At 38.0% G+C, this 72089-nt stretch overlaps 1 protein-coding gene across 1 annotated transcript; it reads left to right on the top strand.

The window, feature by feature from the left end:
* Positions 1 to 50356: 50356 nt before the first annotated feature.
* On the top strand, positions 50357 to 54157 carry nkx2.2a (NK2 homeobox 2a). Its single transcript, XM_039748019.1, has 2 exons — positions 50357 to 51201; positions 53039 to 54157. Exons 1-2 carry the CDS (start codon positions 50943 to 50945, stop codon positions 53596 to 53598), a joined length of 819 nt encoding a protein of 272 aa, XP_039603953.1. The 5' UTR covers positions 50357 to 50942; the 3' UTR covers positions 53599 to 54157.
* The last annotated feature ends 17932 nt before the right edge of the window (positions 54158 to 72089 follow it).

The raw sequence follows: 72089 nt of genomic DNA on the forward strand, positions 1-72089 counted from the left end.
AAACCAATCTTTTTTTCCTGAACGGCCCCTCATAGTGTATATATGTAGATATTTATATATATGTAGATATGTATATATATATATATATATGTATGTGTGTATATGTATGTATGTATGTGTATGCGTGTATATATATGTATATTTATCTGTATGTATGTATGTATGTATGTATGTATATGTGTGTGTGTATGTATGCATATGTATGTGTGTATATATGTTGATATGTGTATATACTGTATGTATATATATGTAGATGTGTATATGTATTGTGTCCGGGGACCAGAGGAGGGCTTGTGCCTCCTCCAGACCGCGAGGGGGCGTCCGTCCTGGTTATGTTGGGGGCCTCGGGTACAGGGCTTGGAAGTCCAGCCCTGTAGGGACCCGTGGCCACCGCCAGGCGGCGCCCCGGTGCCTGTAGAAGTCTGGAGCCCAGCATTTCCGCCACACCAGGAAGTGCTGGGGGGAAGAAGACAGGGGACACCCGAAGGGCTTACGAGTGCGCAGCCGGCACTTCCGCCACACGGGGGTGTGTCTGCAGGAGATTGCCGGGAAGCAGCTGGAGCCCATCCGGGTTCCCATATAAGGGGCCGCCTCCCTCCAGTCATGAGTGGATGTCAAGTGGAAGAGGACAGAGCTGGAGAGACGACGGGAGGTGGCCAAGAGAGAGGCATTAGACTTGTGTGGCCTGGACAGTTGGGGGAACGGTGCGAGAGGCACTGGGGGTGCACGTGAGCACAGTTTTGTAAATATTATTGTAAAATAAATGTGTGTTGGGTGAACTATGTTGTCCGTCTGCCTGAGTCCGGGTTCAAGTTCACAATGGTGCCCAACGTGGGCCATTAATAAATATTTTGTGAATGAACCGGCGCAGCAGCGGACTCCACACACTTGCCGCAGGAGCGGCCCGTGCACAACCCCACGGGAGCGGTTTACCCCGGAGACCGCCGCCGGACTGCAGAAAGGCCATTCCCGGGTGCGGAGGAAGAAGAACAAGCGTCGCCAGAGCGCAGCGGGCTCCGAGGGTCGCGCTATCGGGAAGGACGGCCAGGCCGGCGTTGCGACGCGGAAGGCCACACCGAGGCAGGGGCCTCGGAGTGACGGGATCCGGGAGGTGAGTGCCCTACCCTGCAGTAATCGGCCCTTCGGGGTCGCACATACCTTGTTTTCTACAGGGAGGGATGAACCGGATCCGCGTCCGTGGCAGGAGCACGCCGCAGCACGCCGGGCCACAGGCTGTCGGCAACGCAACGGTGGCAGCAGCTGCAAAGTTGCGAGGAGGCACGTCACCGCACCCAGAGCAGGGGAGACAAGATGGCCGCGGGCCGGATGTCCCGCCCGCTGACAGGCACGGGATTGGCCGGTGTGTCTTGTGTTCCCGCCAATGATTGGATGGAGGCGGGACCAAGGAATTCCAGTCTCGTGCCTAGGAGAGACCCGATTGGGCCAGAGGGAGTGGCCCACAGGAGGCAGACGACGAGTGGGGCTGATCGACAGGTAAGCCCACTGCCGTCTGCCTCTCAGTTTCCACCAGCGCTCGGAGCGAGCCGGAGGAATCCCTTCGGTCCGCCAAGTCGCCTTTATTACAGGTGCTGGGTGATTTTGTGATCCGCTTGGAGCAGCTGAGGGGGAAGGCAGTCGCGTCGGGAGAGACGCGTCAGACGGAGGATCGGCGCGACGCTGGAGCCTTCGGCAAACAAGACACCACGGGGAAGGTAGGTTGTACCGTCCCCGTAAAGCATAAAGGGGGATCTGCCGAACACGGCCACGACTTTATTAAGGAGGATCGGCTTCAAGTAAGCGATCCCCCCACAGCGGACGCAGCGGTGCAGACGACCGGCGGGGCGAGGAGAGCGAGTACGCAGGCGCTGGCAGGACAGGGGCTGATGAGTGCCCTGGGTCCTAGCACCCTGCGCTCCAAGCCCACAGCAGTCTCCCCGTCGCTCTGCAGGGGACGCAGACGGGCTGGATTTGAGCTGTTGCCATGCTCAGACCCAGACCGTCAAGGCGTCCAAGAGAAGAAGGAGGAACTGAGGGGTGAATGCCGGGTCCTCCGATAGGAAGGGGCATCTCGCTGGGAGCGAACGTCTGGAGGAAGGCCGTCCTCTGCAGAGGCAGAGGGAATCCCCTGGGCGGCTGGGCGAGCCACCTGCGAGAGCGGTCCCGCTGACAGCAAGAGGACGGGCATGGGACCTGCGGCGGAGGACTCAAGCAGGCAAGGCGGAGGCTGTCGGAGGGGGGCGAGAGCACTGCCGGTACAGAGACTGACAGGATGCTCGGGGTGAGTGTCCTGGCAGTGCTTCTGGCCCTCCCTTTTCTCTTTTTACAGGTCCGAAGCCCCAACGAGCGCTGGAGCCAACGTTGTTTGGAACCTGCCCTCCTGGAACGGCCCGCTCCACGGGAGGGTTCCCCACCGGGAGGCCGATGGTGACCCAGCTGGTGGGGACGGCGGGGGCAAGAGCGGCGCAGACCAGAGGGGCACGTTTGTGTCAGAGGGGGTGCCGAAACGAGATGTCTCAGGGTGCCGTGTTGGGCCCTGGGGACATAGTAGGACCCTCTCTGGGGACGTGCTGCCCTTTCGGGGAGTGTCGCTCAGACCCACGTGTCTTCACTAGCGGTGGGGCACTGTGGTCCAGCCCCGGCCAGGGCGCCCAGGAGGACCGGAGGAGAGCTTGTGCCTCCTCCTGACCGCAAGGGGGCGTCCGTCCTGGTTATGTTGGGGGCCTCGGGTACAGGGCTTGGAAGCCCAGGCCTGTTGGGACCTTTGGCCACCGCCAGGAGGCGCCCCGTTGCCTGTAGAAGTCTGGAGCCCAGCACTTCCACCAAACCAGGAAGTGCAGGGGGGAAGATGACAGGGGACACCCGAAGGGCTTTCGAGTGCGCAGCCGGCACTTCCGCCACACGGGGGTGTGTCCGCAGGAGATTGCCGGGAAGCAGCTGGAGCCCATCCAGGTTCCCATATAAGGGGCCGCCTCCCTCCAGTCATGAGTGGATGTCGGGTGGAAGAGGACAGAGCTGGAGAGAGAACGGGAGGCGGCCAAGAGAGAGGCATTAGATTTGTGTGGCCTGGACAGATGGTGGAACGGTGCGAGAGGCACTGGGGGTGCACGTGAGCACAGTTTTGTAAATATTATTGTAAAATAAACGTGTGTTGGGTGAACTTTGTTGTCCATCTGCCTGTGTCCGGGTCCAAGTTTACAGTATATATATATATATATATATAGATATGTGTATGTGTAGATATGTGTATATGTAGATATGTTTATATGTATATGTATATGTATATATGTTTATATGTGTGTGTGTGTGTGTGTATATATATATATATATATATATATGACAGCAACACTCATAACAGTGACAAAACAATTACATTGACAATCATGTTACGTTATTTTTAAAATGTTTCCTTTTCTTTTTCATAACTTCTTTAACACACTACTTCTCCACTGCGAAGCATGGGTATTTTGCTAGTAACTGAATATTCCCAAAAAAAGAAAATCAAACAAAAGGTACTTAATGCTATTTCTTCAAATCTTTTGAGAGTTATCATTCATTATTTTATTTTTTTAATTGTGATTTGCCTTGTCATTCATTTCCCGGGCTACTCTTTACTAACTCTAAATCATCTTCTGGAAATGTGAAATAAAATTTGTATTTTTTAACATTTAATTGAATTTACTAAAAACAAGTAACATTCCATACAATCAAGTCAAACTTGCCAAAGCTAAGTTCAACTCAACCCCCATTCATAAGAAAGAGAGTTAGGCCAGGTTTTAAAAAAGTTTTGCACGGATCCCCTAAGTGAGAAAATGATTTTTTCAAATTTCAAATACAGTAGTATATAACATCAGCTACCTACTGACTTAAAAGAGGTGGGTCAGGATTCTTCCAATTGAGCAAGTTAAGTCTACATGCCAATAGTGAAGTAAAGGCAAATATAGTTTGTTTGTCTTTCTCCACTTTAAGCTCATCTGGGAGTACATCAAACACAGCTGTTAATGGATTAGTAGAGATTTAAAGATTTTGGTCCAGAATGGTGTTAATTTGGTGCATGCCTAAAACATGTGGCCTAGTGAAGCAGGAGCTAGATTGCAATGTTCGCAAGTTGGATCTTGTCCTGGAAACATTTTGGAAATATTTTAGCGATACAGATGTGCTCAATAAAAGATTTCAAGTTGAATAATTGTATGCTTTGTGCATATGGAGCGCGAGTGAATTCTATGCATGGCTGTTGAGTGAGAGATACTTTTCCAACTGTACTCTGGGATTATTGAAAGGGAGGGACTTAAATGTTTTTATATATTACAGAAATGTTGTATGAATCCTCAAGAGTAATCAATATTTCTTCTGGAATAGAAGTAGGTTGAAGGTGAATAAAATTGGATAGATTTTTTTTAGCAAAGTTTCTAATTTTGAGGTAGTGAAAGAATTATGTTGATGGAAAGTAAAATTTGGAGGATGCAAAGACGTTATCTATGTACAAAACTCTAAATGATTTAATTCCGTATGTTTTCCAAACATTAAAAACTGTGTACGTTTGAGAGGGTGGAAAAAGGTGGTTAATGTGCAGAAGTGCCACAGATAAAAGCTTTTCTGTCTTGAAGTACTTCCTATTTTGGTTCCATATTATGGGTGAATGAAGCACATTTGGGTTTTTAATATATTGGCGTTAACTCTTATTTCCTAGGGTACAAAGCAAGGAAAATAAAGAAGTATTACCGGGATTTTATTTCTGTTGCAGACCAAGCCTATGTGTGTTCATCTATTTATGTCAATGTCCAGGTTTTACAGCTGGTATATTTGCCGCCTAGTAATAAAATTGAAAGTTAGTTAGAGCCATGCCACCTTCTGCCTTAGGTCTTTGTAGGGTTGCCCTTTGGATATGTGGATATTTTGAATTCCAAATAAATGAGGTTATGATTGAATCTAACTTCTTAAAAAAATTATTTATTTATGTATATTGGAATGCTTTGACTGCGGTGGGCTGGCACCCTGCCCGGGGTTTGTTTCCTGCCTTGCACCCTGTGTTGGCTGGGATTGGCTCCAGCAGACCCGACCCTGTGTTAGGATATAGCGGGTTGGATAATGGATGGATGGATGAATGGAATGCTTTGAAATAGAAAAAGTAGATTAGGAAGGATATTCATTTTGACAGTGTTAAATCTTCCAGCTAAAGTGAGATGTAGGGTAGACCATCTATGCAAATCTTGCTTAAGTTTTTCCATGCAGTCAGCAAAATTTTGTTGAAATATAATTTTAATAGAATATCAAACCATACCGAAAATCTTTCAGTGCACTGGAAATGCCATTTTATCATTTATTTATTACTGGTCTCGTGTACCTACTTATTTATACATAAGGCAAATTTGTTTATGTCATAGATTATTTTTTTAATTTTGTTTTGTTAGCTGCTTTATGTGAACATCCTTTTTTATGGGGTTAATTAATTATTGTTTTACTTAACAGTTATTAATTGTTCAAGTGCATTTATAAAAAAAGAAACCAGAAGAAATGAAAAAATAGTTATAAAGCAAGGAAGGAGGCACACACTAAGAGATAATTTATTGTGATTAAACAAATATTGTGATATCCTTACACAACAAAGGAAATGATAAAAACAGCATTTTTAGCAATTTTATTTTAAAAGTGTTACTTTGTTTTTGTAGTTTTTTTTTTTTTACTTTTATTGATTGTCCAGACTTTTGCTTTAGTTTAAACATTTTTTGTGTATTTTATAAACTTTTTTCTTTAAAGCCTTTGTGACAGATAGGGGGCGCTATCGCTCCCTTGAACCCTTGGCCAAGATGTTAGACACCAGGTAAAAGTCCAATAATCGACTTTATTCTCACAGTACAGTGCACAAAGCACCCTCTCCTCCACAATACTCATTCAATACAATAATACTAATCACAATAAATCAATCCACCACTCCCAGACGCATTGCCACCCTTCCACCCAGCTCAGCTCGCCATCTGGGAGCTCCCACCATCCTTTTATAGTCCCTGACCCGGAAGTGTTCCAATCTCCAGTCCATGAGATCTTCTATCACTTCCGGGTCAGATCAAAAGTCCTTTTTTTCACCCCGGAAGCACGTCATTCCCCTTGTCTATGTGACTCTGATGTACTTCTGGGGCGTAGAGTAAATAAACACTGTTCCTCCCTGCAGCGTCTCCTAGAGGCCCTCATGGTATCCAGCAGTATAAGAACTCCAATGTCCATGATGCCCTGCTGGTCTTCAGGGAACCTCCATACTGCAGGGAGGGCTCCACCTGGCGGCTTGGGGGCATTGGCCAGGATGAACAGCTGGCCATACACCATACCTTTGGAGTAACATCTGTATATGCAAGAGGAATACACTGACCTCATGAGAACTGCAGTCATTGAGACTACTGTTGAAACTTAGTATACTCTATTTGACAAAGGCTAATGTATGAAGTGCTAATGGATAACAATTAAATAACAATTATCCAATGGGCATTACTATTTACTTCTGAATGGAAGATACATGCAGAGAGTTTCAAAGGAATTTTATCTTTTTTGGTAGACTTCAAAGGGAGAGTATTCTTCAGCATTGCTGCCAAAATGTTTGACTTTGCATTTCCTGAAGAGTCCATACTTTAATCCCTTAGTCTAGAAGGGTGCAATATCGACGGTTAAATAAGGAAGACACAGCCATGCTCAGTTTGCATCTCACCAAGGCCTATTGTTTCATATCTCTTAAAGTAACTGAAGAGAGTGCTAGACTAGAATCATGACTCAGAAAAAACCAAGGACCTCATTCTGGATTACTCTGACAATTTTAGCCTTGGAGTCACCCCTGTAACAGCAATGTAAAATTAGTGGTAGATTTGGTGTTGTCTGTTTTGGGAGATGGACATTTGAGGTGGAACTCTGTTAGCACTGGTGTAATTTTACCTTTTTTTAACTATCATCCTGAGGTATCCTGTATTTACACAACCCAAGAGAATTTAATTACAGCATTTGCAAGTCTATAGAAGCTTGAGTAGCAGAAAAAAGGCTCAGATTGAAATGGAAAAGGTAAAGAGGCCTCAAGTTCAAGTTCAACATACGGCCTGCCAGAGACTGACCTGGAACAGATAGGTGAAAGAACAGATCACCCGGGACCTAATATTGCAGCATCACCTCCAGCCGAGTATGAAAATGGGAGCAAAACTGTAAATAAGTCAGGACAGGAGAACTTCTCGATTCCAGGAGGTTCATTGGAACTGACCTTACTATATGCGCAGTCAACTACTCCCCATTTGTCAACGGCACCGTCTCCAACTGCGCTTGCTATTCCACCCCCAGTGTGTGGAGAAGACTAAAACTAACAGTTCTGAGCTGAAGGTACTTTTATGTTTTAATTACAATTATAACACTGAATACAGTAATCCCTATTCGATCGCGGGGGTTGCGTTCCAGAACCCCCCGCGATAGATAAAAATCCGCGAAGTAGAAACCATATGTTTGCCTCCCACACTGTTAACATTATTAGAGCCCTCTAGACATGAAATAACACCCTTTAGTCAAACGTTTAAACTGTGCTCCATGACAAGACAGAGATGATAGTTCTTTCTCACAAAAGGGGACTGTTCAACATCATACACTTGGTTTATTGTATTAGCATTATACAGTGGAACCTCAGTTTACGAGTAACTTGGTTTACGAGTGTTTTGCAAGACGAGCAACAATTTTTAATAAATCTATCTAAATAATCTATCCTGTTTACCCTCACAATTTTAGGCGCCAACACAACAATAGGTTTCATAGCAATAACTCCTGTCAAAATTAGAAATTAAGGTTGAAGCTATTTTATGTTATAATGTACTACCTTAATTTAACAGTATAAAATGTCAGCAAAAGTTCCGAAGCAATGTCTCTATAAACAGAAAGTAAATTTGTGATCTGAATTGTGAAAGGTCTCAATCACAAATTAAAGAGAAAGAAACTATTTTTCCAACAGGTCTAAATGCCAAGATGGTATTTTTACAGGGGACTTACTTAATAAGCAAGTATCAGTTTTGGTTTCAAAAAGATTGGACTGGTTAAATATTCCACTCTAGCTATACAAAGAAAAGTAGAGGTGTGGGAATCTTAATACACAGAACAATTTCATTTGTAGTGTCAGATGTAGTATTTGTTCCTGAAGGACGATTTGTGATGGATAATTTATTTAATTGTAAAGTGATTTTGATAAATATCAACGCACCCAATGTAGATGATAAAGACTTCCTTCAAAACATAATTGCATCCATTCCTAATGTGAACACTCATAAAATTATAATGGCCGGAGGCTTTAATTGTGTTTTAAATCCAGACCTGGGGCCTCATGTATAAACGATGCGTATGCGTACTACCATTTCCACACTCAAATCGCAATGTATAAAATCTAAACTTGGCGTAAAGCCACGCACATTTCCATTTTTGCAAACTGGCGGCACCCAGTAATCAAAGCAGTATTTTTGTTCCAGTGTGGTTTCCCTTTCTTTTTTAGATCCACATCCCTGACACGGCTTTATAAATACACTGAAATTAACCGCATATGGTTAATTGGAAGGCTAATAAGATCTTAGCCCAACAAATCCAGAAGCCGGGAAGTTCACAATGCAATATCAGTAATTACCAACAACAGAGATCAAATCATTGACCATAAAAAGAGTCATTATATTCTACTCAAGACAAGATACAATCTAATGTATTTTTGAAATATTACAGATACCACAGGTAGATACTCTCAGTGCAGAGGAACTGGGTAAGCCTCTGGCACTCTCAGAATTGCTAGACTCTATAAACTTGCTTCAAAATGAGAAAACAGCAGGCCCTGATGGCTACTCTGCTGAATTGAAAAAAATTAAATTAAGTTAGTTCCCCTCTTATTAGCAACATTTACAGACGTCAGAGACAGTAAAATTCTACCTCAAACTTTTTACCAAGCATTAATTACTGTATTTTCTAAGAAAAACAAGAACTTATACAATGTGCATCATTCAGACTAATCTCACTTATGAATAATGATGTTAAGCTATTCTCCAAAGTGCTTGCTAGAAGGACTGAGAAAGTGCTTCCTTTGGTAATGTCACAAGACCAAACTGGATTTATTAAAGTCAGACACTTAGTTTCTAATCTTCAATACCTCTTTTAATGTAATCTTATTATCTTTAGATGCAGAAAAACTTTTGATATGGTTGAATGAGAATATCTATGCACATTTCACATATTTATGGGATTATCATAGAAGGATTTGAACAGAAACTATCACTATATGCAGATAATATGGTACTGTATATATCAGACCCACAACATTCCATGCCAGCAGTCCTAACAGCACTAGCAGAACTTCAAAAGATATCTGGACTCATAATGAATTTGAAGAAGTGTGATTTTTCCAGGGAATTCTCTAGCACACAATATTAGATTGACACTTTCCCATTTATCATTGCAGATCAGTTCAAAAACATAGGGGTAAACATCACAAGCAAAGTCTATCTTCCATCTCATTTTAGCAAGGTGAATCAACATTGTCAAGATGAATATCCTTCCCAAGCTTTTTTTCCAGAAGCATCTCCATATAATAATAATAATAATAATAAGAATAATAAATAATACATTTTATTTATATAGTGCCTTTCCCATGCTCAAGGCACTTACAAAATATAAGAAAGAACGGCAGGGTATACAGTATATAGCATAGTACAAAGCAAATAAATAAATAAAGAAGATTAAGACAGTAAATTCAGAGAAAGCCTAACAGACAACAGAATTGATGGTCTAGCACACACACACAGGTTACATGACCATCTTGACATAGAGGTAAACTGAGAAAAGGGGAATGAAGTCAAGCCTTCCTGAACAGATGAGTTTTAAGTTGTTTTTTAAAAGAATTCAACTGACCTGATTAATTTCGGAATGTCATTCCAGAGTCTGGGTGCTATACAGCTGAAGGCCCTGTCACCCATGGAGTGTAGATTAGTGTGGGGCACAACAAGATTGTCAGAATCAGAGGACCTTAGTGAGCGGGCAGGCACATAGTGATGGAGAAGGTCACTGATGTACAGGGTGGGCCATTTATATGGATACACCTTAATAAAATGGGAATGGTTGGTGATATTAACTTCCTGTTTGTGGCACATTAGTATATGTGAGGGGGGAAACTTTTCAAGATGGGTGGTGACCATGGTGGCCATTTTGAAGTCGGCCATTTTGGATCCCACTTTTGTTTTTTCAATAGGTAGAGGGTCATGTGACTCATCAAACTTATTGGGAATTTCACAAGAAAAACAATGGTGTGTTTGGTTTTAACGTAACTTTATTCTTTCATGAGTTATTTACAAGTTTCTGACCACTTATAAAATGTGTAAAATGTGCTGCCCATTGTGTTGGATTGTCAATGCAACCCTCTTCTCCCACTCTTCACACACTGATAGCAACACCGCAGGAGAAATGCTAGCACAGGCTTCCAGTATCCGTAGTTTCAGGTGCTGCACATTTCGTATCTTCACAGCATAGACAATTGCCTTCAGATGACCCCAAAGATAAAAGTCTAAGGGGGTCAGATCGGGAGACCTTGGGGGCCATTCAACTGGCCCAAGACGACCAATCCACTTTCTGGGAAACTGTTCATCTAGGAATGCTCGGACCTGACACCCATAATGTGGTGGTGCACCATCTTGCTGGAAAAACTCAGGGAACGTGCCAGCTTCAATGCATAAAGAGGGAAACACGTCATCATGTAGCAATTTAGCATATCCAGTGGCCTTGAGGTTTCCATTGATGAAGAATGGCCCCACTATCTTTGTACCCCATATACCACACCATACCATCAATTTTTTTGTTCCAACAGTCTTGGAGGGATCTATCCAATGTGGGTTAGTGTTAGACTAATAGCGGTGGTTTTGTTTGTTAACTTCACAATTCACATAAAAGTTTGCCTCATCACTGAACAAAATCTTCTGCGTAAAATGAGGGTCCTGTTCCAACTTTTGTTTTGCCCATTCTGCAAATTCTGTGCGCCGATCTGGGTCATCCCCGTTGAGATTCTGCAGTAGCTGGAGTTTGTAAGGGTGCCATTTGTGAGTAGCTAATATCTGCCGAAGGGATGTTCAACTAATGCCACTCTCCAGTGACATGCGACGAGTGCTACGCTGTGGGCTCTTGCTGAATGAAGCTAGGACAGCCACTGATGTTTCTTCATTAGTGACAGTTTTTATGCGTCCACATTTTGGCAAATCCAACACTGAACCAGTTTCACGAAACTTAGCAAGCAGTTTGCTAACTGTAGCATGGGAGATGGGTGGTCTCGTAGGGTGTCTTTCATTGAAATCTGCTGCAATGACCCGGTTACTGCGTTCACCAGACATCAACACAATTTCTATCCGCTCCTCACGTGTTAACCTCTGCGACATGTCAATGGCTGTAAACAAAGAGAAACTTGTAAATAACTCATGAAAGAATAAAGTTACGTTAAAACCAAGTACACCATTGTTTTTCTTGTGAAATTCCCAATAAGTTTGATGTGTCACATGACTCTCTTCCTATTGAAAAAACAATAGTTGGATCCAAAATGGCCGAATTCAAAATGGCCACCATGGTCACCACCCATCTTGAAAAGTTTCCCCCCTCACATATACTAATGTGCCACAAACAGGAAGTTAATATCACCAACCATTCCCATTGTAGTTATGCGCGAGGTTATTTAAGGCTTTGTAGGTTATTAGTAGGATTTTATATTCGATTCTGTAAGACACAGGGAGCCTGTGAAGACGGAGCAGGATGGGTGTGATGTGCTCGCTGCTGCTGGTTCAAGTAAGGACTCCTGCAGCTGAGTTTTGAATAAACTGGAGATGTGATATAAGATTAGAAGGGGCACCTGCCAACAGTGAGTTACAATAATCTATGCGGGATGTAATAAAAGCATGGACAATTTTCTCAGCATTAGAAAAGGAGAGGAAGGAGCGAACATGGGATATGTTACGGAGGTGAAAGTAAGAAAGTTTCTTAATGTGATTTATGTGGGCGGAATAAGAGAGGGAGGAATCAAAATGACACCGATTCTTTGCAGTAGAGGCAGGTCTGATGAGATCACCACCAAGATGGACTGGGAAGGAGCTCATTTTATTAAGTTGCATTTTAGTCCCAATTTGCAGGAGTTCAGTTTTGTTGCAGTTTAATTTTAAAGAGTTCTGCTCCATCCAGGTTTTAATTTCACTAAGGCAGGTTGTGAGCTGAGAAAGCTCTAAAGAAGTTCCACTTTTAACATTGAAGTAGAGTTAAGTATCATCTGCATAAAGATGATAACCCAGTCTATAGCTACGAATAATATGGCCAAGGGGAAGCATATAAATACAGAACAGAAGAGGGCAGAGAACAGAGCCCTGAGGACCTCCTTGTGTGACTGGCAATGAGCTGGATCTGCTGTTGCCAAGACTAACAAACTCTTGCCTATCAGTTAGATAGGACTTGAACCACTGGAGGGCAGTGCCAGAGATACCCAGCATGTTCTCCATTCTAGACAGTAGAATGTCATGTCTGACAGTGTCAAATGCTGCACTGAGGTCTAATAGAATTAATATGCTGTTTTGTCCAGAGTCCATAAGCTGATCATTGGTTACCCATAGCAGAGCAGTTTCACAGCTGTGCTGCACCCTGAAACCAGACTGAAAGGGTTCCATCAAATTATTAGACGTTAAGTAATTGGTGAGCTGGGAAGCTACAACACGCTCAAGAGCTTTTGACAGGAAAGGTAAGTGGGAAATAGGCCGGAAATTGTTAAGATTGTCAGCATCAAGACCAGACTTTTTTAACATTGGGGTTACAGAAGCGATTTTAAAAGTGAGCGCACAGAGCCAGTGTCAAGGGATGGTTTATTATTGTTGTAGTAGTCGAGATTATGGCATGAAGGCAGGATTTAAGTAGTGTGCTGGGGATGGGGTCCAGCACACAAGTAGTCAGTCTTACAAAGCAGGTTATTAACAAATACAGATGTGACTGATGAGAATTTAGAGAAGGAGCTTAATGGAGTGGGAAAACAGGGAGAGATATAAACAGATGATATATTTATGTTAGTTGAATTATTTAGATCTTTAATTTTCTTACGGAAAAAGTGGAGGAAATCCTCACAGACTTCAGTAGAAGAGGTAGTTGGGCCAGATGCAGGTTCGAGTAGTTTATTAACTACAGAAAACAAAACCCTTGGGTTATGTGGCCACTTTCTATTATTCTGCCATAGTGGGTGTTCTTAGCAGCAGTTAGTGCTTCTCTGTAAGCTCTTTGGTGGTCAGAGAAAGCCTGGATGTGCACGGTGAGGCCAGTCTTACGTGACATTCTCTCAAGGCATCGGCCAGCTGCTTTCATAGATCGCAATTCTGAATTATACCAAGGAGCTGAACGTTTAAAGGAAACCTCCTTATGTTTTAAAGGAGCTGTTTTATCTAATGCTGAATGAAGGGCTGAGTTATAGTGGTCAACAAGACTATCTAGTGTTGACGGAATAGGTGCAGACAGTAAAAGATCAGAAATGGATCCACAAAGGATAGAGGGACAGATATTTTTAAGGTTTCTGTAAGAAATTTGTCGTTTACAGGTAAAAGGAGGTACAGGCAGTGAGACAGTGAAAAATACTGCTCTATGGTCAGAGAGTCCCAAATCAGTGCTCTAAATATTGGCAACAGATAGTCCAGAAGTGCAGATCAGATCCAATATATGACCACCAGAGTCAAAACAGTCCAGTAAGGATAGGAATTCATTTCTCAGTTTAGATGTAGCAATGTCAATATGGATGTTGAAATCACCAAGAAGGATAATTCTCTGAGAGTAAGAGCTTAGGTGGGTTAAAAGTTCAATCAGATCAGATAAGAAGGATGCATTGTATTTTGGGGGACGATAAAGAACAATGAGTGAGACAGGACCTGTTTCCGTTATTAGTTTAAGAGCCAGGCACTCAAAAGACAGTGGACAGTCAATTGGGATTCGTTTGATATTTAAATCTGCTCTGATAATTATTGCTAGCCCACCTCCTTGTCTAGAGCTGCGAGGTTCTGTATGGAAAGTGAAACCCGGTGGAGTTGCCTCCGTGAGAGACGTTAATTCGTTTGGTTTTTGCCAGGTCTCCGTTAAACACAGTATAACAAGTTTGGTGTCAGTGATGAGTTCTGACAGCACCAATGCTTTGCCATTAAGAGATCTCGAGTTAAACAGAGCAATATTAGTTAATGAGGCATCTTCTTGCACAGAGCTGTGATCAGGGTTTATTTCCACACAATGTAAATTTGGCACACTGACATTTGTATTTCCAGGGCCATGAGAACGAAGGCTTATTCCAGAGCAAATGCTGTCGGTTGTCTTTTAATTCACAGCCCGGCGGTGGCGGCGACCTGACCCTCAATGTATATATTTCGGGTGCTGCAAAATACCGCCGTCTTTTAGGATGTTCCAATCAGACCATTTGCTCTGGACAAACTGTTTAATAAGAAGGAGTTTGTCATGAGAGTATTTTAGCATGATACTTGGCAATACTTATCTGAAAAGCAGTGGAGAAGCAGCACAGCATAGCGGAACCATTTGGACAGGCAGGTGTGGTAGCATAGATGAGATTAATGGATATCTCAAAGCAGCAGAAAGCATAGCAGGAGGAGGTAGCAGGAATTGGAGGTTCCAATACACAGTCACAAACAGTAACGCTGGGTAATTTCATGCGTGATCGCCCCGGAGTCATAAGCCAGGTTAGTATGAGCATCAGATCAGATCCCAGTTGTATAGTACTGTAAAATGAATCAGGAGCAGATCAGCATAGCGAATATAGTCATGGAGACAGATCATCCCGAGGTCATAGATAACCAGGAACAAAGAAATGTTCGTAGGTCTCGTCCCGCGATCCACAGACTCAGCTGTTCCCAGTCAAAGTAGAGTCCATAAAATCTGTAAATATTAAGCTAAATCCAAGCAATTCAAGTCGGCTGTATCCATGAACTATACCTACAATAAAAGAAAATAAAAGAAGCGTGAGAAAGTGTAGAATTAAGGCGAATTTTGCGAGAAGTGTTGTTAACAGGGAGGAGTGGCAGCAACTTGCGTGCGCCAGCGTTCCCTCACCTGTAGGACAGTATATATGCAGTACACTAACAAATATTTTTTAAGATATTAGATTCAATCATAACCTCATTTATTTGGAATTCAAAAAATCAACGCTTACAACGGGTGACCTTACATCGACCTAAAGCAAAAGGTGGCATGGCACTACCTAGCTTTCAATTTTATTACTAAGCAGCAAATATACAAACTATAAAAAGCTGGAAGCTGACACAAATTGATGAACACACACAAGTTCGGTCTGCAATAGAAATGAAATCCTGCAATGCCTCTTTATATTCCTTGCTGTTTATCCTAGTAAATACTGTACATGTTATCATCAATATACTAACAACCCAATTGTCCTTCATTCAGTCAGAATAAGAAACCAATGTAGGAAGAACTTCAAGATAGAGAAGCTTTTATCTGTTGCACCTTTACATGATAACCACCTTTTTCTACCCTCTCAAACTCTCTGGGAGGAAACTGGAGCACCCGGAGGAAACCCACGCAGACACGGGGACAACATGCAAACTCCACACAGGGAGGACCCAGGAAGTGAACCTGGGTCTCCAAATTGCGAGGCAACAGCACTACCCACCGCTCCAGCCCCAGGATTAAATCATTTAGAGAATTGTATATAGATAATGTCTTTGCATCCTACAAACAATTACACTTCAAATTTCATTTCCGTCAACACAATTTTATCACCAGTTTCAAATTAGAAACTTTACTAAATGGAATCTGCCCAGTTTTTCTCACCTCCCACCTTTTTCTATTCCAGAAGAAATACTGATCAGTCTTGAATACTCAGACAGCATTTCTATAATATATAAAAAATTTTAAAGTTCCTTCATTTCAAACGTCCTAGAGAACAGTGGGAAAAGAATCTTTTACTCAACATTTCAGAAAAGGAGTGGAAGGCAGCCATGCACAGAATTAACTCTAGCTCCATATGTACAAAGCATACAATTATCCATCCATTTTCCAACCTGCTGAATCCGAACACAGGGTCACGGGGGTCTGCTGGAACCAATCCCAGCCAACACAGGGCACAAGGCAGGAACCAGTCCTGGGCAGGGTGCCAACCCACCGCAGGACACACACAAACACACCCACACACCAAGCACACACTAGGGCCTTAAATCTTTTATTGAGCTCATCTATCTCGTTTGAAAATTTTCAGAATGTTTCCAGGGCATGACCGAACCTGCAAACATTGCAATCGAGTTCCAACCACATTGAGGCACATATTTTGGGTGTGCCTATCAGACAGCCTTTGTGCCACAATCCCTCCTAATCAATTAACAGCTGTGTTGGGTTTACTCCCAGATGGGCTTAAGGTGGAGGACAAACTAGCTGTAATTGTCTTTGCTTCACTACTAGTATGTGTGCTTATCTTGCTTAGCTGGAAGAATCCTAGCCCACCTCTTTTAAGTTAGTGGATAACTGATGTTATATGCAGTTTAAAATTGGATAAAATCTAATTCTGACTTAGTGGATCTGTTCAAAACTTTTTTTAAAACCTGACAGGATATAATCAATAGCATTTTACAATAAGTATTTATATTGGGGAAAAGGATTCTCTTCCCTCTTTTCTACTTTTAAAGTTTTACTTTGGCTGTTGGCCTTCCTCTCTTTCTCTTCAGTAGTGGTTGAATTTACAGTAGTTTTGTTAAGTTTTAATTGATTGTATGGAATGTTACTTGCTTTTAATAAAATCAATAAAAGTAAACAAGTAAATAAAAGTAGTATTGCTTTAAGAAAGGAACAATGACATGAAGTATTGTTTCAGTGATTCTTTTTGCATTCACTGTAAAACCAAATTAGTTAAGTCAACTTCATTTTTTTAAGGAATCACATTCCTTAAAATGCTCAAGTTAATAAGTCCCAGTGAGTTGTATAAATTGTCATTAAATGTTTTAATCTCACTAATAAAACATTTTGAATTGAGTTCACTGTTTGTACTTTGGTAGATATTTTTAATTTTTAATTATACATTGATGAAATTATATTCATGGGGATCATTAAAAAACTTTCTACATTGTGATATTTTGAGTTCTTTCCATTCAATTTTAATATCAAGTTTTGCATTATATTTACATTAAATAATAATATGAAAATTTTAAAAAATAACCTCAATTTCTTATGACAGATCCACATTTAATTAACCAAACAAAAATTTGTAAGGGTAAAAAGTCTTATTACTCAAGATACATTGTATCAAGTGGAATATAAAAAATAAAATAATTTTAGACTGAACTGCTGATTATGCCTCTCTTTGGCTGCAAGGATTCATTTGGGGTTTAACCAAGGAGACTTTCATTTTATGGAGATGTACCAGGGAATGAGTTTTAAGGACAGCTTACTACTTTGTGTTTTAACCTCGTTTTAATGGATTATTTATTCATTTGTTTCTATCCTCCACTAGCACTCTGTTTTAAAGGATTATTTATTTATTGAACTTTTTGTACTGCACTAATTATTTGGACACTGTTTTGTTGGATTTTAATTAAAGCACTTTGGTGCCTTTATGTACCTTTATGTAGCTACCCCTTGCTTTGTGTAGTTGTCCTCATTCGCTGCCCTACCCTTGTTAATGTTACAGATAGAGGCTCCCCGGAAGGACCTGGTAGCATGGAACCAACCTGCATCATCACAGTGAGTCCTGAGCTGACTTCACAGTGGTAATACCTCACCTTCAGTACAGTTTTACCTAGTCAATAGCTAGTGTGGCCCTTGTTCAAGATAAAAAGAAATACTTAAATCACTATCAATCTTTTCAGTTAAGGGGGGCTAATGAGTTATTGTACTATTGGTATACTGTAAGTACTCTCTGTGAAGGAACAAAAAAATACAGAAATTAAGTTCACTTGTACATGGTTACATATGGTTTATGTCTGAACAAAAAACCTTTAAAGGACCAGTAAGCACTTCCTGTAGTTCCATTCTTGAGCAATCTATGAATTCATTATCAGTTATAAACAAAGTCTGAATGTGTTCCCATACCTATACATATGGAACCTGCAGGCTACTGTCATACAGTGGTCATGATACTGGAGTATGTGTACCCTGAGTAAGTAACTTAACACAGCTGTACTCAAAGTATTAAATTATGTCTATAAAAATTCATTATGTATACTGAACTTGTAGTTAATCCCGGATAATAGTATTAGTTGAATGTAAAAAATAAATTAAGCAAATGTTATATATTCTATAGCTTTTTGCTTCTCTTACCACACTTCTAATTATTTACTACTTTGGCTATTTTATTTGCATCTTAGTGGCCCCAAGGAGTGCTATGAATGCACTCTTTTACCATATTTTGTTATATTACTTTGGAAAGTATATTACCATTGGTACTCACTGCACTAAAGCCTAAACTGTTGTTCAGTAATATCTAATTTTCCATTTTATTTACAAATTATTTTAGTGCTAGCAATTTTAATGGAGAAGAGACATACTTTTCATTTATTTTAGCTTAGTGAAAACATCATAAGCAACATCTCATTGGTAATGATCATTTATTTGCTGGAAAATGACATTGGGCTCTCAGACACTATCCTTGCGTTGTTTAGTTCCTATTTATTAAATCAATTTCATTATTTATAGAAATGTGCCAACAATACTCTGTTATTATACTGAAATTGTAAGTCTAGTTTCCCTCAGCCCTCAATACTGGACCTTTGCTATTTTCTCCTTACATGCTTCCATTGGGAACTATAATTAGAAATCATAATGTTATTTTCACTTGTATGCGGATGATGAGATGCAAACAGCTCTACCTTTTTTCAGACCAAATGACATTTCTCTGATAGTGTCCCTAATTAAATATTCCAGTAAATTAAAGGAGTGGGTGGGTGAGAACTACTTGTCTATGAATACAGAAGAGTCTGGAAATACTGGGAGCCTTGGAGTCAACAGATTGAAATATTCTAACTTCAGATTGGATGGCCCAGCACAGACATTATTGTAGAATGCCAAGGAGGGGGTGGTTGGCAAATGGTCTAGGTCTCGAGGGCTGTAACTGTGTCTGACTTTCATCATTATAATTGACAGTGGACCCTTCAGAGGTTTATTTTCTCCAGGGACGCTGAAATGGCTGACCCCTTACCTGGCCGGCAACCACACTACCAGGACCCATTGCCTGGATAAATTACTGAGGAAAACTTCAATCTACCAAGCCGTACCTCTGACAAATAATATTTTTCCACGATCGACGGTTAAACACAAGCAAAACAATATCCAAATGTAAATCAGGTGCAGTAATATATTGGATGCAGCAAAATGACAAATACAGTATTACAAATCCCTGACGCAATAGATATATTGTATATATCCCTCTACCACACCAGCAATGTGAAAAGCAATGTATATACAATAATACATCCTCCCTTATCCCTGCGCATGAATAACAAACACGCAACACAAATAATAACAATGAATAATAACTGAGATGATAATGAATGTGAAATGAGTCCGGGTAATAACTGTCCAAATTACTGATAACTGTCCCAAAATGTTTGTGTTTGATTCTCCCGCATGAAATACCAGAACAAGCTCACCGTGATTCCTCGGCAATGGTGGAAGACAATGTCCAACCCCGGGGATTTTGGAGATGAATCCTTTCCCATAATCCAGCAGAGTGAGAAACAAACTGAAAAACTGACGCGATGTGGATGAAAGCAGAAATTGATGATTAGTAGCGGTTAGTAGAATCTCTTTCTCTCTCCTTCTTCTTTCCCCGCTTTTCTGTTTAAATGATAATGAGCCAGATGTAATGGAAAACTCCAGCTGTGACATTTCCAGGGGTCACTGCCTCCCCGCATCAACCTTCACTGTATCTTATTACAGGGATGACATTTAAACAAACACATACAGTACTAGTTTAAATGGGGTGATGTGACAAGATGCGACAGGATGCAAACACAATAAATAACAACACTTATGTGGCCCTGCTACAACACTGCTGACTGCAATTTTTGTATTCCTCTTGTCAACTGGCGATAGTTCCACAATTAATTAATGGACAGATATTAGTGGGCCCCATTTGTGCTAATCAGTTTCAAACTACTTTGTTTTCCTGTCTAAGCAAAAATGTGTCTTTAAGTGTACTGCTTACATATTTGATAATTTGTAAAATTGGTATTTGCATTTTACCTGAAGACTTGTTACAACGCTCTGTGCCTGAGCTGACTGAAAAATGCTGTACAACAATAAACTGATTAGAATTTGGTCATGCCAGTATAACTGGGCTGTCACTAGCTGAGGACACTATGACAATTAGTACATATGCTGTGCCAAAAGAGTTAAGAGTATGATGATCTATAAAGATAACGTAGGATTGCTTCCTACATGGAAATTATAAGCTTTTCCCCAGGATGCTTCCAGGTGGTCAACCCAATTTTTTTAAAAGGGTTGGCTGACTCTCTGTCAATAAAGACTGTTCCCCCATTGTTGCAGAGGAAGTTCTCTAAAGGAAAGGAAATATTAAGGAATATGGGGGACAATGAAATGTACTAGAAGTTCACCAGTCCTATAGGAGACAGCAAGAAGGACTGCTACACTATATGTGTTATCCCTGTTGCCCATATCTTGGCGTTGCCGGACCCTGTAATTGAGTGCTGGGGAAGAGGAACTCCTCTGACCGCCAGAGGAAGTTCTAGAAAGATAGCCCCAGGTGATCCAGAATTCATTGGACAATTCCATAGAGAGTGTAAAATTGGGATGATAATTTATACAAGTACTTGATGGCATGAGGAAGAGTGGCAAGAGAAGGGAAAGAAAGAAATAAAACGTGGAAGGATCAGCAGGACCAGACCTTTTGTTTTGGCATCTTTGTAGTTTTTAAACTAAAAAACAACTTGTTCTACACTCTTAACACTTTTAGCTTTTTTTGGGTGCTGCATCACCTTGACAACCAACCTGATGGTTACTTTCTTAAACAGACAAAATTTTACAGCAAATGGCTCCACAATTGTAGAAACTGATGACACAAATACAATATTTAGGTAGGAGTAAAAATACAGCAAATTTGATTATTATTTATTTGTTACTTTTTACTATATTAATTTCTTGTGTTACAAAATAAACTTTTTGTTGTTACTATTTTGTGGCCTAATTTTCTAACAGTAATTACCATTTTATTTGTTTTGCTTATAGGCATCATGTTGTTCTTGATGATAGCATCCTTTGTCAATTGTGTGAGGTGATGGCATCACAAACATGTAATGTTCTTACACTGATGTCATTAAAGATGGGGGCACACTACAATATGATTCCTTTTTTTGGGATTAAAACAATAAAAAGTTCATCTTTGTTGTATTTGGGAATTTTGTTTTGGCTCAGACTCCTTTGTTGCTTTGAAGTTCTTTGACTTTTCTGCAATGACGTATCCTATTTACTGCCTGTTCCTTTGCCTGCTCCTTATCAAAGGCTCATCATCTTTCACTTCTTGAAAATTTCTATTTTTATTTTTTAATCTTTTTTTTGACTTACCAGTTTATTTCCTGTCTAGCCATAGAACATGTAAGGAGACAACCACTGAAGAATGTTTTCATGCCTTTTTAAGTAGTTTTGTTTTTTATTTCTTTGTTTTACATTGTTTTATGATTTACAATGTCCTTGCTGTTTTCTAAGTTTTAATAAGTACTTGCTAGCATTGTTCTTGTTCTTACTGAAGGGCATAACCATGCATGCACACAATATTTTTGTAAAGCGCATGCACTGGCATGATGATGACACTTTTTCCTACAAAAGAGATTTAGAAACACAGATTGTCATTTTTTGTCTATTTAGATTACCATCACCTCAACGTCTGTACATTTAACTATTTTAAGCATGTTTTCCTTTGATTATGCATTATTCATACTGTATATATACATTCACTCTCCACTTTATTAGGTACACCTTGCTAGTTAGTCCTTTTGCCTTCAGAACTACCTGATTCTTCATGGCATTTATTCAATAAGGTGCTGGAAACATTCCTCGGGGATTTTGCTCCATATTGACGTGATAGCTTCATACATTTGCTGCATATTTGATGGTTGCACATCCATGATGTGAATCTCCCATTCCACCACAACCCAAAGGTGCTCTATTGGATTGAGATCTGGGGACTATGGAGGTCATTTGAGTACGGTGAACACAACTCATTGTAATGTTCAAGAAACCATTTTAAGAAGTTTTGAGCTTTGTAACATGTCGTTTTATCCTGCTGGAAGTAGCCATCAGGAGATGGGTACACTACTATCATAAAGGAATGGATATGGTCAGCAACAATACTCAAGTAGGCTATGGCATTTAAATATGCTCAATTGGCACTATGTTGGCCAAGAAAATCCCTCACACCATTATACCACCACCAGCCTGAACTGTTGATACAAGGCAAGATGGATCCATGTTTTCATGATGTTGACACCAAAGTCTGACCCTATGATCAGAATGTCACAGCAGAAGTCAAGATTCTTTAGACCAGGCAACATTCTTCCAATGTTCTGTTGTCCCGTTTTGGTAAGCCTGTGCGAAATGTAGCCTTAGTTGCCTGTTCTTAGCTGACAGGAGTGGAACCCAGTGTGGTCTCCTGCTGCTGTAGCCCATCTGCTTTAAGGTTTGACATGTTGTGTATTCAGAGATGCTCTTCTGCATACCTTGTTTGAGTTACTGTTGCCTTTCTGTCAGCTCAAACCAGTCTAGTCATTCTCCTCTGACCTCTAGGATCAACAAGGCATTTTCGCCCAGAAAACTGACACTCACTGGATATTTTCCCTTTTTTGGACCATTCTCTGTAAATCCTAGAGATGGTTGGGCGTGAAAATCCCAGTAGATCAGCATTTTCTGAAATACTCAGAAGAGCCCGTCTGGCACCAACAGCAATGTCATGTTCAAAGTCACTTAAATCACCTTTATTCCCCATTCTGATACTCAGTTTGAACTTTAGCAGGCTTTCTTTTCAATGTCAACATGCCTAAATTCATGGAGTTGTTGCCATGTGACTGGATGATTTGATATTTGTGTTAAGAAGCAGTTGAGGTGTATGTATGTATGTTATATATATATATAGAGTATATATATATATATATATATATATATATATATATATATATATATATTATATATGCCCCTTACAGTGGTGTGAAAACTATTTGCCCCTTCCTGATTTCTTATTCTTTTGCATGTTTGTCACACAAAATGTTTCTGATCATCAAACACATTTAACCATTAGTCAAATATAACACAAGTAAACACAAAATGCAGTTTTTAAATGATGGGTATTTGGGGAGAAAAAAAATCCAAACCTACATGGCCCTGTGTAAAAAAGTAATTGCCCCCTTGTTAAAAATAACCTAACTGTGGTGTATCACACCTGAGTTCAATTTCCGTAGCCACCCCAGGCCTGATTACTGCCACACCTGTTTCAATCAAGAAATCACTTAAATAGGAGCTGCCTGACACAGAGAAGTAGACCAAAAGCACCTCAAAAGCTAGACATCATGCCAAGATCCAAAGAAATTCAGGAACAAATGAGAACAGAAGTAATTGAGATCTATCAGTCTGGTAAAGGTTATAAAGCCATTTCTAAAGCTTTGGGACTCCAGCGAACCACAGTGAGAGCCATTATCCACAAATGGCAAAAACATGGAACAGTGGTGAACCTTCCCAGGAGTGGCCGGCCGACCAAAATTACCCCAAGAGCGCAGAGACGACTCATTTGAGAGGTCACAAAAGACCCCAGGACAACGTCTAAAAAACTGCAGACCTCACTTGCCTCAATTAAGGTCAGTGTTCACAACTCCACCATAAGAAAGAGACTGGGCAAAAATGGCCTGCATGGCAGATTTCCAAGGCGCAAACCACTGTTAAGCAAAAGAACATTAGGGCTCGTCTCAATTTTGCTAAGAAACATCTCAATGATTGCCAAGACTTTTGGGAAAATACCTTGTGGACTGATGATACAAAAGTTGAACTTTTTGGAAGGCAAATGTCCCGTTACATCTGGCGTAAAAGGAACACAGCATTTCAGAAAAAGAACATCATACCAACAGTAAAATATGGTGGTGGTAGTGTGATGGTCTGGGGTTGTTTTGTTGCTTCAGGACCTGGAAGGCTTACTGTGATAGATGGAACCATGAATTCTACTGTCTACCAAAAAATCCTGAAGGAGGATGTCCGGCCATCTGTTCGTCAACTCAAGCTGAAGCGATCTTGGGTGCTGCAACAGGACAATGACCCAAAACACACCAGCAAATCCACCTCTGAATGGCTGAAGAAAAACAAAATGAAGACTTTGGAGTGGCCTAGTCAAAGTCCTGACTTGAATCCAATTGAGATGCTATGGCATGACCTTAAAAAGGCGGTTCAGGCTAGAAAACCCTCAAATAAAGCTGAGTTACAACAATTCTGCAAAGATGAGTTGGCCAAAATTCCTCCAGAGCGCTGTAAAAGACTCATTTCAAGTTATCGCAAACGCTTGATTGCAGTTATTGCTGCTAAGGGTGGCCTAACCAGTTATTAGGTTCAGGGGGCAATTACTTTTTCACACAGGGCCATGTAGGTTTGGATTTTTTCTCCCTAAATAATAAAAACCATCATTTAAAAACTGCATTTTGTGTTTACTTGTGTTATATTTGACTAATGGTTAAATGTGTTTGATGATCAGAAACATTTTGTGTGACAAACATGCAAAAAAATAAGAAATCAGGAAGGGGGCAAATAGTTTTTCACACCACTGTATATATGTATATATTTATTTTGAGAGGATGGATTTTTTATTTTTTTTTTTTCAACACTCTGGCATTCCCTTGTTATCTATAGTAACTAGTTTGTGTAAGTAAGTTGTGATTGAAGCAAACTGTTGTGGAAACCATAATAAAGCATCCATATTTTGTGTTCCTTTTTTCAGTCCAGTATTAAGAAAAGCTGGGAAATTACTAATTACTTCATTTTTTCAGTCTCACTGCTTAAAACCTAGTCAAATTAGTACATTTCTTTATGCATCCTATTTTTTATTGTGCCTGATGAAAAAGAAAAAAATATCTTTAATACAGCTGTATAATGTTACAATTACCCAATCCTAGTTCCAATCATTCAAAATACTTTACATAATCTAAATTGAGTTGTAAATACTATAATCACCTATTTACCTTAACACTATATTATTAGCAATGAAATTATCTTTGGGCAGCACGGTGGTGCAGTGGTAGCGCTGCTGCCTCGCAGTTAGGAGTTTGTATGTTCTCCCCGTGTCTGTGTGGGTTTCCTCCGGGTACTCCCACAGTCCACAGACATACAGGTTAGGTGCTTTGGCAATTCTAATTGTCCCTAGTGTGTGCTTGGTGTGTGGGTGTGGCTGTGCACGCCCTGCGGTGGGCTGGCGCCCTGCCCGGGGTTTTTTTCCTACCTTGTGCCCTGCGTTGGCTGGGATTGGCTCCAGCAGACCCCCGTGACCCTGTATTTAAGATATAGCGGGTTGGATAATAGATGGATGGATGAATAAATTATCTGTTAAACTGGGACTCCTGTCAGCAGATAGCCAGGGAGTCCCATCTTGATGCCACTTGTGGACCATCAGCAGGCATACAGCTCCCGAACCCCAAACCAGACAGACACAGAACCCAGTCTTATCACACAGAATGCCTTTTTTAAGTGGGGAAGCGCTTTTCTTTCTTTCCCCACAGTAGCACAGTACAAAGCACCAAAATATACCACAAGGCATCCCCTGTCTATCTCTCTCTTTGCCTCCACTCCTCCACACAAGCTTTGTCCTCCGCCTCCCAACTCTGGCTTCTCGACTGGAGTGAGACAGCTCCTTTTATAGTGCACTTGGAAGTGCTCCAGGTGTTCCTTGACCTTCTTCCAGCGCACTTCAGGGGTGGGCAGAAGTGGTGTCCCAAAGGGCTGAGCCGTACCTGCATCACTCCCTGGGGGCGCCCATGGAACCCAACAAGGTTTCTCTAAACTACAACTCCCGGTGTGCCCTGCGAGGATCCACTGTGCTGTAGCAACCCAGGGAGGCTGCCGTCTCGAATCTAGGGGTGTGTAATTTCCCAACTTTGCTCTATCCCTCAGTCGTTCCACCCAGTTGGCTTCCTAGCCAAGTAATGGTCCTGGCCATCCGTCACAACACAAAATCTAGAGACCCATTTGCTAGAACCACCTAAAGAATAGTACCTTCCTTAGTTAACCTCTGTACATATATACATGCAGTAGGATTAGTCAGAATCATTTGCAAATTTCAAAAGTTACCACAAGGTTATTATTCATATCATGCCTTCTAGTATCTTTTTAATGTTTTGTGTGTGGATCCCAATGCCTCAGTGCAGTGACAGGGGCACAGAGTTTTAAAAATGGCCCTGTCCTTCGAATGAGACATAAAGCTACGGTCTTGACTGTCTGTGGTCATTAAAGAACCCTAACCATCTTTCGAAAAGTGTAGGGTTTATTCTGATGTCCTGGCTAAATTACCCACCATGGCTTAGTTAATCTGGCCTCATTATCATTCTGTGCCTCTATTTCGCTATCCTTCTCACCACTTATTTGTCTAATATCTAAAGTAATATCTGAAGTGTGCATACTGGTGCAACAATGGCTGCCATCACAACCAGGTGGGTGTAAGGGCCAATTACACATTGATAGTAGTTCAAGAGGGTCCCATCTGTCTGTGTAAAGTACTTTGAGTAGTGAGAATAGTACAATATAAAATGTAATTAATTATTATTAAAATGGGTATTGTCAGTTTATAAGATATCAAACTGTCCTTGTCACTTATAAGTCATTGCTTCACTTACATCTATATTACACCTACGGTTTACATTTTCAAAACCTCTGGCTGAGTCATTTTAATCTGCATATCAATAGCTCCCTTAATGTACAAGTCATCAATTAGGAAAGCTTCTGTCATCATTTTCTGTCAAATAAATTGAATATCTCAAATGGTTCTTTACCAATCACAACCCTCTTCACAACCCAGACTACTGCTCTGATTGATAATCTTGAGATAAACCATAATTTTACTCCATGTCAAAATCTTCACTATATGGTGAATTGCTAATTTCATTATTTCATACCCATAATACTGACACATCTTCTTTCCCTTTCATGCCTGGACATACATTTAATTAATTAGTTCAAGTTGAAATAAATCTCAGTAACACTGTTGTAGGACAAAGTTGGCAGTGCCCATTCTGCTAGGCTTTTGTGGCACACTAGGCCTGTTAAGAAAGCAGATTTAACAGACATGCAGGCATCCAGCTGCACAAAACCCCCACTTGCATTGGAAACTAAGTAACTGAATTCTAGCTTGTACCAGGATCTGCCTGGACTTCAACTGATAACAAAGGTGTAAATCAGAGGTGACCTCACATCTCTCCAGAGGCTCCCCTAAAGACCTCTTCAGCCAGAAGGTGAAAAATGGACTCAAGCTAGGACAAATACCTATAATTCAAGGAATGACAGCCAAGATGGACAGAACTTGCCTCTTAAAAGACACTAGTTTAATAACTGAAAGTGACTTTAACCGTTCTTTAAAACCACATGCACCCCATCTTATAAAATAAATGAAAAAGAAGTGGGGAAAAAGCAAAGAGGGGGGAGAAATTCAGAGATTCTCTGGGAGGGGGGAACTCTCAAAATGACTTGCTGAAACCTAAAAAGTACCTTGAGGAGCCGAAAAAGTGAAATACTCTTATCTTTGTGGACAAAAAACTGAAACCCAGTCTGTCAAGCCAAAGTTGTGTGCCAGTAGTCTTACAAGGCTGAGAAGCCATGATGTCAAGAAGGGAGCTTCAGCATATAAACTCTTGATGCTGAATGATTAAAACTTTTTCCCTATGAAATGGCAAAAGACAAACTGACAAACCTACAGCACAGCACTAATAAAGATCATGCCATGAAGAGAAGATTGCACTCCAATGCATGAAGAAGCATCCACCTGAACCCAGAGCAACAACAAATCAACAACTCCACAGAATATCGGACATCATCCATAAAGACTTGGTATCGTAAAACTATTTGTCTGTGCCAAGATAAAGCAGAATACCAGTGAACAGCCAGCCTATATGTTATGTGTTTGTCTGTTTAGAGTGACTATATACATACTTAATGCATTTATCATACTCATATAATCTTTATGTTTATTAATAAATTGCAATATTCTGTTTCTTAAAATGAGTGTGCTTCAGTTACCTTGACATAGGTGTAAAGGCCAGATACCCACCTCCTACAACAGAGAAAGGTAAGGTAAATAAAACCAGGAGCCTTGTGAATTATTGGATTAATTACCTGTATTGCCAAAGACAAACCTGATAATTAACCAAATTAAAATGTTCTTTTTCAAATCCCACATTATTATTGCGTCCTACTGGGTGGCCATCTTATTGATTATTAATCAGTCAAAAATCCTACAACTGCATCATTTTTATTCCCTTTAATAATTGTTTTCAATTCATATTCATTTGTAAACCAGTAATGGCACACTGCACGCTTGACTTGAGCATTCATAGTTTTCATCCTCTTTCTCTGTACATTTAGCATTAGTTTGCTCACAGGTTGATGCGCTTGCTCCTTCCAAAGCAGCTCTTGTTTTCTCCTCCCTAGCAGCCCACTTCTTCTCTTCTTTCGTCAGCATCTTTTCACGTTAAAACTGAAAGTGTTTGTGTTGCAATTACTTAGTACGTTTTCCATAATTTTTCACTTAAGCTGGCACTTAAGTCTTCAATCTTCCTCAAGAATGATTTAAGATATGAAGAGGTAGGGGAAGTGACGACGAAGATGGTAGAGAACGAGAATGGTGCCTGTACGCATGCGCCACACAGCTACCCCACTGCCCGCTGCCGAGAATTGATTCTACAATAAAATAAAATAAAAATAAAAAAAGGAATAACCTTGGAGGTCAATCATCACCCCGAAAGTGGATAGTAGACGTCACGTAGTATATGTGTACCAAATGTCAGATCAATAGGTCAAACAGTTTGCAAGCTACAGGTGATTTAAAATCCTGGACAGACAAACGAACAGCCACGGTAGTGTATTATATATAAAGATAACCCAAATGACATATGGTTTAGTGTCATTATAAGCAGAGGACCTGTTTAAATAGGTTGTACCTTATAAAATCTGTTAAGGTTTCTGTAGTTACTTGCCAAAAACTAGTATGATCTTTTAAGTTAATTTTGAAAAATCTTGTCTATTGAGGCAGCATCTTACAATAACTCTATTTCACATATAATAATAGTAATAAGTTGATCTTGTGACATGACACTGAAACACAGTTATTCCAATAATGACTCAAATCACTTCTAAAATTTCTGACTTCTACTGACAGCTTATGTGAGTCTAGTAAAAAGCTAATATGAATTCTCTCTCTACCACCTGGTTCAAATGTTTAATCTGCTCCCACATGACACCCAGCAATTGCTGTTTCTATCTCGTCTTGCTTTATTCCATTTCAGTATTCATACTACTTGCCATTCTACCTTCTGTTGCAATATAATAATCATTTATTTTGTCCCTGCTCGAAACTGGACAAATTTTGTCCACACTCAATGGGCAAAAATGCTTAAAGTTGTTTTCTTATGTGTTTACTCTTTCAGCACGACTACATTTACTCTACAAAATTTAAACAGCAGTACCTTTCACAATTTGCTGAAGGCCATCTGGATCTTTTTAGCATTGTTGATGAAGTAATTCCCAGAAATGAAGTGTAAAATTGTCCCTTTGGTATTTTTACAGTTAAGAATGTGACCACAAAACTGCAAATAATGTTTGATTGCTGTAACTTTCATAAAATCCAATTTTCTTTTGGAAATTGTGTAATTTTTTTTTATTGTTTATTAGGCATCTATGATTTTCAATTAAAAACTTTTCCTCCTGGGCTTTCAATTCTCTAAAGTTATTACTGCTACATTTTCTAACTTTCTTCAGACTGGTGGCTGTCAGAAATAACAATGGATTGGAAAAACTTTCTTGAGATATGTATGAATTTTTGTCATATGTTCTTTTTTAAGTTTTGTTGTTTTCTGACTGGTGAGCTCCCACTTTCTTCCAGATTATAGAATGGCCACCGACTTCTGATGGCAATATTATGATGCATATTCGGTGTGCACACATTGCTTGTTATGTATGTGCATGCCAGAGCACCTGATATAAAATAAGACATATGGTAGGAAGATCTTTCTGATCATATTAGAGGGCTAAACCTCATTTGTCTGAAATTTCTTAATTGTCTATTGCAGAAATTTGGAACCTTTTTTTTCTTTTGTGTTTTGGCATTGTCTGTTATTGTTATGTTTCATTTCTGGATTTTTTTAAATCATTTTCCTTTTTACTTATTTATTTTTTTTATTTTGACAGTGATGTCACTTCAAAGCCATCTTTGGCTAATGTTTATCTTTAGTTTCATCTTTTTGTGGTTATTTTTCAGTAATGGCATCCACTATCAGGTGCTGTCCAACCCGCTATCCTAGCACAGGGTTATGGGGGTCTGCTGGAGCCAATCCCAGCCAACACACACACACTATGGACAATGCATGTCTTTGGACTGTGGGAGGAAACCGGAGCTCTCGGAGGAAACCCATGTAGACACGGGGAGAACATGCAAACTCCAAGCAGGGAGGACCCGGGAAGCGAACCCGAGTCTCCTAACTGCGAGGTAGCAGCGCTACCCACTGCGCCACCATGCCGCCCCTGTTCATAACATAGTCATTGTTTTTTAACCTTTTAAACAAACTTACTTGTGTTATATTTCTTTATTCCTGGTGTATTTGGTTCAATTTTGCTCACTCAAAGATGAATCATTTAGGAAGTTACATCTGACTTGAGTACTTTTTTTTTATTTTCATTTGTGTATTACATTTTTTATTAAATAATTCTCCATAAAACAAAAAAGCTGTATGTCACCAAAGCAACAGAGAAATTTCTATCTCACCTGCACTTTGCAATGCCTAAATTCATTTTTTTATTATTCACTGTATTTATTGTCCTCCATTTTATCCATACATACCTAAAGGACTTTATATAATATTCTCATCAAATTTCCCCTCTAAACTAACACTACAAATTAGAAATTTGTGTCTTGTTTGTTTTTTTTTTTTTTTTTTTTTTTGTCAAATAAGCCACACACCGCAGGGCACCACTTCACCACTTGTTCTAATTGTTATACAGCAGTGAAAACACAACTAACAAGTTGGTGAAAGACTCTCAGTGTTCACTTAAAGTTTTTAAGTGTCTCGCTAATTGTGCTTTTCACATTAAGGCAATCAGAACTTTTAACACATGGCTCTACTTGTATGTTTTTTTCAACTGTAGTAGTTTAATTGAAACTTTCAATATCACCAGGATAGGCTTTTGTTGTAGCCGGAAATCAGCATCCTCTGTTATCTACTTTACAGAACAAAAAAGAAGAAGTGGGAACCATTCTTATTTGTTATATTTTCAATTCTTTCTCATTGTAGCAAAGGAGGACTGTATTTCTATGAGGAGATAAGGGCATATAGTGTTCACTCAGGAATGTCAGTAAGAACACTGGTAAAAGATTCAGAGTATTCCACACAGCAGCCCAAAAGGGAATTATGGGTAATTTATTGGATGATACTGTATATAAAAATGTATACATGCATTTGAGTATGTGTATAGTTTCTATTTATTAATTACACACTTTTGTATTGATTAGGTATAATACGGACACTTAGTTATTACTATTTCTCTATACAGAAATGATTAGTACACATGCATTTCTTTCTCTCAGCTAAAAATCCCATAATACTACATGCTCACATGCCTGCTGGGACATGCACTCTGAAATGTAAGATGTACATCCTGATTGGTGCAGCCTTTCTAACAATCATGTTTTTTTTTTATAAAAGGAAATGCTTAAAATCACAAGTTTTAGAACTTGAATGGTCACAAGAAAGATGTCACCTATTTCCAAGTAAGATGACATTAGGGAACATCCATTTCATAACATACTGATAGCTAAAATACTGCCTTGGCTGGAGTGTTAAATGGTGTCAATTGCTTATTTCACAAATTAGTATAGTTGACTGTGTAGATGATGGCTTAAAATTGCCGTCTAAAGTACAAATATTATTGTTTTTATTGATATTGAACATTTAATTGCATTTGTCTAAAAGAAGCATGGTGTTGTCCAAGTAGGGCGTTTAGAAATATCACCTCTTCCTTAATATAAACTTGTCAAATTATCAGTGAAATCTTGAGTGTGATATTAAGGGTCTTATAATGAGAAATTGAAAGCAAGTTTTACAGAGCACAAATGCTTGGGTGATACCCTCACAGCTACAGATTCCTCCCAAGCTCAAAGCCCAACTGTAGAACTGTTTATGTGAAATTTTCTTCTATTCATGTTGGCTTTACCTTTGTACTCTGGATTCTTCCCACATTCCAGGTTGATGGGCAACATTAAATAATAATCAGTGTTGTTTGTGTCAGAGTTTGTACTGTAATTGACTGGTGTTGAGTTCAGGGTTAGTTCTCATTTTCTGCCCATTTCTGCAAGAATTCATTCTGGTGACCTGACATTGGAGTACGCATGTTCAGAAAATAAATCAGTCAATTAATTAGCTTTCAAGCTATGAGATCTTACTGTGTAAATTCATATACTGGTTAGTTCAAACAGATAAGGCATTATGTTCATAAATATACAGTCTGCCAAAGAAATCTTTAAAGGTCAGTTTTTGTTTAGCCAGAAATGTGACTTAAGTCAGGTGCAGAGGTTAAGAATAATAATATTGAATCTAACAAAACAGTAACTTTACTGCTATAATTAAATGTATCAATATTGTTAAATTCAATTTACTAAATAAAAATACTGATATTTTCCAGATGTGGTTGTTTCCAATTGTGATTAATACCAAACATGTTTGGCCTTACCTTAAACAGACAAGTTAACTTTATTTAAGTAGCATTGCCTCTAGAGCTACACTGATCCTCACCACAACACTAAAGCTGTGCAAATTAAATATAAATAAATAGGTAATACCTACGTGTTTATTAGGCTAATGAATTGCCAAGACTAGTAAAGCCATAGAACACTTTGTTTTTAGTGGCTGAAAATACAGTTAAAATAACACCATAATGCAAATAACATAGGGTTCAGAGTTAGGACTCAGACAAACCTACAAGGACTCCTTGAGTGAAGATAAATCTCTCATTTGTACTTGGTAAACAATGTAGCTTTTCAAGCCTTAAACAGGTGTCAATTGTTTGAGTTTAGATAGGCTTTAGTGGGGGGTTAGGATTTATTCAATAATAGTATTTACTTGCATTTGCTTGCATTGCACCCCCTATTTGTGAGTTGCTTGTTCATGCCATATGTCTCCTAATAATGAAAAGATAGGCAAGTTTGACAAAACGAAGGTGCATCAATAGGCCACCCTGTCTCGGTTTACCTAAAAGCACTAGCAGTAATTGTGTAAGCATCTACTGATACAGCAGTAAGCAAAGAAAGTGTGATTTTCTTTACTTGTCAAGATTTAAATAACATTTCTATCAAGGGATTCTAAAATGCCAGTACAGTCATATTTTTATTAAATTTCATGTGTTTATTATATCAAAATGGTTAGTTTTATGAACTATGTATCCCTATGCTTTTAGCTGACTTCAGAATTACAGGTCTTATCACAGCAGCAACAGGTTGTAACTAGGGATCTTCCCTGGGTGGGATATGAATTGATTTCAGGGCCCACACTAACATCATCACAGTGGTTTTATGAGACTGTTTCTTTTAGGTAAATTGCATAATTTGTGGTTACCTGTTCCTTTTAAATGGTTATATTTCAAGATTTGTCATTCAACATATGAACCTTGAGCTGAACAATTAGTCTTTGTTATAAATTGCAGGCATTTATTTAAATTGTACGCCTCTCACAATTACTTAAATAATCCTGTATTTAAAAGGGCTCTCACTGCATATGGTAATGCAGGCTAATTTCAGATCTTTGTGATATGTCAGTATCCTTCTAAGTAGTCTCTTGTACATTTTAAATGTATGTTTTGTCCACATATTAAAATTCTTTTCAAAGCTTCATATAACCAATTTCCTATACAATGAACCCTTCTAATAAGGAAACAGTTCTTTGTCAAATAAAGGTCCTATGAGGAACCACGCAATATAGTAGAATGCCATTACAAAATTATTATTGTTAAGTGTCTAGGTACTGTGTTTAACTTTTTAAATATATGGTGTTTAAAAGGTATATCACAGGTCAATGTATACCATGGATGAATTGTGCAAGAATAATTTTGACAACTTACACTGATATTTAATGGGTATTTTACAATACAGTAAGATCTAAAATAGGCTAAAGCAAAGTGGAACAATCAACCCAGCCAGGATGTTACGCCTTACAGATTACATAAAGGCTTTAAAAGTGTATTTTTTTAGCTAGAGTATCATCACTACTGCAGATTTAGGGGTGAGAAGTAATAAGCAATAGATGTACTGTTTCTCAGTAGTAACATGAAATAGCTTAAGGAGGATGACCACAGAAATAATGTACAGTGGTGTGAAAAACTATTTGCCCCCTTCCTGATTTCTTATTCTTTTGCATGTTTGTCACACAAAATCTTTCTGATCATCAAACACATTTAACCAGTAGTCAAATATAACACAAGTAAACACAAAATGCAGTTTTTAAATGATGGTTTTTATTATTTAGGGAGAAAAAATCCAAACCTACATGGCCCTGTGTAAAAAGTAATTGCCCCCTTGTTAAAAAATAACCTAACTGTGGTGTATCACACCTGAGTTCATTTTCCGTAGCCACCCCCAGGTCTGATTACTCCCACACCTGTTTCAATCACGAAATCACTTCAATAGGAGCTGCCTGACACAGAGAAGTAGACCAAAAGCACCTCAAAAGCTAGACATCATGCCAAGATCCAAAGAAATTCAGGAACAAATGAGAACAGAAGTAATTGAGATCTATCAGTCTGGTAAAGGTTATAAAGCCATTTCTAAAGCTTTGGGACTCCAGCAAACCACAGTGAGAGCCATTATCCACAAATGGCAAAAACATGGAACAGTGGTGAACCTTCCCAGGAGTGGCCGGCCGACCAAAATTAACCCAAGAGCGCAGAGACGACTCATCCGAGAGGTCACAAAAGACCCCAGGACAACATCTAAAGAACTGCAGGTCTCACTTGCCTTAATAAAGGTCAGTGTTCACGACTCCACCATAAGAAAGAGACTGGGCAAAAATGGCCTGCATGGCAGATTTCCAAGACGCAAACCACTGTTAAGCAAAAAGAACATTAGGGCTCGTCTCAATTTTGCTAAGAAACATCTCAATGATTGCCAAGACTTTTGGGAAAATACCTTGTGGACTGATGAGACAAAATTTGAACTTTTTGGAAGGCAAATGTCCCATTACATCTGGCGTAAAAGGAACACAGCATTTCAGAAAAAGAATATCATACCAGCAGTAAAAAATGGTGGTGGTAGTGTGATGGTCTGGGGTTGTTTTGCTGCTTCAGGACATGGAAGGCTTGCTGTGATAGATGGAACCATGAATTCTACTGTCTACCAAAAAATCCTGAAGGAGAATGTCCGGCCATCTGTTCGTCAACTCAATCTGAAGCGATTTTGGGTGCTGCAACAGGACAATGACCCAAAACACACCAGCAAATCCACCTCTGAATGGCTGAAGAAAAACAAAATGAAGACTTTGGAGTGGCCTAGTCAAAGTCCTGACCTGAATCCAATTGAGATGCTATGGCATGACCTTAAAAAGGCGGTTCATGCTAGAAAACCCTCAAATAAAGCTGAATTACAACAATTCTGCAAAGATGAGTAGGCCAAAATTCCTCCAGAGCGCTGTAAAAGACTCATTGCAAGTTATCGCAAATGCTTGATTGTGGTTATTGCTGCTAAGGGTGGCCCAACCAGTTATTAGGTTCAGGGGGCAATTACTTTTTCACACAGGGCCATGTAGGTTTGGATTTTTTTTCCCTAAATAATAAAACCATCATGTAAAAACTGCATTTTGTGTTTACTTGTGTTATATTTGACTAATGGTTAAATATGTTTGATGATCAGAAACATTTTGTGTGACAAACATGCAAAAGAATAAGAAATCAGGAAGGGAGCAAATAGTTTTTCACACCACTGTGCATACCTGTACATTATGATAGTGAACTAAAGCTGGGCTAGATGTCTTGGTAGATACTAATCTTGTCATCTGATGTGGGTTGCTACTGTTAGCCAGTAGAGGGAGATAAAGAGATGTGTATCCTGAGAACATGATTGAAGGCAGTAAACTTTGCAATCAGCTTTACAGAAATAAAACATACCAGTTTACGAAATTATGAAGGCTACATTTAGCTTAGACATTTGAGATGACATTCATCAATCCATTTTTCTTTTTCAGAACTGTTTAAATAAGACAGAAGATGATGTGGAACCAGAGTCTATCCTGAGAACATCAGGTGCACAACAGCAGACCAAGGTAGGATACAAGCAAATCATAGTATACACTCAAGCACCCTCACAAACTCACTCATAAATGGCCAGTTGTCAACATGCACACCTTTGGATTTAGAAGGAAAACCCACTGAGACATGAGGAGCACAAGCAAAGTCCACATAGGTAGTGACTATGTTGTGAATTAAAGAGAGTGTTCTGCAGCTGTGAGGCAATGGCAATGTCATCCATCCATCCATTATCCAACCTGCTATATCCTAACTACAGGGTCACGGGGGTCCACTGGAGTCAATCCCAGCCAACACAGGGCACACACACCCACACACCAAGCACACACTAGGGACAATTTAGGATTGCCAATGCACCTAACCTGCATGTCTTTGGACTGTGGGAGGAAACCGGAGCACCTGGTGGAAACCCACACAGACACAGGAAGAACATGCAAACTCCACACAGGGAGGACCAGTGAAGCGAACCCTGGTCTTCTAAAAGCGAGGCAGCAGCGCTACCCACTGTGTCACCGTGCTGCCCATGGCATTGTCAACTACCTGAAAATACCACCACCATTTAAAATAGAATGAGTTGCATAATAATGCCTAACACATGTTTGTAATACCTCCTTCCTAATTTGTAGAGAATTGTTTTTGGAACTATCCATACTAAATTTACGCTCAGAAATTGATTGACATACCTCTCTTTGGTCTGTGCATAAGAGTAGACTCCCTGAAACACAGCCCCATGAATATAGGTACAGCATTCAAATTTCACGCTGAAATGCACTCCAACCTGGATGATAAAAGCCAGCACTGCTATTGCTGAGGTATTCTTATGAACAGTAACATTAAAAATGCTTTATAAATGGTAAAAATGCTTGAAAGTAATAGGAGAAAAATTAGAAACCATGAATCCAATGTCAAGAAAAGTCACAACTAATCTCATACTACAACAGGAAACATGAAGTAATCAATGTTTGCATATGCCCATTATTTCTTCTTAACCAAAGGGAAAAATAAGGGGACTCTTGGAGGACAATGCTCATAATGTGAAATAGGGTGTCCAGCTCTAAAATAAAATGCATTATTTAATAGATGAGATAAATATTTAATACTATACCACAAAAATACATGTCAGTGGAAGTTTAAAGGATGACATTGTCCTTTAACGATAACATTATCTTTTACAGAGGTCTGTAACTACTCTGTGACTAGCTTTTAAGGAAGGTCAAGCTTCCCTTTACCAAGGGCAAAGAAGTAATTACAAACTATAGTTTTAATTAACACATGCAAAATACAAAAATTATCATTTAAATAACCCATATGCTTTACAGATTGACATACTGGTGCAGTGGTTAGTAATACTGCCTCAAAGTTGCAGAAACAACATTCCTAGTCTGGCCACTGTTTCTGAGAAGTTTGCATGTTCTCTCTGTGATTGTGTCTTGTTCGGGTACTCTGGTTTACATTTAAAAAATCTGAGTGGCATTGCTGAAATAACTTTTTGGCTGGTTGGAGAAAGAGGTCATAGAAAATAGATAGATACGTCTATAAAACTTTTAAAAAGTATATGTTCTGATTTAAAGGAAATGTGTTTTTGTTTAGCAAATAAGGGTGATGAGAAAATGTGCACTGTAGAAAAGTAGGAGTTTACCTTTAAAAAAAGGAAAAAAAAATTTTCATATGGTGACTTAGTGCTTAATTTTTTTCTTATGTTATAAATCTCATTAAGCCTTAACCATTCATTTTCAAATTAAAAGAGGAACAACAGAGAATTTGGGAACTGCAGATGTATATTTAAAAAAATTAAGTCAACTACCAGTTGTACCTCCAATAATGTTCTTACTGAAGCCCAGAATTCATGTTTCTGTTATGAAGCTAACAAGTGGCTAGCTACTGTATATGCAGTTTAATTGTCACATTTCTTACTACTGTAGTTTGTATTATTAGTTGTTTTCATTATTTATTTATTTCTATTTATTTCAGTGTATTAGTATCTACTCATTTACCATTTATTTATGCATTTATAGCATAGTTCTTCTCTTGTTTTGCATGTGTCCTGTATTTATGTACTGTATGGACTCTGGTCCCAGGGAACGTGATTTTGTGCTGCCGTATACTGCAGTACTGTGTATGGATGGTATGGCACTAAAGCCACTTGACTTGAAATGATTGAGCAATGCCATTTAAGTCAATTTATTCCTTTTTCTTAAAGCCAGTGTACTCACAAACTTATTTCAGATTTGAACAATGTAACCTTATATTTGAATTTTCAATATAGAATCCCTTACAATGCAGTGGTGGACACATTAAAGCAGTATTACGGGAAGGAAGAAAAACTCCCACCATAAAATAACCCTTTTAATCCTACAATTTCAATTCCCATTCCCCATTAGTATCCTCTTTTCTAGGTCACAGCTTACCTACACAGATACTGAATAGGAACCGTTAGAAAAACAGTATAGCTTTTATAGTAGCTGTGAAAACATGGACAGAGTCTTGACTTAATCCATTTTAAAGCAACAAAATCTGTTTATTAAAATAAAAACCCTATAGTTAAATACTCTAAACATTTCCTTGCATTCCTTTGGTGCCATTTTTCCTAGGCCAAGACTGCATTTCCAGTCAGATGAAGAGGTGTGGTAACAGGAGGAGGAGGAGAAAAGGAAAACTACATCTAATCAAAGCATCTTTTAATAAGTCAAAAATGACACCATCTCCCCATTGTCCAATAGAGCTGCTTACCGAGTGACCAGAGGTTTCAAACATATTTCTTCCTTTCTTCCAGTCTAGCTAAAATATCCTCCTCTGTGGCATCTCTTATATATGCGTACACTTCCGTAGGCAGCTGACCACTTTCTTGCTCTCTCTTTCTGTTTCCCTTTTGTCTCTTTTTCTCTCCCTCCTGCTCATATTAAGCTCCAACTTGTCTAATCAGACAGATTAATAGATTAATGAACTGATAGCTCAAATTAATAGACAGTGAAAATTCAGTGATGTTGTCTTAGTGACAAAATGTAACATAGGCTAAAGTAACAAAAATGGTTGTTAAAAACGTAAAATGTTGAGTTTAAAATAAGTTAAAAGTTAGACAAATATAATATAAAGGGTATAATAATGTTAAAAGAATTAAAAATCTATATGAAAACCATACATGCAAAATAAAAGAAAGAAATTTACCCTCCAGTGATGTGTACATATACTCAGCAAAAAAAGAAATGTCCCTTTTTCAGGACTGTGTATTTCAACAATAATGTTTTAAAAATCCAAATAACTTTACAGACCTTCATTGTAAAGGGTTTAAACAATGTTTTCCATGCATGTTCAATTAACCATAATCAATTAATTAACATGCACCTGTGGAATGGTCGTTAAGACCTTAACAGCTTACAGAAAGTAGGCATTTAAGGTCACAGTTCTAAAAACACAGGACACTAAAGAGACTTGTCTACCAACTGTGAAAAACACCCAAAGAAAGATGCCCAGGGTCCCTGCTCATCTGCGTGAATGTGCATTAAGCATGCTGCAGGGAGGCATGAGGACTGCTGATGTGGCTAGGGCAATAAATTGCCATGTCCGCACTGAGAGACGCCTAAGACAGCGCTACAGGGAGACAGGAAGGACAGCTGATCATCCTCGCAGTGGAGGACCACGTGTAACAACATCTGCACAGGATCGGTACATCCGAATATCACACCTGCGTGACAGGTACAGGATGGCCACAACAACTGCCCGAGTCACACCAGGAACACACAATCCCTCCATCAGTGCTCAGACTGTCCGCAATAGGCTGAGAGAGGCTGGACTGAGGGCTTGTAGGCCTTTTGTAAGGCAGGTCCTTACCAGACATCACCAGCAACAACGCCGCCTATGGGCACAAACCCACCTTCGCTGGACCAGACAGGAGTGGCAAAAAGTGCTCTTCACTGATGAGTCACGGTTTTGTCTCACCAGGGGTGATGGACGGATTCGTGTTTATCATCGAAGGAATTGAGCACGTCTGGGACCTGTTGGATCGCAGGGTGAGGGCTAGGGCCATTCCCCCCAGAAATGTCCAGGAACTTGCAGGTGCCTTGGTGGAAGAGTGGGGTAACATCTCACAGCAAGAACTGACAAATCTGGTCCAGTCCATGAGGAGGAGACGCACTGCAGTACTTCAAGCAGCTGGTGGCCACACCAGATACTGACTGGTACTTTTGATTTTGAACCTCCCTTCATTAAGGGACACATTGTGAAACATTTTTAGTTTATGTCTTATGGTGTTGACTCTTTTAGTGTTCATACAAATATTTACAAATTAAGTTTACTGAAAGTAAAAACAGTTGAAAGTCAGAGGACGTTTCTTTTTTTGCTGAGTATATATGAGCGGTAAGAGACTTCCTGTATCATCAGTGTACAGTTTCAGAGAATCAGTGCTAGCGGAATAGCTCAAATGCAGTTAAACACATCAGAAAACCAAAAAGTAACCTAGCAAATGTCTTTAATGTAGACGGTCAATGGCAAAAATAAGATATGAGTCAAATAATAATTCTATTGCTTCTCGTCAAAATCAATAAAAAGTAATAAGATCAAAACGCAGCACTCCACATAGTTTTATTTACACTACTGCTGGTTTAGTTACTCAGGCTGGCTACTGCTTTTGCGAAGTTTAAAAGGTTTCCTTGTCCATGGGGATTTGCCCTGGGTATATACTGGGTTTTTATTGCACATTAGCAGATATACAGTTTGACTGGCTCTGTGTGAGTCAATCTAAGCATGTGTGTAAGTGTGTCCTGATGCCCATTCAGAGCAGGCTCCTGCCTTTCCTCTGAAGCATCCCTCTACTTGCAAAAACAGGTTTAGAAAATGAGTGAGTGGAGGTGCAGATTAAGAGTAATGTAAACAATTGTAGAGCTTTACAAACAGGATGTTAAAATCCATCCATGTTATAATTAACTTAATCCAGTTCTTCTTATGGGGGTTGGCCTGTCTCTGCATCATCAGGTGCAAGGTGTGCATTACAATTACACAATGCAATACCCGTTACTACAATAAAAGCATTGTTTGAAAGACTTTAGAGTACTGGTGGGGTCATTGCTGTCCACTGTCTGTTTATGGAATGAATACAAAAGGCTGATAGGAGGTTTAGATGTTATATTTAGCACAGTGTGAAGTACAAGTCAAGGGGAGCTGTGCTAAAATTGCATTGGGAATTTCAACCACGTCTGAAACACAGTACATTATGCAGTTTTAGTCTTCATGTTACAAAAACAACATAGCAATGCTAAAAAGTCCTCAAAAGGTCTAGTGCAATTGTTCAGTGACTACACAGTTTGAACGTTTTCTGCCTCTGAAAACAAGTTAGTGTTGACATGAAAGAAGTGCTTAAAGAAGTGGATAGATTTAGTAAATGATGGACCAAAGTTTAATTAAGGTGAAGACAGTGGGAGCGGTGGAAGCGCATACATTTCAAAAAGAATTTTATTTTTAGTTGGAAAGTTATAGGTCTCTGTAATAATTCACCTAGTGTGGTGGAGAGTTTTAATCGGTGTACCTCCAGTCAACAAATGTGCATATGCTCTGTCAAGATACCAATGTATTGTAATAAAGGCGGTGTAGAGGGAACGATAATGCATCGCTATAACAACAAACTTAAAAAGACTGCTTAATAAAACCTTCTCCAACCGACCTGCAAAATTAAGATCCCTGATTACTTTACTAGTAACATAATAGATCTGGTTGATGATTGTCTAATGTATTTTATCCTCCATACTAGCTTCGAACGCATTCGTTGACGCGGAGCTCAGAGGACAAACCCGGCTAGCAAGGACTGCAAGGAGAGACCCCAGTGGAAGCGAGTTCGGGGACTCAAATAATGAGATAATGTAATGCCGCTACTCCGTCATTCTCGACTTTGCTGTCTGGAAGGAAAGCCAGGCGAGTACAGGATTGACTCGCATACTCCCTGCCGGCTTCGAACAACCTCTCCATCATATACATTTCTGTTAAAGTCAACGAGCGTCCAAGGATTAATTCTATTCATACTACAGTATTCATCTCAGGCCTTTACTTTTATTTATATTTTACTTATTAGAAAGTATAAAGCAGTATTGTACAAAAAACGGGACACCTGTAATTACTCGTAGATTCAACAACAAATAGAAGTAAATTATAATATTTTGAAATCATCCATAAAAAACAAACAACGCAACAATAAAGCAGTTACATGCACGAATTCTCTGGCGGATCATTTTGCACTACTCCTTCTTATTCTTTGTTCCTAATCCTTTTTGTGAAAAAGAAACATAAATGTTGAACCGCATCAACGCCCCTTTCAGGCTCTCTTTTACTCGAGTCTCCTCCTCAAGATGAAAACCTGAAAACAAAACACCGCAATCCCAGTCTTCCAGTGGCTGCTATCAAATGTTACATCAGTGTATCTTGTGTAAACTGGGGGTTCTCACATAAATACCGTGCCACATCTGGTGACTCGGCTTTACTGTTTCTTAGCTACCGAACGATTTATTAGTGGCAGCCTTTTCCGGGACGATCTGCGGCCATCAATTAAAGAATTTAAAAATATTCCTCTGTGTTTTCACTTCACCAAAACTGCGTTATGATTATTATTATTTTTTTTTTTAAATAGAAGAGAAACTTAACTTTTTCGGAGGTGGAAGTTAGCTTTGTCCGAAAACAACTTAAAATTGCAACTTAGAATGAAATAACTAAAAGCACCATCAAGGAGAACCTTGTTTGCACTCAAGACCAATTTATTACTGATGAACATATGGCCAATATTTTGCCGCACGTCACAGAGGAGGAAAACAAACATTCCGTGCAATGTTAGCGAAACACCAGGAGCTGAGCCTCTTGGGCAGCTATGCAAACGCACTTGGACGATATCTAGAGAGGAGCACTTGCTTTTGAGTATAAAAAGCACATCATCCTTATCTCTGCACGCACTCCTGACTTCCATTCAAGGTATTTCATTAACTCTCTCCGTCTTAACGCTGGATACACCACTTAGCCCCTTTCAGCAATCACCAGGTGAGCGCAATGTGCCGTATATTCCTCTTTATTTTTCACCTTTTAATGTAACTTTATATAGGTGAACTAAACTTTAACTCTATCCGTGATTCATTCTCTTCAAGCCACAGATGACGAGCAGGCTACTGTTATGTTATTGCAACCTAGAAGTAAGCAGCACACTAAGAAACCTGAGCTTTGCCTATTTTTTTTCCTAATTATGTTCGACTGAAGGCAAATACACCAGAAAAATGCCTTGGATAAAAATCGGAAAGGTTTTATTATACTCCATAACCTAACCAGTAGCGGTGCTCCTGTCGGGTGTAGTAAATAGCAATACAATTTCACATTTCATGCATGCATTCACAAATTTCCAGAAAACCACAACCACGATATGTGAAGATACATTTCCATTGTGCATCGTGTAGACAAAAAGAAAAGAACGGGACTTGTAAACGTGTATATATTTACTTTATGCTGGAGCCTGACAGTTTGTATTAAAATAAACTGAATAGCATATTTAATTCGCATGTTTAGGAGTTAACAACAAATTCACGAAAGTTTTAATCTGTGAATATCGTGGGGTCAACTCGGCGTTACATATTATGAAGAGTTTTTTCAGTACATGCAAGTAGCCTTGCAGGAGGAGGTATAAGGAAAGATACCTGTTTAAAGTGAATATACAAAGAAAATTAATGTATGTGTCTAACAGCATTCATCTAACCATTACCTGTAAACGCGTTGTCAAATTCAGGGTAGCGTTTGCCACAGCTTTTCTTGGCAGCATCTAGTGATAGGTAGGAAGCATTTCAAAATATTATATGTCTTAGTGGAGATTCCATTGCCTTCCTCTCAATCAGAATACTTAAATACATACAGACATACACAAGTACTGTACGCATTTTGTTTCTTTGATTCGACGCGCAAGGGCAATAATGTAAAGCATAGCGCTTAGATCGCAAATCAGATACAGTCCGGTAAGAAAAATGTCCAACATGGCTTGCTGTAGATTGAAAGATGGATAGTCATAGGGATGAATATGTGTGTGTTTTCAGTGATTTGATCTTTTTCTAATGCTTTAAGGAGACATCGACTTCGGAAGATTCTACGCTGATGGCAGTTCATCTCTGAGTCAGTAGGGTTCGCTAGAGTATTAGAAATGCACGGTTACACGGAATCACTGCCGCATGTAGTGTTCCGTAAGTGTTAGGTGTATTTTTCGTTGGCGTGCTCGATGTTTTGATAGATATCTATCATTTCCTTGCTTTTAGTCGGGATCATTTTATGAATGAGCAACCTGAGAGAGGGAGAAAACGCGATACATGGTTAAATGGCTTCTTAGATTTAATTTCACCGTAATTGTCGCCGCTTTGACTAAAAACTCGCTCCGACTGCAGAATCAATAATCCCAAGGATACACCAATGATTAATTTCAAGCAATTTACGTTTAAGTTCTTACAATTGTTTCTGTTTCAGTGAATGTAGGTACGAGAGAATTGGTCAAATACAATAAGCTTCAGGGGAGTTGATAAAAGCCTGTAAGACTAAGTTTAACACACTGCTGCATTAAATTCGCCGTTACAAATAAACTGAACGTCTAATAAATAAAGGCATTTCCTCGGGGCACACCACATCTCTAATCTCACAGTGACAAGTTTAATCATTAAAAGAGGAAAACGAATAAAAGCAAAGCGTTTGCCTCAAGGAGAAATATGTTTTGATTTTCTGGAATGAAACGGCTATAACTGGCATTTACCTAAAGGTAACCCCCTTTGGCTAGATTTTAATCCCTTTATTAAACAATATTGGAAAAGGTAGCGTTTTATTTGGTTATGTTTTATCGTCAAAAGAAGAAAGTCAAGTGCAAAGTTAACACCTGAAAGTGCACTTACGTTTTGACTGCAAATATTCAAAATCTATGTTTTTCTCCTAATTTTTTTGTTAGATTTCTTACTTAAATTATTTTAGAGTTGTAAATTTAAAGACTTATCTACACCTCTAAAAAGAATGAGGCTGTTCTGTCAGAGACTTAACCATTGCCTCAGGCATCTGTACACGCTGAAAATCGGCGATTAAACAACAAATCCCCTTACATGATTAAATGCCTTCGTTTGACTTTTCATTTTTTTGAAATAATATATCAGAAAGGATTATTGCATTATTAGGCAGAACATATAAAAGCTAATCTCCATTCTTTTCAGAGGAAATAATTGGTTTTGCAAATTAAAATTATATTAAAAAAACGTGAAATCTATGTAATTCACTTCTTTACGTTTAAATTATCACTAACATTTTTATTTTGTAAGTGTAAGAGGATTCAATGGATGGGTGAAGGGCAGACTACAGTTAATAGCACCGCATAGAAGTGATGTTCAGAATTTTCCAGTCTGTGTAAGTATATATGAGTACTGTAGTTGTTAATATTTGTGTTAGAACTTTGAGTACTAACTGCATTAGACATATCGTTTCAGCGTAGCGGAAAAAAAGTTTATTTTACTTCACTTAGGTTTCTGGTATTAAGAACTTTTCACACAGGTTCCTAATAGAATTACAGAACTGTTTAAAGTTCTCATTTTCTGAGCTTAATTGCTTTTAAGTTATTGTTTCTTGGCTGGAACGGAAACTTTTTTTTTTTGCTTTTCTCTTGAATGGATGGCAGCTAATCAAAACTACAGCTATAATCGAATTTATCTCCCTGGTGAGGGTATTTATTTCTCTTACCCTATTGGTTTCAAGTATATCCTGTCTGCACGCCATACAAAAAGCTCCGATTGGCTTTAAGTCGCGATAAAGCGTTAAGGTGCAATTCCCTTTGTCTGCTGCGAATGAAATAGTAGTTTTCACCTTTACTCCATTCGTATGATTGCTTAATCCACTTGAAGTTGTTGTTGGAGATGTGTTTTGACACAGATTGCAAGAAAGCGTTTTCAATAGACTGCGGATATGACTGTTTGGTATAAGACTGGGCAGAGCGCAGGTAAGTGTTTACAGGCGAGACTTCGGCGTATGTTGGAAAAAAACTAATACTATACTTTACAAAATCGTCTAAAGGCAAGATTATTTTTTTTAAATTTGCACAATATTCATCAGGATTATTGCAGTTGCGTTCATCTAGAAATTATTAACACAATGTCGTTACGAATTCGTTAAAGGACTGATGCATATTGAATTACGAACAACAGAACATAGATAGATAGATAGATAGATAGATAGATAGATAGATAGATAGATAGATAGATAGATAGATAGATAGATAGATCTTGCTACCCAGGCTATATATCAGATTGATCACTTTGTTTTTGAGATCTGTACAATTTCTCGAAAAAAGCTTGAATAAAAAGATAAAGGATCTAACTTCTGGTGTTTCCATTGGCTTTCGGTTTCAAAGTAAACTCCCAGATACATGCGCTTCTTTATAGAACTGGATAGAAACATCAGTAATATATGTTAATAGTTATGATCAAGAAAGGTTAAAGATGTATTTTATTTTCGGTAATCGGGACCACAGTGGACACTTTCCTTCCTTCGCTTACATGATGGTCACGGACTTGTAACTGATTGCCGACTTGCCTTCGGAAAGCTGTGTGTTTTATCTCTGGCCTCTTGGTATTCACAGTTTTATCTGATTTTACAGTGGAGCCTTTGCAAATGTGTCAGATTGAAGGTTAAAAAATAGGGGGAGGGGCGAGAAATGACTAGTTTTTAGAAGCCCAGAAAGGACACGTGCACCTTATTTGAGCTACCTGTGAAAGTAAACAGGTAAACACAAGTAGAGGGCTCTTGAATTGAAGTACTGCCACTTATCATGTGCACATTTACCTCTTCTTTTGAATCCTCTTATTCAGTTGATCAAATACATCCCCAACATTCACGAAAGCACACACAGCACATCAACACTTTCATCACCGCTGGCACCAATCACTTTCTTCATTTGGGATTAAGATTTTGTATAAAGGTCACTCACTCTAGAGACCGCCCAGAATTGAAGAATTCCACGAAGCCTCCTCAAATTTGAGGCTATTCGTGTTTCCTTGGACCAATATGTTACGACCTTTTTCAGTTTGGCTACATTTATTGAATTCGATTTTGTTAATCTTTCGGTTTTAGCAAAGTGTGCTTGTTGTGTAACAAACGTATCACCACAACAGGCAAAATAAAGACGTGTTTATTTTAGGGAATAGAAGGCTGAAGGCAGAAAAATCAGTTTGTTCGGAGCATAGTCTAAGAATACTTGGATCATGAAGGTCATGTCCCTTGATCTGCATAATTCTGCTAACACGCAGTGAAACGGTACACATCTCAGTGATTTTCAAAGGACCATTGACATAGTGCTTTACATTGCACCATGATTAATTCTCCTAGAACCTTCACCTTCACCTAGAAAAATATTTACTTACCCCATGATATATACAAGTGGCTAAAGCGTGTTGAATCGAGTAAGGGGAAAATCAATTTTCACATGTGATAAAGCGCTATCTTGATCGTGTTTTCCATTTTAATGGTTGAACAATCCGTCTCTTTCTATTGGACACGTAACTTTACAAAATCTATATGTGGAAATGTTTAAGGCATACCTTGCAAGGCTAAGTGCGTAAACGCGATTGTTTTTTTTTTCCATAATGGTACAAAATTATTCCAGCCTACTGTCACAGCGATTTAGTGTGAACAGTAATCTCTAACATTCCACGCTGTGGAGGTATAGCACCAGAATGATTACACACTAAAGCTAAACTATTAGTATATTAGTATGGTACAGTGCTAACATGTATGTGATAGAATGTATTTTGTTAAAGGTGTGTAATTAAATTATTGAAATAAATTTGATTTTTCTCTCTTCTTTTCACTTGAAGGTATGTTTCAATTTGCACAACCTCGGTGATTTATAGAACATTTTAATGAGGACACATTGAACTACACTAGAAGTTTGAATACTGCAGCTAAGAGCATCGATCTACAGAAAGCCACTCACAGGAACAGAGTTAGGCACAATTTGGAAGATTAGGGATACATTTCCCCTTTTTCAGTCTGGGAAAGTCTCATTTCCACATTCACTAACATAAGGCTTACATATATATATATATATATATATATATATATATATATATATATATATATATATATATATATATATATATATATATACTTGCTGTTGATGAATGTATTCATTATACATTCAATTAAATTTAAGGACTGTAAGTATTTCATTGCTGCTGGAGGTTTATTTTTGTGTTTCATGTGAAAATTGTATATTATTTAGGTATCTTATTTTTCCATCATCTATGGAGTGCAGTTACTTAGATTCAAATTGAGCCAAACAATTGTTAAAATGACAACATAAACTTAGTTTATATTTGTTTATCAGATCCAAGAATTGTGCACTGCGTGCGCTATTTAGACCAGGATAAAATGTTTTGACACAGCCCTTATCTCTGCAGGAAGAGAGCACTGAGCGAGAGTGGAGATGAAGGAGTTGCCTTAATATTGTGGAAGGATTCAGAAATGAATGAAGAGATAGTCCATTGAATGCGGTTGAATGCCATGACAACTAGGAACAACCTCAGATTTATTCCAAACAGTTAGAACACATTGTACGGGGGCGTCAATCATCTATTATTTGGCTCCTGAAATAAATGCAAAAACTGAGCTGGGACAAAAGCTTCCAACGGGAGCCGGACATTTGTCTACATTTCCCCCATTGTCCGCAGCTTAGCAATCGGTTTGTATTTGTGTTTGCCCGGGTCCGACCACCCAGGATGCGCTGAGGACTTGCTAAAAACATGCAACATTGTCACCCACATCACATACTAGATAGGAGACAGAGAGGCATAGAAAAATAGAAAAGGGAGCGAAAATGAATCAGAAGTGCGTGTGTGTGTGTTTGTTGGGGGGCGTGCGAGAAAAAAAGAAAATTATAACCAGAAATTTATTTCTGCATTTTTGTTAAAATGTATACAACTGCATGGGAGTCGTCAATAATTTGCTAATACATACACTAAAAATATAAATGGGAAACCGAAATCGATGAAGTTGCCAGTTTATTCTGATTTTTTTTTCTTTATTTACTTTAATCATTTTATATGTTTTGTTGAAAAAATACAGAAATCGCCATTGACATGAAAAATCTATAGACAGGTCCTGTTTGAGGCAACGGATATTTTATTTATTAGTTTAAATTGTGTGAAACTCGTAAATAATGCATCATTTTACATAGTTCTCACGGTTTCTGGGTAAATGTAAAAAAGGATCAAACCTACCGTATTCTAATGCGCACAGTGATGGCACTATGTTTCTCTAAACGTTATGTGATGCTTCCTGAAATCTTGTTTTTACAGCTAAATGATGACAACCTAGAAACTATAATTGTCATGATTTGAGCGGTGTTTAAAATAACTTCAGACACGGCGTTATCTGGAGAGTTATAGCGTGTGAGAACAAGCTTTCAAGTATTCGGCTTAAAAGTTGGCAATAGACCCCTGCACAATAGGACCAAGCGCCAATCCATGCTAAGGTAGTTTTGTTTCTTTTGAAACAAACAAGAGTCGATGACTTTATGTTTAATTTACACTCCTTGTCCTTAAGCCTTAACCAAAATATTGACCTAAAAGGTTTACATAAATTGCTCTCTTGCCATTTTAACAATAGTATTTCATTTAGAGTGAGCATCAATGACTGAAATAAAGAGACTTTAAAACGAGCTTTTATACTGCAGTTTAGCCCCAGCTGCCAACAAGCAATTTTCCAGCTTATTGCTTTAATATTTTTACATCTGTGGAGAGTATTAACGCAAATGCGTTTCAGGAGCAATTTGTTAAAAACGCGCTTTCAAGTATGCGGAATATAAAGCTACTTGGAGGTCCTTTGTATGTAAATAGGGTGTAAAAAAGGCCCTCCCCATCTTTGTAATTAATTGACACGTTATACCACTCATCATTTTCTGAAGCACCAATGGTAGAGGCTCGGATCTCCCCAAAACCCACAATTTCACATCTGCAAACACTGTCTTCATCCACTTGACTCCCAAGACCCGCCCACACGTGGCCAACCTTTTGCGTTTTTAATGCTTTTTCACTGCAGGTTCATCTGTGCACACCAACCTTATATGGACTGATCGGTCCAGTAATGGCTTATTTCTTCGTCGCACCCGCCGGTAGCACAGGGTCCATGAGGCACATATAGTCCTCCAGGCACTTTGGCACTCTTCCTGGACTTACACAACTGAATCCACTACTTTACAAGCAATTGGTTTAAGTACACTGCTTAATCTGCCTCCATTCTAGTTAGATATCTGACACTGTATTAGCCTGGCTCTTTTTGCCTTTTCTTTGTGAAAGAAAAAGAAGACGAAACAGAAGAAGAAGAAAAAAAAACTTAAATTCCGTTTTGTGTTTATTGCTACAGAGGATTGCCAAACTGGTGCTGCAACTTTCCTGCATAAATTTACCCCGAATATGTCGTTGACCAACACAAAGACGGGCTTTTCAGTAAAGGACATCTTGGACCTCCCTGACACCAACGATGAAGAGGGCTCTGTTGCAGAAGGAGCGGAGGAAGACACAGAGGGGTCCGAAGCAACAAAAACGGCTGGAGTTTTGGGGCAAAGCCCCCTTGAAAACGTACAAAACCTTCCTTTAAAGAACCCATTTTATGATAACAGTGATAATCCTTACACAAGATGGCTTGCCACTACGGAGAGCATTCAGTATTCAAGTGAGTACTTTTCAAATGTTGAAGTTACATAGTGGGTTTTATTACTTCTTGCTCTCTTCCACTTGCTTTTCGATTATTTAATTAAATGCTAACAGACGCTACTCTGTTTTCTTATATTCTTAAAATCCCGAACGTAAGCCATAGGTTACTAATGCATTCCCCGGCATAGGTTCAGCTTATATAACGGCAACATGCATAACATTTTTAATTGCTTTATTAACAGCTGACCGGCACTGAAAATGGTAGCATTTATTTGTTTAATCGATGTGTTTCTGTACTGAATACATCGTTTTTCCTTCGTTTTAGAAATATTCGTTTCAGATGTTTATTTTTAACTGTGATAGCTAAACTGAATAATGTGACTGACTAATCATTTCCTCAAACTGTAAAGTCTCTAATATGCTTTATGTTACGACAAGCGTTATTTCTTTCTTGTGACATTTTTGAATTAAGGAGTATACAGTTGATGCGAGTTTGCAGTCCCCTTACTCTTGAGTTGCCTTCCTCTTAGAGAGAACATATTATCTTACTTGTTTAAGCTGTAAAGTGCGTTTTTTTTTTTTTTTTTTTGCAATAATTGACTTGTATTAGTAAAGCAATCTATTCTATTATAGTCTGTGAAAAAGGGCGCTTTAGAGAATTAAGCTATTGAAGTTTTTATTCTAAATTTCATTGTGAATCTTCTAAGGGAGTCGTGTTAGGCAGCTACATTGTCTCTAGTTTAGATAATTGTTGCTAATTTTATCTTGTGAACACTTTTATTTCGTAAATTAAAATGTGAGTTAAAGAATCGATTCTGCATCAGGAAAACTCGAACCTAAATATATGAAACATTGAAAAATAGCAGGGAAAATGTATTTTTAGCTTAAAAGCGTAACTTGTGATTGGACTGTTTTGTCGGACAACGTCTCTTCGGGAATTTTGTAATTCTGAGCACATAAATGAAACGAATCGATGCCATCAGCTATTCCGTTAAACGATTATATGACTGTATGCCACAGTACTGACCACATTTTAAAGTGTATTATAACCGATGAATGAGAGACCTTATGTTGAAATAAGCCAGTCTGGAAAATGAAAAAAAAAGTAAACTAGTGAATACCCTAGTGAGTGTCTGTTTGATGCTACTTAACATAACGGCTAAACTACATCGCGCAGGCATAAGTAGTTTTAGAATGCAGGCGATGTTTAAGTTACCAGATGAGCTGTGACCTCTTCTTAAAATGCGTATACTGCGCAGATTTATAATTTGTATTTGCATGATAAATCTAAATGTAAAATGGTCTGGATTACATGGATTATATTTTATTTGAGACGTCTTAGAGACAAAATAATTGCAGGTGAAAGACTACACAGTGTAATCAGCGTTTTCTGTGTTGTTTTTAATGCCTTCCTTTTAACGGCTTTGGATTGTCTGATTCCAGATGTATTCTTTTGCTTCTAGTTGAAGGGCACTAAACATTTTATCTGCTCTTTACCTCAAAGCTGTCAGTATTCCGGGAAATGTTAAATTAACAAACCGTTAGCAAACATAAAAACTTCCTCGAAGAATTTCCGATGCGACCCAGTGTTGTTTAAAGCCGTTAAAGATCAGTAACTGGCATTTTATACAGTAGAATTTATTTTCTATCTATCTATCTATCTATCTATCTATCTATCTATCTATCTATCTATCTATCTATCTATCTAATTCATTAATTCACATATTACGTAAGCTTTTTTTTTTAATAATTACTGAACCCTTACATGCTGATGGTCTATACTCTTTCCTGTAGTTATATTTTGCTGTTGTTGCCCAAGTATTCATTGATTTCTTTTTCTGCTGTTGTTCACGCAGTACATGGTTTATCATCCAACTCCCAACAACAGGACTCCTCGGCTAAGTCGCCAGAGCCTTCTGCTGATGAATCCCAAGACAACGACAAGGAGACCTCAAGCAACGGCAGCGACTCCGGGAAGAAGCGGAAGAGGAGAGTACTTTTCTCTAAGGCTCAGACTTATGAGTTGGAGCGGCGTTTCAGGCAACAGAGGTACCTCTCAGCTCCCGAAAGGGAACACCTGGCTAGTCTGATCCGTCTCACACCAACCCAAGTGAAAATCTGGTTCCAAAATCACCGATACAAGATGAAGCGGGCTCGAGCAGAGAAAGGTATGGAAGTGACTCATCTCCCTTCCCCGCGTCGGGTGGCAGTGCCCGTCTTAGTCAGGGACGGCAAACCGTGTCATACTCTCAAAGCTCAGGACTTGGCAGCCACTTTCCAGGCTGGAATTCCCTTCTCGGCGTATAGCGCCCAGTCTCTCCAGCATATGCAATATAATGCCCAGTACAGTTCAACCGGTACTTCCCAGTTTCCCACAGCGCATCACTTGGTGCAAACCCAGCAGTGGACTTGGTGAACTATAAAGACTGTCAAAATAGGCTTGGGGTTAAAGAAACTCAAAAGAACAGAATAAAGAAAAAAAAAAAAAAAGACTTCGACATTTTACAGCTTCATTAATTTCAACAATTTTATTTTGGGGTGTTTCGTGCGTCATGTTTACATGAAGTTATTATTTTTTGTCGGTTTAGTTTTTGTTTTGTTTTGTTCTGTTTTGCTTAATCATGAAAATCATTTTCTGCCTCCATAGATCTGAACATTTTAATGTTCTTGTGATTTTTGTAAAGTATGTTTGTGTGATGTAGAGATGTTTATTTTTTTATTTTAACATTTTTGTTCACTCGTGTATAAAGCACGTACAGAAACACTTTAAATATAGATATTTTATTTCATGTTTCTTTTATATTGAACTTGATATATTTATAGCCATGTAAAAATTTGGCAAATTTTAGTTTATTTTAATATTTCCATTTATTATTATTATTATTATTATTTTGTAAATATTTTTGTGGTCAATGTCGCCATACAGCTAACCATTCAGGAAGTTTGGCTGGAAACAAATATTATATCACCCCATACTTATCCCCAATCCGAAAATAATGATAACATGGGGAAAGAAATCAGAATAAAGGATATACAAAGATATCGTTAATAATTATGTGAATAACCATAAATAAACGCGAATTAATGGAGGCTTTCCGGTTTTTATAAGTCTTTTAATAAAAATGCTGTGTTTCAGAAACTACGTTTGGGTTGGTTCTCTTGACTATTGTCATAAATAATTACTATTTTATCTTAAGCTATCTAAGAAACAAAACTTTCTCTTTCCCAGAAGATTTATTTATTTATTTATTTATTTATTTATTTATTTATTTATTTATTTGCTTGCCTGTCGACGTTCTTTAGTGTTTGGATTACATGCAAAGTATCCAGTTGCTGCTAGCCATGTTTTGTTACAGAGTGTTCTTAAATATCAGATGACTCGACCATGCATCTTAAATTTTCCGTGTTTAGCTACTTAGCGGCTAAGCGGGATAAAGTCACTTGTGAAAATGAAAAATAAACCCCACTTACTTAATGTAAGAGGGATTCTTCAGCCGAACTGCCTTTGATTTCAGTACAAACTCAATGGCTTCCACTTTGATGTCCTTTGACTTGCATCTCAAGAACAAGATGTTTCTCACGTTCCTAAATATATATGGTTTTAGAATTAGGTAAACAGGCAGATGAATTTCAGTTCTGACTATTCTGAAACATTAAATTGGTTTTACCACTAATATGTAGTCTACTTGTGTTTATTTTTTGGGCAATTTTTGGGTGGTTTCTTTATTCGGAAAATAACCAGTAGCAAAGAACTAAAATTGTGTGATATTGTAGAACACTCCTAATAGTTCATGTGTTCGGGACCCATTCTTAATAATTAATCTCTTAACCGATTTGTTTATATACGAGTATGTATTCCACTGTACCGTTACGCAACTGTACCGTTATACATTGTTACTATTTTCTCTTGGCAAATTATGATTAGATTATATTGAAATATATGGGGATCCTTTTAGGGTTAAACAGACACGTTCTTATGTATTCATTGTTTCTTTATCGCAAGTCGATGACAGTTTAAACCAGTTACTTAAACAACCTAACGGAAACTTTCCAGTGGCATGTGTCCGTCCATTTACTGTAGCCGCTTTATCCAAAATGATGGTAGCTGGGCATCACGACGAGAACCAACCCTATAGGCGCCAACCGCAACATTAGGATTATAGTATTAAAGAAAAAAAATTGAAAGCACAAGATTATCCTTGTGTCCTCGCAATCTCAGCCAAACGTTTTAATAAAAATGTAATACCGGTATTCATCTTGTTAACTGAAACTGACCTATTATAATTAAAAAGAGGACAGAAGACCTGCCCCGATGGCCCGACAACTTATTTCACTTCAGATTTAAATAATGAGTATCTATCTATCTATCTATCTATCTATCTATCTATCTATCTATCTATCTATCTATCTATCTATCTATCTATCTATCTATCTATTGCAGTCCACCGTTGAACTTCCTCTTTTTTCTGGCTAGTTCGATAAATTCGCTTTAAACGCGTACTCCTAATGTAGTTTACCAAACCCTGTGGTTGACAGTCTCGTTTTTCCCGCATGTGGCAAAGGGCGTCTATAACGATTACAATGGCACTATTTCAATTCTGCATAAGTCAATAAAACATGTTGATTCCTGTGTGGCCCTAACCTTATTGGCCTTATGTTTCACAAGCTGACGGGGCACCTTTGTGCAGTCTATCTTTACACAATATACAGTAGACGACACAAAAACCACACAAAGGATAGAGGCTGGTAGTTGAGGATGTTAGAGGCGTGCATATTAAAAAGGTATAGAGACAGAGGAGACTGGGAGAGAAAGAGAGAGGGAGAGAGAGACAGAGACAGAGATAGAGATTGAGAGAGAGAGAGACACTGGGAGTTCCTTGGTGCTATTCAGTTGCCTTTTCTGAGGCAGTGCATCCCGGAGTCAGGGAGAAGTATCCTTGGGTTTTGTTATCCCTTGTCAGTTGGTGCCATTGTGATTCTTGTTGTACACGTTGTGTTCCATATGGACAGCTGGGCTCAGGGAGGGAGAAAGGACACACATACAAAACCTAAATTGTGTCAGGCCTTCAAAAACACCATTGTTTTCTCTGAAAGAAAACAGAATGAAACATTCGTACAATTAAAAAAAAAAAAAAAAGGAAAAAAGAATGTCCATATTTTCTTTCTATATCTTCTCATATATTTTTCGTTGACTTCCCTAGTTTAATATATTTTGTAACTCTAGACGAATGTAAAATTTATTTTTTTAATGATTTCACAGTAAACAGTGTAAGTACTGTTTTACTACTTTGGTATAGCATTGTATGCTATGAAAATTAATCACTTTATGCTGCAGATGTTGGAATCTGGCGTTAGAGTACGTTCTTCAACAATTAAATAACTGCTATTCTGTGTTTCTTTAATTTTAAAACTTTAAACTTAAAATTCCACACTTTATCACATATCACTAAGAAATCTTTCAGTCTTTTTTCTTTCACAGATCAAAGAAATATATGTATAATTATATATTTAAATAAGTATATATGTATAATGTATAATTATCAAGTTTGACTTTTAAGTAAATAAAGTAAGTAAATGTATTATTCTAAACATATTTAGCTTTAGAAAAGCGGCAATAAAAATAATTATAAAAAATACAGAACTGAGCGTGTGAGCATTCGAGTGGAATTACATAGAATTATACGAGACTTTTAGGCAGTATGCTCTATCATGAAAACTCGTATTCCTTTTGGACAATAATTAAAAAGTGGACGTGCTAAGTTGAGTACTGAAAAATGTGGTGATGTACTTATTTATTTATTTAGCCTGGCACATTAACACGCCACTATTACAAATAAATAATTATACAATATATTATGTACTGATTTTTTTCCCCTGGAAACAATAAACGGCTTATAATGTTTGAATAGTGACAGTTCTTCATTATACATAAATGTGAATAAAATCTTTCATTTGATATACTTTTCAATTTGTCTTGGAACTAGCGTTTAACTTTCAGAATAATTAAAGCTAAACAATATATTTAAAGTTTACCGGTAATATCACAATATCTTTAGCGCTCAATATATATTCTACAGTGAGAATAAATAGGCATTTTTAAAAGAGCAGAAAAAGCGTTAATTACAAAATAAAAAAAATATATGGAATGACTGATTCTCGCTAACCTCAATCAAGTACTGTACATTACTTGCGAAATTAATCTGAAACAAATAAAATATGTAAATTTAAAATTAAGTGATCAATAAAGCGCATTTTAATTCAATTACGACACTGAAGTCTTTGGGCTTCTGATTAAATCACAGGTGCCCACTAAAAACACAGCAGTACTTACCACGAGGTGGCAGCAGAGCCCTTTTGTAAAAAAAAAAAAACGGCAAGCTCCGCTTAAAAATGATTATTATTATTATTATTATTATTATTAAGATAGTGTTTGGATTGATTGGTATAAATTTAAATAAATACACTTTTAAATAGTTACAGATGGGGGTGTTTACATTAGTGCCCCTAAGCTTTAAGGACAGTCTCTTTTTAAATTTATTTTTTTTAAATACCCAGAGAATATTTTATTACTCATTTATCCAAATATCTGCAACAGTATATTTCTAACGTTCTATGCTCAGTAAAATTCGGTGATGTATGACTGAACGTTTCTAATGTCTGACTACTGAATAAACTCCGAATACTGAAAAATATGCTCTTTAATTACTGTTGTCTGTTTTGAAGGTCTCACAGTTGAAAAAGCATATGTCTTATTTCCTTAAAACTCAAATGATCTTTAGACATTATGCAAACGGTATACAGATAGGTTTCTCTTTGTACTCTGATTCTACAATTTAATTCCCCCTAAACATTTAACGCCGTGTTTTTGTAAGATGTGATAGTGTCGCTATAAACATTTGGAAAAATAATGTTTGTTAAAGTTATGGCAGTAGGTGATGCGTTCTCAAGCAGGTAGAGGCGGTAAATACACAGTAGACTAATATTCTAAACGAGTTCTTCCACAAATGTAAAATCCGCAGAGTGGCGCAATTGCGCCGTGTAAGTACCTCCTTCGTGCAGCCAGTGAGAAATGTGCTATTGCACTATTTTACATTTACATCAGTTCGATAATAATGTCGTTAAAATGATGTAGATTAAAATATATGTTTTAATATAGGTATTTTACAACGACTTATTTTTTCTCCAGACAAACCACTTACATGAAATTTCTGATGAGAGAGACAAATAAGGATCGTTTTTAAAATCCATATTTAGATATTGTAGATAGATAGATAAATAGACAGACTTGAGCTTTCCTCCAGAATTACTTCACATAAACAGCTGATCTGTAAGCCACTCCACGGAACAATCTGACAACACACTGCGCTGTGTTAAGAAAAGCTACTTTGAACACTCCGGGAACTTCTTTCTGGTTACAATGCTCGTTCTGTGCTGGCCGGAGTGCAGTTTGGGTCGTTTCCCAACCGTATGCGCCTCTCAGTATTAGCTTCAGAATCTACGTCATGTAATGTATTTCGTTCATTCTCCGAACACTATGCTGCCTAAATGTTTGTCTTGCATTTTGTTTGTTGCGGAAAGATAAAAAGCCATCGGTATTTTAGGATTTTGACTAGAATTTCGATGTCTCAAAAACAGCGCTTTCATAAGTATTAAGATGAAAAAGGACGAGTTCCGCGCCAGAGGAAAATGAAAGAGATCATTGTTCATTTGTCAGTCGAGTCTAAAAGTTTTGCGTCTTTGGGCGGAATACAAAGTGATGCACTGTTTCTGCTCAATCATTTGCAGGAGCGTAAGTGTTAAATTGACGCTTAACTGAATGAATGGTTCCATTTTAATTATTCTTAAATATTATATATTAATCTGACACCGTACGAGTTAACTTTAACACTGCTGATTTGGATATGCTTTAGTACTCTTAACAGTATGGTAGACATGACGCACAGGTTTTAGACCGGAAGTTTCAGATTAGTTTCGTAAGGCAGTCAGAAAATGTTTACATTTTATTCTAAAACACGATGCCAAGTACCATATTCGGTACAACCCGATTTGCCGAGACGCTGAAGCCGGTGAGTCGATTCCACAAGATCGCTAGGTGTCAGTGTAGGACTGCGTTCGCTCCTAATCCGCTAGTCATTGAATTGGGTCTCCACGCGGCGTGTGCTGTAATTAAACAATACATTCTTTTAAAATGCTTTATTTATTAGTCCACGTTAAAAAAGTGTATTATTTTTATTGTAGACAAAATTAGGCTACTTGGTCTGTTGTAACCTGGAATTTCTATACTGAACTTCATAACTTTATTCCCGACATTTACTCCTGGATTCTACAACTGCAGTAGTTCGACTTTGTTTCCTTTAGACGTGTATTATCCCTTCCACAGAGCACTTGCTACGGAATGTATTAATAAGATGTTTATATTATGAGACACTTTATTTTTCCTTATTGTGTTCTACAGAGTTCATTTTACTGGCCTTTTTCATTTTACATCGCAGTTTTAAACCATCCAGATCTTCCTCGTCTGTCTGAAGTGTCACTGGTTAAAAAGCACCTTTTAAAATAGGCAGTTTGGCTTGAGCAGTGTTCCCTGATGACTGCACAGTGCTTTCTTTTTGTACCAAATAAAAAAAAGTGGATGAAATGATCCTTGTCTTCCAAGAAATAACAGCTCCTCATTGAACCAATTGACTTTATACTATGAGTAGGGAACCGTTGGCTCAGTGCTGGGAGGCACTTAACATGGCTATTCAAAAAGTCAACAAATAAAGATGAATAAAGAAGAAGCATGCTTTTAAATGCTTTAGTTTGAGTTTTTAACATTACTCCCCTTTCTTGTTTTGCTATATAATAAGCATTTCTACATGCTTGTTATACAAGCACAATTTAGTTGAATAGGTTTTCAGTTATTTAGGTTTCCTTACCTGCAAACCAAAGCTATAATTCTTTCTTTAAAGTACAGAAACACATTATGACATCATAATATACCAACTGTAACATTAGAGTGTTATTTAATATATATCTGAAAATGTGTTTATGCTTTGTGTAAAAATTACTCTCCATAAGACCGTTAAGCTTTAATTAGCAGGATATAACTGAATAACAATTTTAGTTCTCCATGCCAGCCTAACTGGTGGTCCTAGGTTATTTCTTCAGCACCTTTTCATAAAATTTAATGTGCAATATGAGAATCTCTATATGTCAGGATTAAAAATAAAGGACCAGTGGAAAAAAATCCTCCATAAAAATTTTGTAAAGTCAATTTTGGCACAGTCTCTTCTTGACCCCTCTAAACTAAACCCACCAGTTTTCCATTTTCCCTTAATATTCAGTTTTCTTTGGTAGTGTTGGCAATTTCTGGTACAGAGTTGCGTTGGGAAGATTCCTTTCTACATCCTCTTATTGTCCAGCTATACCCAAGTGAACCACAAAATGGTGCAGCTGTCTTGTTTGCTAGTCTTCTGGAAGGCTTTGATGAAGTTTGAAGCAAACTGTGAACTTCTGACGTAGGACATGGGTGCTTCATCATGTCACCTAGCTGCCACAGATGTCTTGTCACGGAATATATAAGTGGTTTTCTTTTTTCTGTGATTAATTTAATATGGATCAAGCATAAAAACAAGACTTTATAAATATACATGTTCAGGTTTCTTGTATACACTAGCATCATATATATATATTTTTAAACCTAACTAAAACTATTATTATTATTATTATTATTTAAAACCAAGGTTTTTGTAATTTATTTTTTATAATATATAGAAGTGTTCTAGTGAAATCATGGCGGACGTTAAACTGTTCTTCCTTGCTAAGAAAGTTTTAAGTAATTACATTATTCCAACCTCTCTTTTACTAATAAATCAACTTATACCTGTGCTGCTGTCTAGACAGATAAACTTTATATTTAACAGTTGCCTCTAACACTTCACATATATAGGAAAATTATACTTAAAGTCATAGAACCGATTTAAGCTCTACTGTGATTAGTCTTCTTCTCTTTGGTAAAACGTTAATTGAGCCCCATAGTTTTTGTCTTTTCTTCTTTTTATATTTTAGCCTGTCATTACTTCCCAAATAAAATAATCAGGTTGCAATGACAGGTTGACAATTTACAGAGTTGTAGAGCTGTAAGATACTGAATTTTGTTGCTGAATTTTGAGGCGCAGGTTTGTCTATGATCATTTTGTAGAATTTTTTTTTTTTCATCACCAAGAATTTTGCACACCAATAAAAATGTTGACATTTTGAAGAGGACTATCTCTTGTATGTTCCAAGGGTAATAAAGAGGAATGGACTTTTTATTTGCTTAAGTTTTGAACTACTTCTGGTACCAGGTTAATCAATCCATTTGTTATTGTTTTCCATGATCCTGTTCTCAACATTTACTACGAAATGTAGCAGATATTTGTTGTTAGGAGTAACGTTACATTATTCTTTACAGACTGAGTGTGAAAATTAGCCCTGTTGTTTTTATACTGTTTTTTAATCTGTTTTGAGCTTCAATCAAAACACGTTAATGTTAAATATGTATCGGTACATTGTAAGTCTTACGTAATTATTCAGATTACTCTGATATATGCAATGGAATAACCAGATAGGTGACAACTATTGTTTACAAACAAAGAGAAGACAACAGTGAATCAAGTCCTAATTTGGAATATTATCAATAAAAGTTGAGCAGGACCTCATTCACTTTAATATTGGAGACATCATTTTATAAAAGAGCACACTTGGCATGCAACATGATGAATCCGTTGGCAAATACCATAAATATTGCATGTGAAAGAGATTAAACTGTAGTTTTCGAAATGAAATATTAAAACATGACCTTCTTCAGCAATGGATCACTTTGTGAATAGCTGTCTCCTTCTATTTATTGATTAAGTCCTGTTGCTCTGCAGAATTTTTAGGTTAGCACATTATTATTATTTTCCTAGAGTGGTATCCAGTTAATGTGAAAACTGTGAAGTAGTGATTAGATAAATTAGAGAAAGAAAAAAGTGCACGATGCAGCAATTTTGGCCTGACGAATACCATACATTATTGTCAAAAACCATACAGCTCTAATTAAAGAGTCTTCTATGCTATTATCCATTCATCCATCTGTCCGTCTTCTGAACCTTCTTATGCAGGGAAGGGTCATGGGGATGCTGGAGCCAATCCCAGCAAACACAGGGCAGCAACAGTCCCTGGACCATCACAAGCAGAAAACACACAAACAGCACGGCCAATTTAACTACACCAATTCACCTAACCTGCCTGTTTTTATTATTACTTAGCACCCATCTTTACAACATATATTAAACATATTTGAGTGTGAGCCACGACAGTGCAAAGATAATTGTCTTAAGTATAGTTCAAGACCCCTGGTACTATTGTTTGTTTTAAAGAAAAGGTAGCAAACTTGTAGATTACCAAAAAATAAAAATTAAAAGCTGGTCTGGAAGATTTGGAAATATCTAATAGATGCGGAGAGCAGACCTTATGGTGGAAAGCCAAGGTGATGTGTGAAAAAGGTGCTTCACATCAATAAGCTGGAAGTGTTTTGGATAGTCATAGAAACTGATATGTTCATAGGTGATAACTTGAAAATGTGAGTCTTCCAGTTTGATAGATAGATAGATAGATAGATAGATAGATAGATAGATAGATAGATAGATAGATAGATAGATAGATAGATAGATAGATAGATAGATAGATAGATAGATAGATAGATACTCCAGCAGCAGCATACTGATAAAGAACAATATTAAATTAAAGAGTGATAACAATGAAGGTATAACAGACAGACAATAACCTTGTATAATGTTAACGTTTACGCCCCCCGGCTGGAATTGAAGAGTCACATAGTGTAGGGGAGGAACGATCTCCTCAGTCTGTCAGTGGAGCAGGACAGTGACAGCAGTCTGTCGCTGAAGCTGCTCCTCTGTCTGGAGATGATCCTCTTCAGTGGATGCATACTTTAATGGTTTAGTAATATATAAAATCATTAAGCAAAATTAAACCATCTATCCAAACATCTTGTGAATCCATTTCTTGCTCACAGAATCGTACACACAGTGTTAAGATTAAGTCAAGAACATGCACATGATTGAGATGTGGGAGCGAAGGAGAGGAACATTCGTAATCTGCATAGACAGTGGCTGGGCCATCACAGGAGAGTGAGTTTCTGGAACACACTGCCAGCCAGTGCATCACTGTGCTTTACCTCTCTGCAAATAAGTAAATTCTAAAAATCAAAGACATAATAGAATGTGTAAAAAATAAATAAATATGATTTATAGTCACGGTGGCGCAGTGGTAGTGCTGCTGCCTCGCAGTTAGGAGACCCAGGTTCACTTCCCAGGTCCTCCCTGTGTGGAGTTTGCATGTTCTCCCCGTGTCTGCATGGGTTTTCTCCCACAATCCAAAAACATGCAGGTTAGGTGGATTGGCGATTCTAAATTGGCCCTAGTGTGGGTGTGTTTGTGTGTGTTCTGTGGTGGGTTGGCACCCTGCCCAGGATTGCTTCCTGCCTTGTGCTCTGGGATTGGCTCCAGCAGACCCCCGTGACCCTGTGTTTGGATTCAGGGGGTTGGAAAATGGATGGATGGATTTATAGATACAATATTGAGAATGTTTAGCTATTAGCAGAGTAAATGACCTTGGCATAGTTAATCTTACTGTTTGCAGTATATCTTATGTTTTTTGTAACATTTTTATTAATTTTACAAGTTGAATTAAAATGAGAACATTACTTATCAGTTAAATATACCATTCAACTCGTATGTTCTTTTAAAAAATCTTTTACATTATTCTCTCCGTGATAATTTTCTTTTTGACAACATATATTGATTACGTACAATGAAGTGTCAAGTTTCATTCATATGATGCTTATTCGTAAACAAAAAAATTTCAGCTGTTTCAACCAGAATAAATTTAATGTACATCTTTTATCGATGCTTATTTTTGAACGTTAAAAAAGAACAATAGCTCAGTAGTAATTTCTCTTTGAATAGCTTTTTATTTCAAATTGAAGAACTTAAAACACAAATGTTGCAAATCACTTTTCTGATTCAAATATATCTCACACGCTAGGTGCCAATCTCAGTTGCAGTGTTAACGATACCTTATATTTTCATAATTTCTTTATGTTAATTATTAAATGCAGTTTGTTGTATTGTTGTTTATTTTAATGTTATTTGTTTGTTTTCTGCATGATGTGGGAAAAGATGATCTGCTGTGGCAACCCCTAACGGAAGCAGCAGAAAGTAGAAGAAGTTTATTTATTGCATGTACAGAGATATTGTATAGTTTAATAATGTGGTTTATATTTAGTACATTATAATTGTACATACTGTATATCTGAGTACACAGTGAAGCTACACTCCAAGAAAGGCAATATACAAAAACAAATCGAACTGTAAGACATATGAATGAATAATCTTGAGTGAACCAAAATATGTATATCAAATTATACAGATTTCACTTCATAAAATTAATATGATCCTATTGATAATATGATCACATGAATGTGTGTGCAAGTTTGTGTGTGAGCACATTTGGATCAGAGCATTAAAGCGGAATTTGTATTCAGGTATACATTTTACTTTGTATAGAGTGAGGTTTATGCACCTTTTGATACCTTCACTTTTCTGATTTAACAATTATGAGGAGCAAACAACTTTGATTTTTCCAGTTTAGTGGTGACAAATATTCATTATCAACCACATTAAACTCTGACTGGATTTCAGGTGTCAAAAAAATCTCAGACTTTTTCATCTTACTAGTATAATTTTTAAGTAGCCATAGATCATGCAAAAGCAAAGCAAGTAAAAAACAAGTTAAAAGTTACAAATATTCACTTGACTGCCTGAGAGTGAGCCATAACATGCAGAGGCATTATTGAATGGATGTAATATTACTAGTTACCATGAGAGGGCTCCACATCCTGCTTTTTTAAGAGAAAAAACACTTGGGGGACATAAACACAGCATTTGGTAAAACTGAGCTAATACTGGAAAATAGCTATAAAACGGTCTTTAAAATTAATTTCAACAATAATACTGTACCTGAAATATTCAGTAATATATTTCAATTTGTTATATTAACCTCTATTTTTATGCCTATTACTTTTCAGGTTCTTTGCTTTATCAGAGGAATACGGTTGGTCTTTTATACCTAAGCTATATTATATATTGTTAAAATTCTTTAAATGTATAATAATATTCTGTTCTTTATCATCCCTTCTCAAACACAAATCTTAAGTGGATGTCATTCTGGAATTTCTCGAAAAATCTTGGGTTCAAAGTTTTTACACATTTAATATCTACTTTAAATTCAGACCTTGTTTTATTTAAAAAAAAGATTTTTTTTTTACTTTTTTAAGATATTAGAATTACCTTAGTTCTTTTTAATCACATTCATTTGTCAATCAGTCATTATCCAACCAGCTATATCCTAACACAGGGTCACGGGGGTCTGTTGGAGCCAATCCCAGCCAACACAGGGCACAAGGCAGGAAACAAACCCCAGGCAGGGTGCCAGCCCACTACAGGGCACACACACACCCACACCCACACACCAAGCACACACTAGGGACAAATTAGGATCACCAATGCACCTAACCGGCATGTCTTTGCACTGTGGGAGGAAACCACAGGAACACAGACAAAGGAAGAACATGCAAACTCCACATAGGGAAGCAAACCTAGGTTTCCTTACTGCGAGGCAGCAATGCTACCACTGCATCACCGTGCTGCCCACATTCATTTGTTTCCCTTGGATTTATTCATGGGTATTTCATTTCAGTATTATCATTATCATATAATAATTAAGGAAAACAAATGGTTTCTTATTCATCAAATATACATACATCCAGTACTCAAACTTACTTAATCCAGTTCAGGGGCAAAGGCTGCTGGAACGATATCAACATCACAGGGCACACTTTCGCACACCTAAAATCACTCACGTTGTAGGAAACTTGGAGCCAGTAAACCATCTCCCATGTACGTCTTTGTGAATATGAGAAGAGAACCAATGCAAATAACACACAAAAGCCGCATGTGCAATGAGCATCAAATCTGCAAGAAAGCAGCGATATAAACTGTGCCACCTTACAACCTATCCTTTAAATATTACATACTATACCATCCTATGACTTACTTAATTTAATTCAAAGTCATGGGAAGCTGAAGCCTGTTCCAGCAACGACTGCCATAAGGCAGGAGCCTGCCCTGTTCAAAGTTTCAATCTTTTGCAGAGCTCACTCATGCACACACATTCTTGTCTTTAGGTTTGTTCAAGTAAAAAGAGATTTAAACGCAGATTGCAGGACCTGTGTGGCAACAGCGTTGTGCCACCCTAAGAGTCAAATCTCAGATTAACCTTATCCCACTACTCTGTTGAGTTCATTGCAAAAGGACACTGTGGGGAGCACCATAGATTGTCTGGAAGGTGGAAACAAACCTCAGAGGACACCAGCCAGTCACAGCGCTTGCTCACAGACAGACACACACACTCAAGGTCAATGTAGTGAATCTGTATGAGAGGCACTCAGCCCAGAAACTGAAAGGGGTTACAAGCATGAATGTGTCATTCTCATAGTTGTGCATTCCTTTTTATGCTTCCCTTATCTCATATAGCATGAAGTTATCTTAAATTTCTGCTAGGTCTAATAGGGTGCTTAATTTAATTATGAGACTTGAAATATTTACAATGTGTCAGAAACTTCAATTTACCAAAAAAGTAAATTTTTTTTTATGTAACATACTCATTTTGATGAATGTTCAACACTTAGTCTGAAAGACCAGATAATATTTCTATTTTCAGGGTGTCAAGTTTAAAAATTATCCAGCTAACAGCCTACTTTCAGAATAGGCACAGCTATTTCCTCGCAGTAAGGAGACCCGGGTTCGCTTCCCAGGTCCTCCCTGTGTGGAGTTTGCATGTTCTCCTCATGTGGGTTTCGTCCCACAGTCCAGAGACATGCAGGTTAGGTCCATTGGTGATCCTAAATTGGCCCTAGTGTGTGTTTGGTGTGTGTGTGCCCTGAGGTGGGCTGGCGCCCTGCCCAGGGTTTGTTTCCTGCCTTGCGCCCTGTGTTGGCTGGGATTGGCTTCAGCAGATCCCCGTGACCCTGTAGTTAGGTTATAGCGGGTTGGATAATGGATGGATGGATGGATTTCCTCACCTTAGGCCTCAGAAATGCTGATGCCTCATTGGCACAAATATTGTGTAAAACCCTCTGGGCATGTTTCTCTCTGAAAACCAATTATTCTTTGCCTATGTGTTATAAAAACTAAATTTATATACTATATGTAGAAAAAGATAACCATTTTTAAATTTGATATATAGCTCTGGTTAGCACTACTGCCTCACCCCTCCTGCTCACAATCTGCATGGCGTTCATGAACTGTGCACAGGCTACACTGTCGTTCATATTGGGTTAATGGACAAGTCTGGCTGATGAGAGTGTATGCGATTGTGTGTGTGCTTTTGGAGGTGAATCTGCTCTGCAATACAAGCAGTCCACAGTTGGTTCCCCTCTTTCACCTAAAGGATGTTCTCAGCCACCCATGACCCTAAAACCTGAATTAAGCATATTTGACAGTTTGCATACTGTAGATACGGTGACGCTAAAAGTACTTCTTCCACTTGATGGCACTTGGAACCCAAGTTTAGTGTCTGACTTTACCATTTTACGGATTGTTGCCTGCACATCAGTGTGTTAATATGGTGCAGAGGTTGCTTCTAAGAACTAAAGTTTGACTTTGCAACTCAAAGACGTGCTGCAAACTCATCTGTCTCTTAATTACACTGTCACGCAAATAAGAATTTAAAGTGACATTAATGACTCTACAAACCTATGTGTGGGCTAGTGTTTATGTGGCTATGTTTGTGTGAGTCCTCAGAAGGCCGGATACACTACAGTATCACAATCTGCCTTGAGCTAAGTGCTCCTTGGTTTTACCTGGTCATCCCTATGACCTTAAATTTGGTAAGGTATATTGTATCTGTCAAACCATTTTCTGAATATAATTTGTCCATAACATCAGGGCCTGTGCCAAAGGCATTAGTTACAATGCTAATCCATCGCAAAGACACACTCATTTACTCATTTGTTTATATTTACTTCTACTCAGTCACTCTTATGAGCCCAATTTGCAAATAAATTAATATGCACATCACTTTCAATGTATACTGTACATACAAAGTTATGAGGACATTATCAAGAAAGACTTTCTCCAGGTGTTTGTTGGCAAACCATATAACGAGCTCCTTTGTAATTGTATTTTGTGGTATTTACTATACGCATACTGAAACAATAAAGCAAAACTATCCATTAAACATGTCTCTTCAACAGAGGAGCCCGCTCTGATCATTACCGATGCTACAACCTGTAGAACCTGAAAGCGTTTTATCTTTTTGATGTTAATTGGAAAAAGAGATGTATTTTAAAGAAGAAGATACAGATAAAACATTAGCGTTATTTTGTAACTGAAAGGAAAGTGGTATTCTTATCAATAGTTTTACTGGCCATATTAATAATGAAAATTTCATTGCAACATTAAAAAGATCCTTTGGTAGTATGTGTTATCATTATATCTGCACTCATTTATTTAGCGTACTGTATATACAAAATAATCACATTGTAGAACATTTAATTTACTGACAATGAATGCACAGGAACCAAAGTTAAATTAATCCTGCACATTAAATCATGTTGCTTACCCAGTGAATACTAAGAGGAAAAGAAAATTGGGCATAATGAATAATTGCTTCATAATAATTCCAAATTAATAACTGCTATTTCAGATGCAAATGTCTTTGCATTGTTGATACCAGTACTGTATAGCTGTGCAGTTTTCTAAATTCATTATGTATACATCTGAAAGAAAGTACAGATTCATGTATTGTGTTATACTAATTCATATGAGAAACATTATCGTCACAGTGAATTTATGCTAGCAGAAGTGCACAGTTAATTATCCTCCAGATTGTATGTTTCTTGTTATAGTATACTTACTTGGATCTTCACTTTTTCATTAATATGATTGTCCTTTTTAACTTTAACATCCAACTGTTGAAGTAGATATACAGTCGTGCTTTTTCATTTATCAACTGAAAATTGTTTTTGCAACACAAAATTGACCTTTACTTTGTGTTACAGTACCTCTCTTGATCTTTTTTGGAATTTCCTTCATTCCTGCCCTCAAACACCCAGACAGAATGATTCTGTTTTTATTTTTATTGTTTTTACAGTTTGTTCAGGAAGGTTTCCTTAGAAGCAAAATTGGCAAATCCTTAAAATACAGCTGTTATTTTGCCTCATGACATTTCCAAATATTATGAACAGGTGTTTCTGTGCTGTACAAGAACATCTACATTGCAATAAAACAAAATCGTAGTCACAACCTCATCAAGTTTTAATCCAGCAATTCCACAGTTCTGTCATGGACTGGCATCCGATCTAAAAATTGTTCTTCTCTTGACACCTTTGTTGGCTGAAAAGGTTAGAAAGTAGACCGGTGAATGGATGGAATCATATAATTGCTGGCCTAGGATTTTTCTGTAAATATCCAAATACAGCTTAACAGTATTTAATTATTTATTCTGTTTTATAAATGCTGCTAGGAATGAGAACTATGTTTTTGAAGAAACCATTTGCACATGTTCCTCTGTAAGACATATTAAATGATGCACGTTAGTGTCACCAGATTGAATAATTTTTCCCCAAAGAATTACAAGCAGAAAAATTCTGAATGTGCACTTTTCTGCAGAAAATTGCTATTTTGTCTGAATAATGTGGCATGATGGTACTTGAATTGGCTTACTGTTGGGATAATAACCTACACATTTATTCTTAGAATGATGTTTCTTTAACATGTATTCACTACACCTATCAGCTTTTTATTCATTTTCCATCCCCAATCAGGTCACAAATGTTCAGGAACCATAACTTCTCCCAGCACTAAGAAAGACAAATCAGAGACTTTGTGTTTGTTACATTTTTGCTCTTTAGTAAAGCAACCATGAAAAATAGTACATAAATGCGTTTATAGCTTGACGGGGGTCTCTAAATTGATCTAGCATCTTCAAAATTGAAAGAAATATCAGAACACCTGGAAAGAACATGCAAACTGCATGCAGAAGGTCTACCTAAGGGGACTGTGTTGCCAAACATGTTCAATGTACCACCATGCTGAGCATTAGCCCACTTTGAAAGATCAGTTTCTAAATGTTACAGTGGATTTCAAGCAAATAATACTAACAACAGACAACAACTAAAATGGCTGGAGTTTTGGTGACTTATATTTAACAAGCTGGTTGTTCCACATTGCCTGGTTGAGAATGAGAAAAGGTGGAAAGGTAAACAGTAACTACAAACAGTATATTAACCAGAGGTGGGTAGTAATGAGTGATTTACTCCGTTACATTTACTTGTTAATTTTAATTCTAAGAGTAGTTTTACTGCACAATACTTTTTACTTTTACTTGAGTACATTTGTGAAGAAGAAACGCTACTCTTACTCTGTTACATTGGGCAACACTCGACTCGTTACTTTTTTCCATTTATACATTAAACTACTGTATACTTTTGCAAGAGAGAAGTTGCCAGTGGATCTGCTGCATGACTGTTTCACCAATCAGACTAGCCATGCAGTCACATGACCACACACAAACTTCCTGCGTCTTGCAGCCTGTGAGAGACTTTTTAGTCATGCGGGGCTCCTATTCACTGCTAAACAGTCACAGCTTCACTGCAAGAACCAGATCGTCGTTCCCAAGCCTGCCTTTCATGTCTTTTAACCTCATGTCTTTTCTCCTTTTCTTTGATTCCCCCTTCTTTTTTGTGCTGACCCGTATATATACACTTACGTTTCCATGGGCCTTAATCACACGGCGCAGGAAGCCAATAAATGAATTGAGAATGATCAGACCTGCACATGTAGGTGTGACTCGCTCCAACTACCTGATGAACTCCCCGCAGTCGTGCAATTGCGCCCACGGAGAGTGACACAGCTTTATGGATTTGAAACTGGCCTTTTTTTTTTTTTTTGAAGCTGCGGACCCGCTACACCACAAAGTGCATATGTAGTATTATACCGTCAGTGTACAGGATATCACTGTAAGTAGTTTGCACTGTTCAAACATACATGTTACCTACTGTGAATATCGGCTTCAAAAGCTTCGCTGTGAAAAACTGAGATTTGGAACTTTGTGTTATTTGTGCATGTTTATTTTGTAAAGATGTGATTTATTTTTACTAATTTTTTTATTTTATTATTTGGAAATAGCAGAATTTGCAAATTATTTTATATTTTTGTCAGTCTTATTACAACATTTCTAGTAAATAAATCATGTATTATGTTCAAACAGTTACTCAGTACTTGAGTAGTCTTTTCACCAAGTATTTTTTTACTCTTACTTGAGTAACATTTTTGGCTACTCTACCCACCTCTGATATTAACTAACTTTATTATCCTTGAATGAACGTATTCCATCTACCATATAACCTGTCAGTACTGAAAATCATTTTTGTATGCAGTACTGTTGGTTTTTCTTCTGGTGCAAAGAACACCAGATTAGAGTAATGATAAAAGTAGTGAGCGAAATGCTCAATTAATGAGAAGGTTAAATGAACAGGAATCAAAGTTGGATTTCTTTCTTAAAAGGTCAGTGAGCTAACCATCAAACCATCCTTAAACTGTTAAAACCACCAGAAACTACATGGTGCTGTCTACAGATCATACTCTAGTATTTCAGTGCTATTTGCTATTTTGAAATTAAGGTTAAGGTTTCTTTATTTGTCATTTGTGCATACAATCAATAGTCAAAGCACATTGGAATTCTTGTGCAGAGCTTTTCAGAGTCATCATAGTAAACATTAAAAAAAAAAGTAAACAATAAAACAATATAAATACATAA

The sequence above is a fragment of the Polypterus senegalus genome, chromosome 3 (assembly GCF_016835505.1).
Source record: "Polypterus senegalus isolate Bchr_013 chromosome 3, ASM1683550v1, whole genome shotgun sequence".
Lineage (NCBI taxonomy): Eukaryota > Metazoa > Chordata > Cladistia > Polypteriformes > Polypteridae > Polypterus > Polypterus senegalus.

Coding starts and splice junctions, on each gene's coding strand:
- nkx2.2a (XM_039748019.1), top strand. CDS start 50,943: ATGTCGTTGACCAACACAAAGACGGGCTTTTCAGTAAAGGACATCTTG. Junction 51,202..53,038: donor GGAGAGCATTCAGTATTCAA/GTGAGTACTTTT, acceptor TTGTTCACGCAG/TACATGGTTTATCATCCAAC.